General features: G+C 41.5%; 1 protein-coding gene across 1 annotated transcript; it reads left to right on the top strand.

Moving 5' to 3' along the window:
- Nucleotides 1–28,199: 28,199 nt before the first annotated feature.
- On the top strand, nt 28,200–59,215 carry LOC147453010 (uncharacterized). The gene is made up of 4 exons (XM_086518543.1): nt 28,200–28,387; nt 30,960–31,012; nt 56,674–56,984; nt 57,069–59,215. Exons 1-4 carry the CDS (start codon nt 28,209–28,211, stop codon nt 57,522–57,524), a joined length of 999 nt encoding a protein of 332 aa, XP_086374669.1. The 5' UTR covers nt 28,200–28,208; the 3' UTR covers nt 57,525–59,215.
- The last annotated feature ends 12,874 nt before the right edge of the window (nt 59,216–72,089 follow it).

The raw sequence follows: 72,089 nt of genomic DNA, 5'->3' as shown, positions 1-72,089 counted from the left end.
AATCATGTTGACTGCTTCGGTGACTACCTTCCAGTCGGATGTTAAGCCCAATTCTCCACTTGGATCCTCTAGCAACTGCACTAAACTCTTTTGAAGTCGAGGATCAGCAGCCTGAATGAACAACTCAACCTTCTGACCCCTCATTGAACGTTGCTCTGTCGAAGACAGTTGCTCAAATTTCTTCTCAAATTCCCGCATTAACTCTCGTGCAGACAGATTTTTGTTCTTCTTCTGCACCCACTTCATGAAACTTTGCCTGGTTACTCTTTAAGAGTCCTCCAGGAAGTACTCCTCCTGAAGCGCCTTCTTGAAATCCTGCCAATTCGCGCCTTGAAGCAACTAAATTTCTTTAATTCGACTCCTAAGTTCCGGCTCAGCAATCAAATGGAACCCTTCTACTGCGTTCTGATCATCAATTCCATTCTCTTCCATTGCCTACTCATAGATACTGCAAAATTTGCTAATATCCCGGCCTTCAAATCGATGTAATTTCTCGGTCACTGTGTGCCGAGCATTATGGATCCTCTCCTGCAAATTGTACTGCTGTTGAGCAACCTGGTGTTGTTGCATGTAAGCAGCAAATTGCTGCATCATTTGCTGCATGGCAGCCTCTTGCAGTGTCGACATCCTTCTTCACCACACTACTCACCCCGGCTCGTTTCGTGTTGGGTTCACCAAGAATGTCGGGGGATAATTGTGCGAAAGGTGAGCCGGGAAGGCACCGGGGAAACAAGATGTAGTAGAAACAATTTACCGCCAACAGCAGTATTTAAAACAGGAAGTCCATTTAATCCCCAATTAATTGACAAAATCCATGATTAATCGATCACTAATGGAGCTTAAATGATCTTTACAAGAAGAAATCTTGGCTAAAACCAGGTGCTAAACAAGAAAATTGATGGAATCCTGCTTACTCTGCCTTCTGCATCCTGATTCGAATGGACACTATTAACAGTTTGAGATTAGTCTTTGTTCCGGCTATGGAGACTCGGATATGGAGATTAAGAGGATGTATTAAGAGCTTAAGAGTATTCCCCAATTTTTCTTCCTGTGAGGAAGAAGAGAGCTTAAGTTGATCTTGATTATGAAGGCTTAAGGCTATGGAGCTTAAGCATATAGATTAAGAACTCGATTATGAAGGCTTAAGGCTATGGAGCTTAAGCATATAGATTAAGAACTCGAATATGAAGCTTTTAAGGCTATGGAGATTTTTCCTCTCAAGAGCTTAAGAGCGTAGAGCTTAAAAGAGTAGCATAAGATTATGAGGAGGATTAGCCTAGCTTATGAAGAGGAGAGAGCTCAAGAGCTTCCGGATTAAGAGCTTGTGAGCTTATGAGAGTAGCCTCCCTTATGAGGAGGAGTCCTAGCTTATGAAGAGGAGAGAGCTCAAGCTTTTTAACCACACGTTTCTCCTTCTTTTTGCATGGCCCTCCTCTTGCTAAAAAAAAACAGAGGCACCCATTAGCGATGACGCTAATGGGTCCTCCCCCTTGTGACGTGGCAAGCCCGTCGGATGCCCAGCGCGGATTGCAGCGGCAGTGGCACCAAATCTATTCGCGCCGGCATTGTGGTCACTTCTTGCTTCTGCGTCGTGCGCGCCCGATGACTGTAGCGCCCAGCGCGAGTCCCTTTCTTCCCTCCTGTGCCTTCTACGCGCTACCGCCATGCTTGCCCTTTTGTTTTTCACACCTCTTAAGGTTTAGGTGAGCCCCCATTTACAATGGGCGGCCACTCTTTGGTTAACTTGGGTGGGCGGTTTTAAAGCTTGGGCTTGGAGGGTGTTAATGCCCTTGTAGGGCACCACATTTGGCATACTTATCGGCAAAGGCCTTACCAGGCTCAATCATTTGGGGCGGTCAGCCTTCGTAAAGGCATCACATTTAGCATACAAATCGGCCAAGGCACTTCCAAACACTCGACAGCCTTGTCACCTCCCCATTTGGCATACATACTGATTAAAGCATTGCTATTAACAACATCTCTCTCTAGCCGCCACCTTTGCATACATATCGGCGAAGCTCTACGAAGTTACCCAGTTTTCTTCAGCAAACCATAGCAGTGTTGGCACTCCAACCGAGTGGACCGGCTAATGTGGACTCGGCCCCCGGTAAATCTTAAACAATTAATAATTTGGTAACCATAAGTCCAATCTCTGATCTGAAAAGACCGGCATGCTCCAAAAAGCGAGCACTTCATCCTGATGTATTTGCTTCATTTTTATCCCCTCAGCTGCTGTTGCCCAACCTAGCACGGATCTGCAATTGAATTAAACTTCGAACTGCCATAACTTCTTCAATGTAGCTCCAATCGACGAGCCGTAAAGACAGGTCGGTAGAGCACATTGAGCACTATAGTTCTATGGCACAATACCCTATCCGTGTTCACTTCTAGCATAACACTTTTTAGCATCATTAAAGCATGTTTTGGCTCTTTCAGCCGCATTTGACATACATTCTGTATTGAACTCGGCCTGCAACCAGCCCTTAATCACTGTTCACATTAAACATATAATCTTCAAAAAAAATTAATGTGCATTTTCCTGGCATCTTTCTTTGCATGGGAGCGAAGCTGCACGACATCATAGAGTGCTATGTACTTGCCTAAAGCATTGTGGACATGCTTAGAGCATTACAGACTTCTCTAGAGCACTATGTACTTGCCTCAAGCATATTGCGGACTTCCCTAAAGCATTGCGGGCATGCCTACAACATTATAGACTTTGCTAGAGCGCTATATACTTGCCTAAAGCATTATGGACATGCCAAAAGTAATTTCTCGCCATAGATTTGGGAAAAAAATTGCGAGCATCTCCTTTGTTTGGAGAGCTGGGGGACACAAGAAACAAGGCCTCCGCTTTAGCGGGCCGAGGGAAATACACCATCCCTCTTCTTTTTTAAGCAAAAAATAACTCAAATGACAAAAAGTACATCTCTCTCTCTCTCTCTCTCTCTCTCTCTCTCTCTCTCTCTCTCTCTCTCTCTCTCTCTCTCTCTCTCTCTATCTATCTATCTCTTTTTTTCTCTCTGGCAATGTGTATGTGTGTGTGGAAACAAATTAAAAAAACAAATTGATTGGTAATATGCTTACCTCTCAAATGTGGGTTGAGGTAGTGTGTATTTGAAGTAGCTCTGCAAACAAAAATACACATGGGACGAACAAACCTACACACGCATTGCATAGCATACATATATTAGACATGGGTGCACATACACAAGCTCTCTCACTCTCTCCACACATTTACCCTAATTCTCTCTCCACACACACACACACACACACACACAAGAAGATGGGGACATGAGGAGAGGAAAAACATTGATGACATGCATAGAGCCTTATGGACTTCCCTAGAGCACTATGTACTTGCATAAAGCACATTGTGTACTTGCCTAAAGCATTGTGGATATGCCTAGAGTGTTACAGACTTCCCTAGAGTGCCATGTACTTGCCTAAAGCATCGCGGACATGTTTGTGTCTACTCTCCATACTCAAACTCCCCCTGCTATGTTTTTGAATCCATGCCAAGCTTGCAGACACAACCCAATACACTAGGACACACATAGAGCACTATGTACTTGCCTAAAGATCTATGTATTTACCTAAAACAATATGTACTTGTCTGTTGCATTACGATCAAAACACAGTGCGCTATGGATACACCTAAAGCGTTATAGCCATATGTAGATTGTTATGGACACGCTTAGAGTGCTAACAACTAAAGCATTACGTATATGTGTACAGTAAGATCAAAGATGAGTAAAACACTAGAGTAGACTATTTATAACCTTCCAAGTGAACACTTGAAGATGCACTAGTTTATTGGGGTGTAGATCAAACTAGGTCTCTCTCTCTCTCTCTCTCTCTCTCTCTCTCTCTCTCTCTCTCTCTCTCTCTCTCTCTCTCTCTCTCTCTCTCTCTCTCTCTCTCTCTCTCTCTCTCAGACTTTGCCTTAGGGAAATCAAGGGCACCAATCACTAAGACGTTGCCTTGGGCATTCCAAATAGAAAATCTCTCTCTCTCTCTCTCTCTCTCTCTCTCTCTCTCTCTCTCTCTCTCTCTCTATTGCAAAGTGTGTATGTATATTTGTGTGTGTAAAGACAAATAAGCATATTCAATTTCCTATGCACTCACATATATGCTAATATAAACATATATGTGCATAAAACAACAAGCTTACATACTCATAATTTCAATTAACAATTACAAATTGAGAATAAACTAAAGCATAACAACATAATTGGTAATGTGCTTACCTCTCAAATGTGGGTTTGATAGTGCATGTTTGAAGCAGATCTGCAAGCTAAGGCACACAAGGCATTCAGAGGAACAAACCTACACACACATTGAATACATTAGACATGGATGCATATACACAAGTTCTCTCACTCTCTACATCTCTCACACCACACACACACACACACAAATCCTCTCTTTAAACACAAGAATTAAGCTAAGAACAAGGATGGAGAGAGGGAAAGGAGATATACACACACATCGAACATTTACCCTAATTCTCTCTTTCCACACACACAAGAAGATGAGGAGATGGGGAGGCAAAACCCTGAGGGAGAGAGATTGAGGGAGATCTATGCATAAATTTCACTAATTCTCTCCATACACGCATGTGCATGCACACACACACACACACACACACACACATCAAGAGTGGGTCAGATGCGGCGAGGCAAAATGCCAAGGGAGACAAGGGGAAAGAGGCGCATATCTTGAAGATGTGCTCAAAAACCTGCAAAATAGAGAAATAAGAGTTCTCGACTGTTAAAAAAATAGTGGGTGTTGGTATATGCGTCGGTATATGCATTGGTATAAGCGTCGGAAAGCTCCATTTGAAATTTTACCCACCCAGCCTTTTTGTCTCCATGTTTACGACGTACATACCGACGGTCGACATTTGCATCGGTATTTAAGAGTCGGTATGCCCCAAACCTCTAGTAGTGATTCAAGCATTCTTCAACCTTAGAGAGGAATACTATCTACCAATTATTGCAGAAGGATGTGAAGTTGCATCTAGATTCACTGATGTAGAGAATGACACCAATGATTATTTTCTTTCACTTGTTGATACAGAGACATCTTATGATAAGTTCCTACCTAAATCCAAAGCCCTTTCTTTGTGTCTTGATAAATCCTTGGACAATCCTCCTTATTTAAAATTTTGAAGAAAGGCTTGAGGCCTTGGGAATGACAAATTTTGATAGAGAACAGGTGTTGCCTGATGCCAAAGAGGGTTATGTTTTAAGTATTTTTTAATTATTTTTATTTGTCTGCTCCAATTTTGATATCAGTTATTTTCTGAGTCAGATTGAAATTGAAGACAAAGATAATTTCTTAGGAATAACAAGTGGTTCAAGAGGAGCAAGTGATAGAGATGCCAATAATAAGCACTTAGCTCTTGGCCACTATTTACCAAAATTAGACAAAGATGTATTTGTTGTATATCATTCTTTGTATTTAGACTTTCCAGATGTTCCAATGTTTTGCCTTGAAGTTTCTTTCAAGATTGATGGGCTACTCCTTTATTCAATTCAATGCCCACAAGATCATGCTCTTGGAGAAAACCATTGCAGTGAGAATTTTTGGATATGGCCCAAGATTTTGATCTTCAAGGGCAAGTTAGTTCTTATGTTATTCATCCTATGCAATAGTAGATGAGAAAATAGATGTGGAGCTTCTAGATTTTTGAGATAAAGAGGAAATTTGCCGGAGACAGAGCCCAAAAATGTAAAGAGACCCAAAAATGCCATAGACATTCTTACTAAATAACAAGTTATGTACAATACCAAATAATAAGTGATGTACATTCTTACCAAATTTAATGGGTGCCCCAAAACTCAAGGAATATTAGCTTTATGTTACAATATGCGACATAGAAAATCAAAACTGCATTTGGATATCATGAAAGCCACCAAAAAAATCATAGAAGAGCTAAAATTGGCTAAAAAACAGGATTTGACAATTTTTGTAATTTGGTTATAACTTACAACTTTAACATTTATTTCTCCCTAGAAACATCAAGACATGTTGAGGACTACTAAAGATAGTTCTCTAGCATTATAGACCTCACAAACATGAACATTTGATCATTTGAATACTGGCTCAAATTTGTATAATACCCTAAAAGACCATTCACACCATCAACTACAAACCAAATAAGATCATGAACATAATTAAAAGGAGAAGACCTTCGAGTAGAAGTATCTTGTGGGTAGAGAGAACCATCAATCCACAAGGCGATATGTTTCTTTCCTTCCATTCAAAGTCGATATGCTTCAATTGCATCTTTCAATGCTATATGATTAGGCATTTTAATAGTTGAATATTCAGAGCTTAGCTTTATATTCATATAAAAGTTCCTATTTGAGGAGCTCTCTGAATTTGACGTACTGCAAGGTCGAATTCTAAAAGATTCAAAAGAGAAATTTGAGAAATTTGTAATATTGTAGTGCTAGAATGTTGAGAAAAAATGTGCGGGAAGTTTTGAAGAGAGAGAGAGAGAGAGAGAGAGAGAGAGAGAGAGAGATGTTGGAGAAAACGTCTCATATGTAGATGTTGGAGGGAAATCAAGAAATGTAAGTACAAGATTAAAAAATATTCAAATCCTGAGAGTGTAATAGCACGAAAAGTTAGACAAAATCCCTACTTAGATACGAAAAGAAACTCACTAAGATATGCTTTAAATGCCAAAAATAGCCATATATACGATCAAAACCACCACATTTGGACGCATTGAGAATCAAAAACCCCTACTAAATTAACGTTTTAATCACTTTCTTAAAGGGCCCAAAAGTTTTCAATTCTTGCCCTAATGTTGAAAAGGTCCCAGACATTTTAAGGATGCACTTAGGATAGTGAAGGAAAAATAGTGGGAGCTCAGTAGACAAAAGGAGCTGGCTTTTCAAGGTTGTCTAGGAGCAAGAGCATCTCTAGGTTTGTGTATGCATGCACAGAAAATCCAGCTAGGGTCAGTAATCTTACTTGGTTGACACATGCACATAACAAACATGAAGAGGTCAAGGAGTGTGCATATGCTATGCTTCCTCAGCTCCACGCACTAAAGGATACAGTTAGTACAAATGTTTATGACTGATGACATTACATGCAAACTGGCCGATGCATCTGAGAATGTGGTTGAGATGGATAATTTAGCTACGGAACATGAGGATGGGATTGAAGAGCGCAATTTTGTGCAAGACACTACTGTTTCTGCTGATGTAGCAACTGCACGCTCTCTAGAAGAAGATGATACTCATGCTGTTGGGAACCAGGATAACAAGATATTGTTAAAGGTTTAGGCCAACATACTGGTCACTCACACGATGAGATGTATGGTGATACAAGTGATGATGCTATGTTGTCTGAGCAAGAACGGATCCGACTCATGTACGCAATGTGTGTTTGTTGGGAATAATGGCATCAATGGTGTCTTTTCTAGCTCTCATCAGAGTGTAGAGGAAGGTGCTGCTTTGGAAGTGCATTTGTCTGCCAAAACTCTCACGAAGGTTGTGCTTATGTCTTAGGACAGTGTTGTTTGTGATGCATATATATATAACATCAAGCTATTAAGCCTGAGAGTTGTGATGAAATTGAAGTTTTGAAGTTCTCTTTTTACCAGCAGTTCTTCAAGATTGAGGGATGGGTCTCTTGTGTAGAGAGCTTCGAGGACGTGAGATGCGAGGAGCATATGGCTGTTGATATTGCAAAATTTGAGGCTGAAGTAGATGTGATCGTGGAGGAGATGGCCAAGGCATAGCATATGCAAAGAGCGTATTTCCAGCTCTTTCAAAAGAACAACTTTGTACACAAGTGGTGTATGTTTATCACGGCAATTTGCTGATGCTTTTTGCTGTGTATGTATGTTACATTGTGTGGCTTTTGATCTAGGGGGATATGTTTGGGAAGGCCCCACAGGGCTTGGCTGAGTTGGAACAGATGGGCCGCAGGCCGCAGTCCCCCCGATCACCATATCTTTCTTGTTGAAAGCATGCCACATCAGGAAGGCCTTAGCTCACGCCAAGCAAGTTTACAAGATTTTGAAACGCTACAGATCACACCAACTGGCTGTGTCCTTGGAGACTTTCTGGTTATTGGCATGGTCAAGTGTGGGTTTACAGATATAGTGGACAAGCCCTCGATGCTTTAAAATTTCATGAGCACATTAGGGAGGAAGGAGTGGAGCCCAATCAGTACACCTTTCTCAGCCTACTCAAGGCTTGTAGTAGCATCCCTTGCCTTCATGCAAGACATATTCTACATACTGAAGTTGTGTGACATCTTCATACCCACACAAAAACGGTGTTTCACAATCTTCCACACGATGAAGTTGATGCAATGTGTTGGAGAACCACTGTAGGATTTTGTACTTGCTAGTGTAGTGCACAGGCTTTTAGTGCAGTCATAAAAGAAAAGCCCGTTGTTTTTTACTAGTGACTGTGCTTTTCCTGCCATGGTTGATTAGTGTAGTGGATATTGCTTCTTTTCAAAATTCCATCAGAATTACAATTGCTCTGTCTAGTGATGCTCACGGGATTTTCAAATGACAGCACCTTCAGTGCCAAGATCGATGAAAAACTAGTTGCTCTTGACTCCTTATCATACTCTTCGTGTCGACACTTGATTTGTGTAGAGGAAATTGCTTTTTTTTTAAATTTATTAGGGGATTCACAACGCTGTGTGGACTGCAAAGTGATGTGGTCTCATGGACGGCCAAATGAATGCATATGTGCACCTCGACAATTGGGCTATGGCCATACTATAGTTGCAGGAGATGAGGAAGGGCAGGCATAAACCCTGATAGTGCAGTTTTGAGGTGCCTTTTCATTATTTAGTCATGCTATAGTAGCTATTGCTGTGGGAATAGCTATGGCTGAGCAATTAGCCCCTTGAGCAAGGTATCCTAATCAAACTGATTTGTTAATGAGGGTAGGATGTAATTCCAAATAATGAAAGACATGTTCAATACTGTTCCTTTTGAGGATCACGTTATCTGCTTGACCGATCTTCTTGCAAGATCAGGGCACCCACCTGAGGCGGAAAAGCTTCTCCTTACAACACCTTCCTCCGAGAGAGAAATTGCATGGAGAGGCTTGTTCATAGAGTATGTAGATTATGCGTGGAGTCTTGTGGTATCATGGCAACCATTCAAACAGGGTATAGCCAATATGGGCATGGTGAGGAAGTCCGGATCAGCTGTTTGTCAAAGCTGCAATGCGAGGATGTTACTCCAGAGCCTCAAAGAGTGATTTTTATGAACATGATGGGTAGGCTGAAGCTGTGGAACTGTCGGCCTCACTGTCGACCGGATGAAACCGCAAGACAATGTTGCTCTTTTCGGTCTTCTGAAGGCATGCACCAAGCAAAAGGATCTTTGCCAAGGCAACAGATACATGCCGCTATGGTGAAACACGGTTTGCTCGACAAGAACATCACTGTACTCCTGGGTTAATTTCAATGCCAAATGTGGTGCTCGAAGCTTTTGCACAAACAAGGCAAGAGGAATTATGCCCGAGATGATGTCTACAAAGCTAGCCTGGGTCCGAGACGAGCTCAAACATAGAAGCCTAGACATCTTGGACAAGCCAAGATGGCTTTGGGCCTCAAAGAGTGATTTTTATGAACACGATGGGCAGGCTGAAGCTGTGGAACTGTCGGCCTCACTGTTGACTAGATTAAATTGCAAGACGATGTTTCTCTTGTCGGACCATGGCAGAGGGAGTCTCCTCCTTGCCAATAATTTGGCTGAGATGGTCCAGCATTACTTTTCCCACCTGGTCAGGGTTATTGATTCGTACTCCTTTGTTGTCAACCAGGGAGGAGATGGTAGCCTGTCTCTTTCTTATTTTGATAGCCCCGAGCAGAGTGTTATTGTTGGTGTGCTCTTCTCCTTAGCTTAATGGCTTAGGAGATTAGCCGCCTCCATTTCTTTTTCATGCATGGACTGCTTAATCTCCGGACAGAGGCCCTACCACGCATCTTCTTTTGGCCAATGGCCTCAAATCTCGAGTTGAGTGCTGACTTTTCATTGTTGTTTGCCTTTTTTAACCTTGGCCAACCCTTTTAATGGCTATCTGTATTTTTTTACTGAATCGCTTCCATGAATCCACTCTTTCCTTGCTGATATCTTGGCTTAGCTCTTCCGCAGCACGAGACGCCAGAGCTTTAAAATGAGCATCTTTGAAAAGATTTGGGGCAGTGATAAGAAGTTTATTGGTGCCTTGTGGTTGATGGATCTCCTCTAATGTGAATTCCAAGGTTGCAAGAAGGGGGAAATTATTAGAGAGGTTTTCGTCCACCAGTACCTAAAGCTGTAGCGAAGGAGGCACCCAATCCCTGTTGTCAGAGAAGTAGAGCCTGCCAATTCTAGAAGCGGATTGACTGGAGTGGAGACTATGGTAGGTAAAGCCCGCATCGTCTCTCCATGGGCCTATCTTCCAGGCATCAACCAGAGCCCATTTATCCTCCAAAGAGAGCCAATGTTTGTTCTCTCCCCCATATAGAATGCTTGAAGGACCCTGCCTATCTTGTCTAGAGAATACCATGTTGAAATCACCTTCCAATTGCATTTGGGAGAGGTCATTTATCCTCCAAAGAGAGCCAATGTTTGTTCTCTCCCCCATATAGAATGCTTGAAGGACCCTGCCTATCTTGTCTAGAGAATACCATGTTGAAATCTTGCAATGCAGAACTCACCTTCCAATTGCATTTGGGAGAGGTCCTTCCAAAGCTCCTTCCTGCCTTTGGAGTCATTAGGGGCTTAGACATTGATAATAATGAGTGTGCTATCATGGATCTTGATAGTCACTCCAAGAGCCCTCCCGGATGCGTGTTGAAACACCACTTTTTGGCTCCAGATCCCTATGAAGGCAAGTCATTACTCCACTGAAGACATCTCGCGCGGCTTTGTAGAAGAAAAGTAGTTCTCCCGATGCTTGTTTTCTCGCCACCGTGGCGTCTAGGTGATGTTCTTGCAGACACGAACAGTTTATGCTCGTTTTCTTCTTCATGCATTGCCACAGTTTTGCTTGTTTTTCCTTTGTTCTTATGCCCTTTACATTCTAGGACAACACTTGAAGTGACAAAAGTCATTGAGAGAGAGGGACAAATTCTTCCACATCCAACACTGATCATTGGAGATGTGGGGGCCTCTTCAGAGTCATGGGATTCATTTTCCTGCAACACCTCAAAGGGGTTGTGGAGAACGATCCCACTGGTTCCCCCTTTAGAAGGGCCATGAGGAGGGGTGGGGTCCTTTCTTTTAGAGTTAATGGCAGACTCCACCCTCTTAATTTCTCTTGCAGCTTCTTTCACCCTCTTGGCCCTCTTAACTATTGGGACCTGAAAAAGCCGATGTGGTTGTTACCAACGGTGTTTTCGGAGTAGACGCGTGAAAAAAAATAGAATCCTTGGGACATTCAGAATGTTGCGGAGGGACATTTTCTGTCAGCACCTGCTTCTCTTGTAGTACTTCATTGACGTCGTCGCACATCATTGAGTCCTCTTTGTCTGCTTCTTTGGCGTTCTCCATCTGATTCTACCTCTCACCTTGAGCTTCTTTCCCCTTACTGGTTTGTTTGTCGGGGGAGTCCTGTGGTTTAGGGCTGGCAGAACCATGAGTTTTTAAGGGGCAATCCTTGGCAAAGTGCCCAAACTTATTACACTAAAGCAGGCTCCAAATTAAGTCCCGAAATTGAGAGGAACTGTAATGAGCCCAACACCAACATTGATCACCATGCTCTTCGGTGGACTCTTAGACAAATTCTAGCCAATGCAGACCCTGTTGGAGGCCTTGCCCAAACCTCTCTTGTTAGGCACAAATAGTGAGGTGCCCAACGTGATCGCCAACAACTTGATGTTGTCCCATAGCCAGCTTGGCAGACCTACAAATTCAACACAAACTAGATGTATCCCCTGAAGGAATTCTGCTGAGTCGAAGACTGCTGGCTCCCAAGGTACCACACAAACCGTTGTTCTGTTGAACATTAAGGGACCTTTTTCCAAGATCCTAGAAACATCAGCCTCATCTTTGAACGTGATTGAACATAACCCTTTGGCCAGGTATGATGTACTATCAATTGCACTTCCATGCCCAAGCATTTGCGGGCTCTGGATCCACTACGTTAGTTCATATCTATTAGGGACCCGACCACTGAACCCAAACACTAGTGTAAACCTAGCTTGCAAAGCAAGTTGCTTCTTGATCAGAGCAAGGGGGATGGTGACAGAGACTCCCTCAGTTATCTCCACCTGTTGGGGGAGAGATTTCTTCAGCGCACTATAGGCCCGATCCGCTAGTCCTTCTTCTAATTTTCCATCTGTTTCAGCTTGAGAGCAAGTCCTTTTAACCCCAGTTGTCCCTTGCTCTAATTTTTTGTTGATCTCCTTCAATTCCTGTTCCAGCCACTCTTTTTCATTTTTCAGCCTGTCTCTTGACTGGCTTTGCTGACAGTTTCATTGCTAGACACGTTTGCAGCCATGACCCTTGAATTAAGGCCTTGCAATAAGTGTGCGGATGAGATGTCTACCTCAGTACCGCGGCCTTTGGCAGTCTCCTTGGCTTTAGGACCCATCACACCAGGTCTCACAGTCGAAGATCCCGCTACCTCTTTGCTCCCTTCCGTATTGCGGGTGGAAAACGAGGGGAACCACTCGCAAGAGAAAGCTTGAGAGATCAAAATCTACGCGTAGGAGATGGATGAAGATCTTGACAGCACGAGTGCGCACACTGATGGAGCCTTAAGTGGTTCTGAGGGGAAGGAAAGTGACTTGTCTGCAAGATTTGCTGAGTTCGTGCTGCGAAGAGAGAGCTTGACTGCCAGAATGTCCACCCAAAAAATTACATGGCCCTGACAGAACTAGTATTGTAGCACACACGAGGAGAGCGCATGGATAGAGATGACTCTAGGGAAAAACTCTAACAGGTCAGTGCTGGACAGAAATGCCTACTGCTGGTTAGGCTCTCTCCATGAACCCTACGCACCAATTTCATGTCTCACAGACCAAGCTCCTTCATGATACCCTCTTCAATGCCTCTACCTTAACGTTTATGCTCATGTCAATCTTGCCTTCATGGTTGTTGTTGCTATTATGAATAAAGTTGATCTAATAAATAAAACTCCCAAATAAACATAAGGACTAATATACTCCACTACCTCAACTTGATAAGAAATCTATGGTATATGGAAGAATTATAATTTTGAGATTCAGGGAGCTTTAAGAGATGGTAACTACTATTAAGAGGTTTTGCGATTTCTACAAGGTGATGGGGATGCATGCAGAAGATGAGAGAGAGAGAGAGAGAGAGAGAGAGAGAGATTGACTAAAGATGTGCAGATTTTCAAACTGCTATTCAATTTTGCTCTCCAAAAAATATCCCTATCTCGTTGAAATAAAAAGACCTTCTTCATTTTTTGGGTGCCCTATTTGAGGGATTGTGATGTGTAGGCATCCCCTTTGACTACCTATTGGTGCTCCACACGTGGCGAGTGATAGAAAGAACTTGGCACAGCTTTTGGGGACATCCTCCTCAAGTGACTGAACGTAGGAGGAGAAAGTGTTCAAGTGTTGAAGGGACAGAGCCTTGGCAACGCTAGCACTAGGTGAGAACATGGTGTCCCTTCTTGAGGGAATCCAATGGGGTTTATGACCCACAATCAAGAGATTATCAGGCCAAAGCTTTAAGCATTAGACCAAGACGAGTAGGTGCATGTTTGTCTAAATTTAGTCCCAAGTTGGAACCTTTTTAACATGACTCAGTATATCCAATATGAATCAAGATGGAGATGCATCCACGATTGTGATAGCTCAATGAAAAATATCGCTATAGGAAAATTGGAGAATTTTTTCTTCAAAGATCTTGGCATGTTAGACTATAGTATGGGGGCTTTATGTTGATGTTAAGGCATGATGATGGGCAATGCCCAAAAAAACAGGGGTTCCTTGTAAATTTTATACTCTAAAAAATTGGATAGATTTCAAGTATACCCATACATTTAAGGACTAAAATTTGCCTATTTTAGCTATAAAAATTAGTACTTTATTATAAATTTATAGAAAATATGAGTTAGATTCCTCCGCGATGCAAGGGTTGCCTTCAAATATAAGGGTTTGAGAAAAGGTTTTTGTGAGTCCTAGTCCTATTTTGCTAAGGTCAAGTGGGTGCACTGAGCAATCTTTTACAGCTTGAATGACGTTGCAATACCCAATGACAAAGAAAACCATCGACATAAGGTCCACTTTAACTAAGAGTAAAAAAATATGATTGTACTATTTTTTGGATACAAGTACTTGCAATTTTCATATTCATATTTTTGCAAAAAGAGATAGCATCGATAGGTATTCTATGGCAAAAATTGCTATATCTTCTACAAACCAAAGTCACTAGAATCTAAAACAACTCAACCAAAACATGCCAAACCATCTACAATCCCAACAGACAACTACCTGATCAAATCCAAAACTTGTAGCTCGATGAAATACAGAGGCTACTTTTACATACTCCACTCTTGATCCTAAGTTCTATAGGGTGGGCATTCGTTTACTCTTCCTGATCCAAGTCAATCTCTGCCGCATTACATCTTGCGTTTTCCAACATGACAACATCCAACAATGCACCAAGTTGCTTTGTCTTGCTCCTTGCTTTTCTGTAAATGTTTTCAACCTCTTGTTCATAAAATCCTTTAGCCTTTGCTTCTCTACGTCCAGTAAGCAACTTCTATTCTTCCCATGCTCCTTTTGTCTTTGCTTCTCTACATCCTTCCCTTTTGCCTGCTCCTTGGCATTTTGTACCTTTTCTCTCCTCTCTAACAATGGCTTCACCGTGTGGTTCAATGACACAATATATGAGGTCCCCCACAATGGGTAGGGGGTGCTTTAAGGTGAATGTGGAAAGATTCTAACAATGTGAAGATTGTGGAAAAGGTCTCTAAAATGTTCCTTTGGTCTCTGAGTTTATGTTCGTAGGCCTTCACTCTTTGTAGGCCCTCGTTGTCAGTTATTGTAGGTGCAAAGTTGCCTCTCTCTCTCTCTCTCTCTCTCTCTCTCTCTCTCTCCTGTGTTTTCTCTCCTCCATACATGTTGTCCGGGATGTGGAACACTCTTGCACGATGGGTGGGTCGCTTTTGCCCTGTAGATTCACTAAAACTCTCTCTCTCTCTCTCTCTCTCTCTCTCTCTCTCTCTGGCCTTCTCCATACGATGCATCCATTCTGCTACATGCTTGAATTGCCTTGGGTTGATCCCCCATGAAGCTCCGCATGCAGCTCTGATATGGGTTGCCATGGCTTTCAACCCTCTATCGTTGTTGTTATGCCTTTCAATATCTCTACCACAACAAGTAGTGCTAAAGAAACTAAAGTGCTAAAGTTTCTTGCCATCAATGCTAAAGTTCTTGTTAGTGTAGCACGTGAGTTTATCAAGAGGGATCTACTATTTCAAGAAACTTATAATTTTTCCTGTACAAGAGGGGTTTGAAAAATGGTTTGAAAAAAAAGCAAATTTTAAGGAAAGAGGGTCATTTAATTCATGAAAAAATGTAAGTGGAGAGGGGCTTTTAAAATACCCCTAGAAGTAGTGGAACCGCGGGGGGTAGAGGGGCAAAAGGCACAAATGGGGAAGGTCGAGATAGGAGAGGGGCATAGTGATGAGGGACATGCAAAGGAGGAGGAAGGAGGAGGGGATTGCATGCAAACACGATTTAGTGTCAAACCCATAGCCTTAATAAAAAATACCACGTCAATGGCATTTTTGAATTAAAAGGTTGTTTTGGGATGAAGTGAATAGTAGGAGGTTAGGATGGCCCATTATCTTTTCCACTTTCCATATGGCGCTTCTTACCATTTAAGTCAGCTTGAGCACTTTCTCAGCATGACATAAAATGCAACTAGAATATAACAACTAATAATTTTGTATTAAAAAATGGTAGATTATTGTTAAAAAATCATAGTACAGGTGATAATAGATAAGAATTTAGAAAAAGTGAAGGCTCATGTTAACTTAAAAGCTAACACAAAAACCGACCTTAAAAGTTAACTTAAAAGTAATCCGACCTTTGAATTTTGAAAGCTTTACTAAAAAAGAAAGTTAAAAAAACAAGAATCGCCTTCTAATTTTAAACTTTAATTTTTCAAGAAGAGAGAAAAATTAAAATCGAAAAACTTTAGGATGAAAACATTAAATCTGAACATTTTACCTTTCAAATTTTACGAGGGAAAGTCTTTAAAGTTTTGGGGAATACAAGAATTGATCATTGATGGATTGTAGGTGGGAGTTTGGTGCAAACATATGTAGCTTGTTTAGGAAAATAATCATGGAATGTGCCAAGGCCTTTACTCTCTCATTTAGAGTCTCTTTAGTCCTATTAGATTGGAATTTGGGAGTCTCTCTTATGCAACGATGGCTTTGTTAAATGTCTAGGTAAGAGGGATGAATTCGGAGTTGTAGGGGTAAGAGGGGCCATTGCATTGTTAAATTTTAGGTTAGAAAGATCAATTGGTGTTGTTGGGGCAAGAGAGGCCATTGGTATTTTGTAGGTACTAGTATGAGACCTACGTGTTGCTGCGGCGGCCAAAGAAACATCGCTTCTATTCTTGTAGGGATATCTTTTCTTCCAAGTGAAACACTTTCAATACTCTATTGCTACATGTAAATCCTATTTCTCTAATGCATTACACAACCTCTTGAAGATTCTAACAACAAACATAAATATATGTAAGATTCTACAAAGCATTCTTTGATACTAAGCTTGGAAACTTCTCATAGACATTGTTTTTCATAAGGTGCTAGCCCTTGTTCAAAAAACTTAGGAGTCCTCTACTTCTATTGTGGGGGAGAGAGAGAGAGAGAGAGAGAGAGAGAGAGAGACTCCTCCTTCAGGTGTATCTTGGTTTAGCAATCCTACCAATGTTGATTATACAGATTAGGTAAATTAGCATGGTGTGAAGAGATGAAAGCCATTTGAAATCAATGTAACAATAAAGCTTTTTTTGAAATGGAGTTCTAGAATTGGTTTCAACAATAGGAACAAAATTGAATTTAATGTCTCTACTCCACACTCTTACTTACTTCTATCCTTGCATCTTTCTTATGAGCAAGACATGGTAGAAGTGTACATCATAACTTCTTATATGGCAAGAAGACCATCTTTCCCTTGGTCTACCTAGAGTTGACAAAAGTTCTACCAAGTCGAGAAGTACAAACTGGATAAGCGAGCAAGTTTTTAAAGATGAACACCCATAATTGCTACAGTGTGTAATTATAAAACTTTTCATGTTTAAGAGTAGAGTTGTGAAAATATAAGGGCTCATAGTTTCCAATGTACCAGAAAAGCTTCAAGTTTCAAAGAGCTCTCTAGATGCTTCTCTTGGATCTCTATCTATGTTCACAAGCATGGTAATGGTTTACATCATCACCTAATCACAATAATACATAAGCAGCTTAGTATGATAAGGTGCACAATGTTTGTTCATGTACACTTTCACATCATTTGCATCTTAAAATGTGATAGAAATGAAAGCAAAGTAAGGTTGCTCGATTGTAATTTTTGTAGGAGTTTTAGCCATTATGTCAAACTGAAGGACGTGGTGTAAAATTGAGGGTGTTCACTAAAATCATGCATGGCATTGATCTCTACCTACCTTTATTCTCTAATTACAAAATCATATTCCTCTTTGAGATAGCAGATTGTATTCAACCAGCTTGAGCCTATTTCCTTGTGCACAATCTATACTATACAAACCATTTGGCTTAATTGTTGCTCTGTTAAATGTGTGATTGGACATTGAGGCAATGTAGGACAACCTCTTTTTTTGTACACAATAGGTTCCTTGAAAATTTGAGAATATGAGTATCATACCCTACTTGAGTACACACACACACACACACACACACATACATACTACATATATGTATAAAGATATGTACATACATATATATACACATGTGTGTGTATACATACACACACATACATGTATATATGTGTATTTGTGTCTGTGTGTGTATATGTGTATGTATATATATATTTATATATGAATATATATATATATGTATATATATATATATATATATATATATATATATATATATATATATATATATATATATATATATATATATGTATATATATATATATATATATATATATATGTGCGTGTGTGTGTGTGTACATATATATATTCTTATATCAAAGATTTGTCACATAGGTCTTGAAGCTTCTTGTTCTTGTTATAGTACAATAACTATGACATTCAAAACTTTTATGCTCCCTTCGTGCCCCCCCCAAACTCACTCTCTCTCTCTCTCTCTCTCTCTCTCTCTCTCTCTCTCACACACACACACACACACACACACACACACACACACACGTATTATATGGATAACAGTTTTCATGGAGCTCATGTGTGCATACACATATGGTATAGTAGTTGAAAAATTGGCAGTGCGGTTGAAGTGATGACCTCAAGTCAATGCATGAAAAGGATGAGCAAACTTCTTTTTTCAATCTCTGTAAAGAAAAGTATAGATGGCTATAATTGGTCTCTCTCTCTCTCTCTCTCTCTCTCTCTCACACACACACACACACACACACGTCTTGGAAAAAGAAGAATTTAAAATGTAGGACGATCCAATGAGATCTCAAAGATCTATGGGTGAAAGCATGTTAACCTGTCGTGCTTTTTGTGCTAGTTAGCAGTTTCAAGTTAGCACACCTTCAAAAAGCTAGGCGTCCGGTAAATTTTTTACAAATAATATCAAAATTTGTCGGAGGTTGTACATTTGGATTCCTTGTTTCAAGTGCTTTCTATTGATATATCATATGTCATAGATCTTGGAGATGTAGCTCAAGTTATTGTACTAGTTAGCATATGTCAAAATTGTGCTAGTTAGCATTGTCCGGGACATGCAAAAGCATGACAGGTTAACATGCTTTCACCCCTATTCGATGGTCTCAAGGTCAAGACCTTAGAGTATAGATGGCTATGATTGCTCTCTCTCTCTCTCTCTCTCTCTCTAAGGTGTTGAACTTGGAACTTGAGACCATTGAATAGATCTTTGAGATCTCATTGGATCGTTCTACATTTTAAATTCTTCTTTTTTCAAGACGTGTGTGTGTGTGTGTGTGTGTGTGTGAGAGAGAGAGAGAGAGAGAGAGAGAGTTAGAAGATGAAACAAAAATAATTTTATTCTCACCCAAGTTACCATATATATCTTCTAGGATTGTTCTTATGGGATTAAAAAAATTATTATTATTAGAGAGAGAGAGAGAGAGAGAGAGTTAGAAGATGAAACAAAAATAATTTTATTCTCACCCAAGTTACCATATATATCTTCTAGGATTGTTCTTATGGGATTAAAAAAATTATTATTATTATTGTTATTCTCTCTCTCTCTCTCTCTCTCTCTCTCTCTCTCTCTCTCTCTCTCCATAGATATTGAAGTGCTAAAGACTTGTTGTGTAACTTTAGTGTCTTTTTTAGATTTTTCTTACACCCTTAAACATTTTATTCTCTCTTTCTCCTCTTCTCCCTTCTATGTGTGTATATGTGGAGGGGGGGAGGGGGGGGGGGGGGTTTGATTTTTGATAGGTACCTTGCCTATCAAAATTTAGAGAAATTTATTGATTTTTAACAAGTTTTTATGGTTTCACTCTTAAAAACAAAAATGACAAAATATCCAAGAACTGGTAAAAGGTGCGTTAACTGTGCAATTTCTCTCCTTATTTGGGGTGCCAATGAAAGGGTTGGTTTTTGTTGGGCATTTTATTTATTTTCTATGGGTGAAAAATGTTAGCTACCCTTTTGAAAATACACTGTTACTCTAAAAAAAACATATTATCTTGGAAATTTGACTTGGTGTGTCACTAAGTATAAATTTTGTATATCACTTGCATTCAAAGATTATTTTAAACTCCTTATTTGTGAATTTTTGACAAACAATTCAATAAATAAATAAATATATATATATATATAAATTCAATTACATTTTATGGTATTTTTTGTATGTGAAAATCTGAGAAAAAAATAACCCCTTCTATTGTACTCACGTGATAGTCGAACATTAAGTGACCTCTCAAGAAATTTAAAGGGCTTGAAGGGTGTCCTTGGTGAGACGGGGCCCTATGGATCAAATGGAAAATCTCTCTCTCTCTCTCTCTCTCTCTCTCTCTCTCTCTCTCGTGTGCACATGCATGTACACGCACACACATGCAATGCAACTCTCTCTCTCTCTCTCTCTCTCTCTCTCTCTCTCTCTCTCTCTCTCTCTCTCGCACGCGCGTGCATGTGCACGTACACACATACACGTACACACATGCAATGCAACTCTCTCTCTCGTGTGCACGTGTACGTACAGACATACGTACACATACACGTACACACATGCAATGCAACTCTCTCTCTCTCTCTCTCTCTCTCTCTCTCTCTCTCTCTTTTAGGTCTTGAACTTGAGACCATCTAATAGATCTTTGAGATCTCATTGGATCGCTCCTACAACATTTTAAATTCTTCTTTTTTTAAGACATGTGTGTGTGTGTGTGTGTTTGTGTGTGTGTGAGAGAGAGAGAGAGAGAGTTAGAACATGAAACAAAAATAGCTTAATTCTCACCTATGGGACTAAAAAATTTATGATTATTATTGTTATTCTTTTTCTTTTCTCTCTCTCTCTCTCTCTCTCTCTCTCTCTCTCTCTCTCTCTCCATAAATATTCAAGTGTTTGTGTAACTTTAACGTCTTTTTTAGATTGTTCTTACACCCTTATACATTTTATTCTCTCTTTCTCCTCTTCTCCCTTCTACTTGTTGTGTCATTCGTTCGACGCTAAAACATTTTTCTCTATGTGTGTGTGTTTGTGTGGAGTTGATTTTTGATAGGCACTTTTGTCTATCAAAATTTAGAGAATTTTTTGATTTTTAAGCGTTTTCTAGGGTTTAACTCTCTAAAACAAAAACGACAAAATATCCAAGAACTTGTAAACGGTACGTTAACTGGGCAATCAATCTCTCTCTATTTGGGGTACCAATGAGAGGATTGATTTTTGTTGGGCATTTTATTTATTTTTTATGGTGAAAAATGTTAGCTATCCTTTTGAAAATACACTATTACTCTAAGAAAACCATATTATTTTGGAAATTTGACTTGGTATATTACTAAATATAAATTTTGTGTATCACGTGCATTCAAGAACTATTTTAAACTCCTTATCTTTGAATTTTTGACAAACAATTCAATCTATATTTTTAAAAAAATCAATTACATTTTATGGTATTCTTTTGTATGTAAAAACGTGAGAAAAAATAATAATAACCCCTTTTGTTGTACTCACATGATAGTCGCATAAATATTAAGTGACCTCCCCTCCCCCTTGCCCAAGAAATTTGAAGTGTGTCCTTGGTGAGACGGAGCCCTATGAGCTAGAAAGGAAAATCTCTCTCTCTCTCTCTCTCTCTCTCTCTCTCTCTCTCTCTCGTGTGCACGTGCACGTACACGGACACACATGCAATGCGACTCTCTCTCTCTCTCTCTCTCTCTCTCTCTCTCTCTCTCTCTCTCTCATGGTCAATAATGTGGATAACTACTCCTTCATTTGCATGTATTTCTCAAAGTGAAACTATCCCAAGTCGTCACTACACGTGCTGTTTTTTTTTTTTTCAATCTCTTTAAAGAAATAAAAACTAGAAAACATATATGTTAATATCGGTCTTGAAAAAAAACTCTTGAAAAAAAAAACAAAATATATCTTCAAAAATTAAATTCTCATTAAATAATAAAATCTTCACTAAATTCATCTCTTTTTGCTATATGCATTTTAACCAATACATTTATTCTTTGTAGAGGAGAAAGCATTTGACTTTCTATGACTAAAGCACTTTCTACTACTAAAGAGAAAGAAACTCTTTTGATTTTACATTCTGACACAAAAGCTGAAAAGCTTCTTACAATCTTACTCTCTCTTTTGCATTTTAGAGAGGTAAGCTGAAAAGCTTCTTACAATCTTACTCTCTCTTTTGCATTTTAGAGAGGTTTTCTCTTAAGTGAAGCACTGAGTGACACATGGAGGATCTCTCCTTCTTTGAAAAGCTTATTCTTTTTTTTCAATCTCTCTAAAGAAGTAAAAACTAGAAAACATATATGTTAATATTGGTTTTGAAAAAAAACTGTTGAAAAGAAAAACAAAATATATCTTCAAAAATTAAATTCTCATTAAATAATAAAATCTCCACTAAATTTATCTCTTTTTTGCTATATGCATTTTAACCAATACATTTATTCTTTATAGAGGAGAAAACATTTGACTTTCTATGACTAAAGCAATTTCTACCACTAAAGAGAAATAAACTCTTTTGATTTTGTTGGGATTAAAGCCCAAGTGGCCTCTTATGCGGATATGGCCGGCCGCCCGCCTAACTCACTTACCTCTAACTCTTTGTATATACTAACATATTCTTTGTGAATACTAAGGATTTGGGAGATAACCCTTCTAACAGATCTCTGCGTACTGTGTACTGTGTAAGCTCACTGTGTGTGTGTGTGTGAGAGAGAGAGTCGACCCACGCTCCGCTCCGCGACTTCAATTGGTATCAGAGCCTTGGTTCAGTGCGGATTTGCGCAATCGCGCGCGCGCGCACTTTTCCGGCAGATTCTGGATCCGGAGTTCGAAAATTCACACTCGGCGTTCCGGGAGCGTTTCCAACAGGCGACCTGAGGTTTTACCCCCCTTTCGAAGCCGTTTATGCCCTCAGAATTTCGTTCTGAGCACTACAGCAGAAGATAGATTTCAGCCGCAAAGAAATCCGTCTTGTGTAGATTGGCAAGCAGGAGGTGGTCGACATCAATATCGACATCGACATACATCACTTATTCGTCTTCAGATAATCATCTATAGACCAGGTACACATATATATCATCAGATATATATATTGCAGTCTGCATTGCTACTTCTTGTGCTTGCCAGGTTCCAGGGGAGGTGTGGCCATACGACGGCTTGACACCACTGGCATGTATTGCAGATTGATGTACTGTGATTGTGGGTCTGCTAGTTGTGAGTCACGCTAGCAGACAGATCGCCGCAGCGGTCATAGGACAGTGATTGGTCTATTATAGGATGTATGCTAGTTCTGGGCAGTTTGCTGAGCCATCTGAGAGGGTCGTGTGTGAGGTTTTTTGAAGCCAAGCACTGGGGGCTGGGTTACCCAGTGTGAGGTGGATTAGGTTGCTGGAGTTCCCCTCTACACGCATCCTCTTCGGCGACTTTTATCCCTTAGGATGTATGACTTTGTGTAGACACTGGATTGCATCTTATGCGTCAGGCCGTTGAGGCATTGTTCAGGGTTCAGTCTTGAGACAGATACAGGTTCTGTCATCGCCCAGAGAGGAGACAGTGTATGCTTACAGGACAGCATATTACAAGGATTTTTTAGATTTGTCATTGGTCAGCTATTTATGATTGTTTCTTGAGCTATCTTTTGGTTCCCAGAGCTCAGTTTACAGGGGAGACTCTGTCAAAAATTTTCAAAATACTGACAGTTCCTGAGGAGAGGTGTTCAGCTTGTTGATTACAGCTTGTTTACTGTGTACAGAGGCCAGTTTACAGGGGAAACTCTGCCGGATTTTTCTCAGGAGTAAACAGTTTGGCAGATATGGCATCTTCTCACAGTGAGACTCTTTACAACATAAAGAAGCTGGATGGCACAAACTTTCCATTCTGGAAGAAGCAGATTTGGCAGGTTTTGGTGCAGAAAAAACAAGTGAAGCCACTGAAGCTCAAAGGGGAGAGACCAGAATTTATGGCTCAAGATGAGTGGGAAGAGCTTGACGAGTTAGCTTGTTCCACAATCATGCTGACACTGGCAGAAAATGTTTACTTCAACGTAGTAGAAGAGACTACAGCGTATGGCGTATGGCAAAAGCTATGTGATATGTACGAGAAACAAAGTGCTGCTTCTCAGATTTACTGGCTCAAGAAATTGGTGGATTTGAAGATGAAGGAAGGGACAGCCATGTCAAATCATCTGAATGAATTTCACTCAATTTTCAGCCAGTTAACAGCACAAGAGATAGTCTTTCCAGATTCAGTGAAGGCTATGTTTCTCTTAATCACTTTGCCAGACAGTTGGGATACTTTTCGTACAGCGTTAAGTAATTCTGTCGCGCCAGAAGGTCTTACAAGTGCCAATGTAGAAGGCAGCTTGCTCACAGAGGAAGTGAACAGGAAGAACATTGACAAAGGCAAAGGCAATAGTGCTTTGGTCGTTCGAGGGAGACAACAGTTTAAAGAGAAGAAGGGTAAGAAGGCACAAAACCGAAGTAAGTCTCGTGATTCGAAGTCAAAGGATGACATAGAATGCTACCATTGTGGCAAGAAGGGTCACATGAAGCGAGACTGTACGAAGTGGAAACAAGAAAAAGGCAAAACAAAGAGTTTTGAGCAAGATGAAAAGAAGAGTTCAGTGAAGATTGAAGAGGTGAATGTCACAGGATCTGGTTCAGACAGTGATTCTGGTATAGCAGCTGGTGACATCTTCCTTACAAGCAATCTTGATTCTGTTTTCTTGACTGCAGAGGATGGACATGCTATGAGTGATTGGATTATCGACTCAGGGGCATCTTTACATGTTTCTCCGCACAAAGAGTGGTTTACATCATATGTGGCTACTAAAGACTATGTCAGACTTGGCAATGAGCAGGTTTGTGACATACTTGGAGTGAGAGATGTGCAGTTGAAGTTTCAGAATGGCTCTTCTTTATGGCTCAAGAATGTCAGACATGTTCCAGCAATCCGAAAGAGCTTGATTAGTACAGGGAAGTTGGATGATGCGGGTTATGTGACAGTTTTTGGGAACAGCGCTTGGAAGATCTCCAAAGGTTTGATGACTGTAGCACATGGCAGCAAGTCAGGAACTCTGTACACTTTACATGTTTCAGAGGTTAAAAACCATGTAATTAATGTGATTGAGCAGCCAAGTGTGTCACTGTGGCATCGTAGGTTGGGACATATGTCAAAAAGAGGAATGGAAATACTTTCTCATTATGGTTATTTGCCTGGCTTTTCATTTCAAGATTTCGAGTTTTGTGAGCATTGTGTTTATGGTAAGCAAACACAGGAACCGCACAGATCAAAGAGGAATCGTAGGGACGAACGGTTAGCTCTTGTACACAGTGACCTATGCGGACCAATGCCTAGTTTGTCACTAGGGGGAGCAGCGTACTTTTGTACATTCATAGATGACTATTCTCGCAAAGTATGGGTTTACTTCTTGAAGCACAAGGATGAGGTGCTCAAGGTCTTTAAGACATTCTTGCAGCTGGTGGAGAATCAGAGTGGTCAGAAGCTGAAGTGCTTGAGAACTGACAATGGTGGAGAGTACGTTTCCAAAGCTTTTCAAGACTTTTGTGAAGCAAAAGGGATTAAGCGGGAACTTACTGCACCATATAATCCTTCACAGAATGGGGTTGCAGAACGTATGAATAGGACCATACAAGAGAAGGTTAGAAGCATGTTGTCAAATGCTGAGTTGCCTGATGGATTTTGGGCGGAAGCAGTGGCTACAGCAGTCCATTTGATCAACAGGTCTCCTAGTAGGGTTCTGGATAAGAGTGCAGTGGCCGAGATGCTATGGACAGGCAAGGCACCTTCGTATAAGCATCTCAGAGTCTTTGGTTGTGAAGCTTATAGCCATATTCCTAAGGAGTTCAGAAATAAGTTAGAACCAAAGAGCAAGAAGTGTATATTTCTTGGCTACGAAGAATCGGGCGAGATGGGTTACCGGCTTTGGGATCCTGAGTCCAGAAAGCTTATTCGTAGCAATGATGTGCATTTCAATGAAGCCAAGTTTCACGCTAAGCCAGAGAAGATAGAGGAGATCAGAAGAGTTGTCTTCAGGGAAGATGGACCTAGTGCTAGCACATCAAGACAGCATGGTCAGGCTCAGGAACAGCCTATAGTGGCTAGAGAGGCAGAATCAGTTGTGGTGAGACGTTCTGAGCGTGTCTCCAAACCACCTGATCGTTATATGCCATCTCTAAATTATGTCATGCTCACAGATTGCGGAGAACCATCTTGTTACAAGGAAGCATTACAAGTGGTTGACTCGAAAAAATGGCAGTTGGCCATGCAATCAGAGATGACAGCTCTGCATAAAAACCAGACATGGAAGTTGGTTAAATTACCACAGGGCAAAAAGGCTCTACCTTGTAAATGGGTTTACAGGTATAAGATCACCGCTCATGATAGTCAGCCAAAGTACAAAGCAAGGCTTGTTGCCAAGGGCTTTAAGCAAGAACAAGGCATTGACTTTGATGAAGTCTTCTCTCCAGTGGTCAAGATGACTACATTGAGATGCTTTCTTGCATTGGTTGCTATATTGGATTTGGTGTTGCACCAAATGGATGTCAAGACAGCGTTCTTGCATGGTGATTTAGATGTGGAAATTTACATGCAGCAGCCAGAAGGGTTTGTTGAGAAAGGCATGGAACATTTGGTATGCCAGTTGTTAAAGAGTCTTTATGGCTTAAAACAATCACCGAGGGCATGGTACCATAAGTTCCACCAGTTTATGCTTTCTCAAGGCTACAAACGTAGTGAGTTCGATCACTGTCTATATACAAAGAAGGCTAAGGATGGCAGTTGGCTGATCCTTATTTTGTATGTGGATGACATGTTGATTGCTGGCAAACACTTGGAAGAAATTTCAGCTTTGAAGTCAAAGATGGCAAAATCGTTTGACATGAAAGACATGGGTGAGGCAAGTCATATACTTGGTATGCGCATTGAGAGAGACAGATCAAAGAAGTTGATTTGGTTATCTCAAACAGAGTATATTGACAAGGTTTTGCAACGTTTCAATATGGAGAAGGGAAAGGCATTGAGTGTTCCATTGCCACCATATGTGAAACTTAGCAAACAAGATTGTCCTGTGTCTGAGGAAGAAAAGGCTGAAATGGATAAGATTCCATATGCGTCTGCAGTGGGTAGTTTGATGTATGCAATGATTGCTACACGTCCGGATATTGCATTTGCAGTGGGAGTGGTTAGCAGATATATGTCAAATCCCGGCAAGAAACATTGGGAGGCAGTGAAAGGTATCATGAGATACTTAAAACATACAAAGAGTATGCGCATATGCTATGGTAGTCAGGATTTGAGTGTCAGAGGATACACTGACTCAGATTATGCAGGAGACTTGGATAAGAGGAGATCTACATCAGGCTATGTCTTTACATTGGCTGGAGGTGCCATATCATGGCGATCTCGATTACAAGATTGTGTTACGCAGTCTACTACAGAAGCTGAGTATGTTGCAGCAAATGAGGCATGCAAAGAAGCTATTTGGCTTGGTAGATTGGTTGCAGACTTGGGAATCAATGCAGATATGCCAGAGTTATATTGTGATAGTCAAAGTGCTATACAATTGGCAAAGAATCCAGTGTTCCATTCGAAGACTAAGCATATTGATGTGAAGTATCACTTCATTAGGGAAGTACTTGACGACAAGCAGATACAACTGCTGAAGATCCACACCAAGGACAATCCTGCTGATCTACTCACAAAGGGACTTCCAGGAGAGGGCTTTGTGCATTGTCGTGAGTTATTGGGCATTGGATAGATGGCAGCCATGTAAATCTTTGTACATTTATGTTCATAGATTTACAGTTACTTAAAGTGCCACATTGGACTTTAAGTGGGAGGTTGTTGGGATTAAAGCCCAAGTGGCCTCTTATGCGGATATGGCCGGCCACCCGCCTAACTCACTTACCTCTAACTCTTTGTATATACTAACATATTCTTTGTGAATACTAAGGATTTGGGAGATAACCCTTCTAACAGATCTCTGCGTACTGTGTACTGTGTAAGCTCACTGTGTGTGTGTGTGTGAGAGAGAGAGTCGACCCACGCTCCGCTCCGCGACTTCAGATTTTACATTCTCACAAAAGCTCAAAACCTTCTTCCAATCTTACTCTCTCTTTTACATTTTAGAGAGGTTTTCTCTTAAGTGAAGCGCTGAGTGACACATGGAGGGTCTCTCTTTCTTTGAAAAGTTTAAGCTGCATTATAAAGAGTATAGAAGAGTCCACACTAATTTCATGAGTGACACATGGAGGGTCTCTCCTTCTTTGAAAAGTTTAAGTTGCATTATAAAGAGTATAGAAGAGTCCACACTAATTTCATGAGGCCACTGGTATTTTGTAGGTAAGAGTCCACACTAATTTCATGGGTAAGAGAGGCCACACCAATTGCAATAAATTGAGTGAGGAAAGAAAGAATTGGCTGCATAACTTGGGAAGAGAATTTTCAAACGCCATAACTAACCGCATCAATAACTGCCTCCAACAACAAGCAAGGGGAAGGTCTGTGGTGTGGCGACAGGATAATCTTTTCGATTTTGGAGGGTAAGTAGAAGCTGAAAAGTTATTAATTACTTTAAAATGTGTATAAATTAGTAGGTTGAGTTTTATTTGAACAATGATGAGAATCTATAAGGTAAGGAGCGCCGACTAGAAATAATGAGACCTTGATAAAGAAGGAAACCAAGATGGGGAGTATTAACATCTATACTTCTATACTATATATGAAACAGCTTGAAATTTTCAAGCAAGGAGAAGGCATCCAAGTGTCACTCTTAGGTTCACTTCAAAGAAAACTTTTCAAAATGTTTCATTTCTCACCTTGGAACCTGTGAACCATTTCAGCTTTCAAGTTAAAAAAAAGGGATTGACTTTAGTTTTTTATTTAAGGTAGACTTTACTTATCCTTGTGAAGGCCAATTTTGAGTGGCTCAACTTTGCTTTTCAAAGGCCAATGGCCATAAAAATTGAAAATTTAAAGAATTGTTTATATGTGCACTAGCAAAATTTTATTGGTTTGCTTCAAGGAAAAATTAGAATCTAGCTAGGATTTTGCAGTTTTAAACCATCAAAAATATTTAAGCCTCACTTTTTATCTAACATCGGATTCGACATGTTTGTGTGTGTGTGTGTGTCTTTTTGGGGAGGGTGTCTCAAAGAGGGCACCAAATCTTTTTTTACGATCGAAATAATTTAAAGTAAATAAGAGGCACACTAAAAACTCTTTTGAAGAATTGATGGTATTTATACTAGAACTTGTAAAATTTTGTTGGTTTTCTTCAAGGTAAGCTTGGAATCCTCGCGGGGAGGGGGGGGTGTTCACTATATGCAAAGCCTATATCACGTGTCGTCAATCACTATTTATAAAACCCTTAACTATCAATTTCTCACCAATAAAAGGGAGCATTTTTCTATTCAATTTGTAAGGTTTTTTCCAAAAATAGTTTTTCAACACCCTTTTGTATCTAAAATTGTGAAAAAAAGTATATAACTAAAAAACCACAACGTTGAACAAAAACCTTTTGATTGGTATCTAAATGCATACCTATTCTACTAACCTCAAAGACATGTGCACACTACATGTTACAACTTCACCCAAAGAGGTAAAGTCAGATGGTCTCGCAGGGCTGGTACCACTTGTGCCTCAAATTTGGGGGGGGGGGGGGGGGGGGGGGGGGGGGGCGGACAACATAAGCATGTGGCATGTGAGGTTTCAAATAGGGCTTACCAAAAACATTTATCCGAATCGAACTAATTTGCTAGGCTTGCCAAAAAAAAATCGTACTCAAAATAAAGAAGGGCACAATTAAAAATTTTGTTTTTAGGCCAATATTTGAGAAATTACCGCTAAAACTTGCAAAACATTTCCAAATTTTTTCAAGGCAAGCTAGGAAACTAGCCAAGATTTTTCAATTTCAGCTGATTAAAAATATATTAAACCTTGGTTTGTTGCAAACATTGGAAATATATAAAGGCATAAGATTCTAAAGTCAAAATTCAAAGAATTGACGATATTTACACTAAAACTTGAAAAATATCGCCGGTTTTCTTCAAGGCAAGCTTGGAACATAGCCCAAATTCGGTAAGTTTATACAGTTACAAATACACTAAATCTCGGTTTTTTTGTAAACATGGGCCTCAAATAGCCCCAAAATGGAAGGGCATGATGGATGTAGAGGAGTTGGAAGCTCTGTACATCCAATGTCACTCTCTTACCACCCTAAGGATAGTATGTGACAAAAGGAGGCGTGCATTGATCAAAAATTTGTTACATCCTCACGTGGGGCACCGACATGAGAGAGAGAGAGAGAGAGAGAGTTTCCCTAACAACTTGGTAGCCAACCAAAAGCAATGGCATATTATTTCAAGAAAAAGGGAGTCAATTCTATGATAAGAAATGCTTCATCTACTTATATTATTTTTCTTGATTGTAGTGATTTAATAAATAAGGACACAAATAAAACTCAGGTTAATATTTAAAGAACTGTCAATTTTCTTAAGGCAAGCTTGGAATGTAACATGGGTCTTTTAATTTTAGAAGGTTAAAAATACGCTAAGCCCTTTCTTTGTGAACACAGGTCTCAAATAGACCCAAAATGGAAGGGTATGAGAGGCACTAAAAGCTTCAATGTACTGGTAGAAAAAGAGTGACCAAGGATGTATTGTACATCCTTGGTCACTCTTTTTCCACCTCAAGCACAAGCTATGCACGAAGAGGAGAGTGGACCTGTCAAAAATCTATCACACTCTTGCATGGGACGCTAGAGAGAGAGAGAGAGAGAGAGAGAGAGAGAGAGAGAGAGAGAGAGAGTTTTCCCAACAAGTTGGCAACCCTCTGTAAGAAATTACATATTGTTTTAAAAAAAGGGAGTCAATTCTATGATATAAAATGCTTCATCTACTTATACTATTCTTCCTAATTAAAGTAATATAATCAATAAGGGCAAAAATAAAACTCTTCCATTTTTTAGGTTAAAACATGAAGAATTGTCGGTAACATTGATACTTGAAGAATTGTCAATATTTACATTAACACTTGCAAAATTTATTACTTCCTGGTTTTATAATTATAGCTGGTTGACGGAACAGGAAACTCTATTTCTTTTTGTAAATGCAGGTTTCCAACATATCCAAAATGGAAGGGTACGAGAGGCACTGAAAAGATACATGGTCAGTACATCCACATTCACTCTCACGACCTTTAGCACAAGCTATGCACAAAGAGGAGAGGTGTACCTATCAAAAATTTGTTACACCCTTGCATGGGACACCAACACGAGAGAGAGAGAGAGAGAGAGAGAGAGAGAGAGAGAGAGAGAGAGAGATTTTCCTTGGGAAACTAGAAGCCTTCCAAAAGCAACTACATACTATTTCAAGGAGAGAGAGAGAGAGAAAGAGAGAGAGAGAGAAATTTTCCTTGGCAAACTAGAAGCCTTCCAAAAGCAACTACATACCATTTCAAGGAAAGAGAGAGAGAGAGAGAGAATTGTCATCTTTTTGGAGTAATCCACTCTCTCCACTTGTGCATACAGACACTTATCCACATCTAACAAATGTGTGTGTGTGTGTGTGTGTGTGTGTGACCCAATGTCCATGCTTTTCTTGGCCGCAGCAACGCGCGGGTGTCACACTAGTACTCTTTATAATGCAGCTTAAAATTTTTAAGGAAGGAGAGGGTGTCCAAGTGTCACTCCTTGGTTCATTTCAAAAAACACCTTACAAAACATCTAAATCTAAAATGCAAAAGTAAAGGGTAAGATTGTAAGAAATGATAGCATTTTCACAATGTAAGAAGTGACAAGTCTTTTCAAATGTAAAGTAAAGAGACTTTCTATTCCACATAAAATAAATGTTGAAGATAAAATAAATGTTGAAGCTTGATTGCACATAACAAAAAGAGGATAACTTTAGTGGAGGTTTTGTTACTTAATGCGAATGTAATTTTTGAAGATATAACAATAAAAGAAAAAACATAGTGATTTTTTATTTAATGGAAATGTAATTTTTGAAGATATATTTGGTTTTTTTTTTCAAGGGGTTTTTTTCAAAACCAATATTGATATGTTTTAGAAAATTTTGGAAGTATGTATTTCTTTAAAGAGCTTGAGAAAAAGAAAAAAGCTCGCCTAACGTTGACTTGGCGTTGTCTCGCTTTGAGAACATACATGACATGCAAATGCAGGGATCATTATCCACATTATTGACCATGAGAGAGAGAGAGAGAGAGAGAGAGAGAGAGAGAGAGAGAGAGAGAGCATTGCATGTGTGCATACACATGTACATTTATGAGGGGGAGAAAGAGAAAGAAAGATTTTATCGTTGAGCTCACACACTTTTCAAAATTTCAAGATATTATTTTTTGGCATTAATGTATTTTTTGAAGGATAGCTAAAGTTTTTTACCCGTAGAAAAGGGATTAAATGCCCGACAAAGACCAACCCTCACATTAACACCCCAAATAGGTAGAGAGATTTCCCAGTTGATGGATCTTTTACCAATTCTTAGATATTTTGTCCTTCATTTTTAAGATTTAACATGTGGGCCATGCTTCAAAATCTATAAATTCATTAAATTTTGGCAAGCAAGGGTGCCAATCTAAAATCAACGAGAGAGAACACCCCAAATGGGTAGAGAGATTTCCCAGTTGATAGACCTTTTACAAATCCTTGGATATTTTGTTCTTTTCATTTTTAAGAGTTAACATGTCGGCCATGCTTAAAAATTTATAAAATCCTTAAATTTTGTCAGACAAGGGTGCCAATCTAAAATTAATGCGAGAGAGAGAGAGGGGGGGGGGAGAACAATTGTTAAGTGCCGCATTTAATGTGTTGAAATGCAAAGTCCAACAAATGACGCGAGAGAAGAGAGGAAGACAGAACAAAATGCTCGCATGTAGAAACAATCAAAACTGACTTTAAAAGTTATAAGACAAGCCTTCAACAACAGTGAATATCTATGGGGAGGAGGAGGAGGAGGATAAAGAGATAGAGAAGATAAACAAGAAGAAAATTTTTAATGCCATCGAACAATCCCAAAAGATATATCTCACAACATGGGTAAGAATAAAGTTATTTTTGTTTCATCTTCTCTCTCTCTCTCTCTCTCTCTCACACACACACACACACACACACACACACACACATCTTGATAAAAGGACAATTTGAAATGTTGTAAGAACATCCAATGAATCTCAAAGATCTATATGATGGTAGAGAGAGAGAGAGAGAGAGAGAGAGAGAGAGAGAGAGAGAGAGACCAATCATAGCCATCTATATTTTTCTTTTCAAAAAATGAGAAAAAGGAGTTTGCTTCTCCCTTTTAAATGTCCATCTGGGAACTAGGTTTTGGGGGGAGGGGGGAGGAACGAGGGGAGCATAGAAACTTTGAATGTCATAGTTATTGTATTGGAACAATAGCAAGATGCCTCTCTGTGACAAATGTGACAAACTCAAGACATATGTGACAAATCTTTCCTTCAAGCATATATGTGTGTGTGTGTGCGCGCGCGTGCACTATGTGTACATATAGACATACTTGGAACATATCATGATGTCTCAAAACCTATATGACAAATCTTCACTTCAAGCATATATATATATATATATATATATATATATATATATATGTGTGTGTGTGTGTGTGTACTATGTGTACATATAGAGATATATATGTATACATACATCCATACATATGTACAAGGATAGAAGCAAGCAAGAGAGTGGAGCAGAGATATTGAATCCAATTGCGCTGTCATTGAAACCAATTCTAGAACTCACTCCATTTATAAAAAAGAGTTTTATTATTACATTGAATTCTCTTAGATTTCATCTCTTCACACCATGCTAACTTATCTAATCTCTATAATCAAGCTTGGTAGCATTGCTAGATCAAGGTAGACGAAATGAAGGAATCTCTCTCTCTCTCTCTCTCTCTCTCTCTCTCTCTCTCTCTCTCTCTATATATATATATATATATATATATATATATATATATATATATATACATATATATATATATATATATATGATAGCGGGAAAAAGAGCAGTGCAATCGGGTGGCCTCTGTACTCGTGCACACTCCACAAACCACGCCTCATGCAAACAAACAAAGAACAAAACAAAGGGGGCACCACCCTAAATTAAGAGGTTTAGGGACCTCACGCATAGTGCACATAGGCAAGTGAGACTTCTGGCATTATGATGGCATCAAAACATATGGCAAAACACATAGAAGCGAAGCTTAGGGACCTTATGTAGCATATATATACACAAGACATCAGCTTAACAATACAACGGCATCTGATCATACATAACAAGGATATAGAGAAGCAAGCCAAGGATGGCATAATCCCTTGTCAAAAACAATCAACCCAGCAAGTAGGTATGATCCTACTAGCAACACATCAATACCTTAGAGAATGATGGCGAGGATGGTGGCCATGGAGCATGAGAGAAGACTCCTTATTTAGGTTTTAGGGCTAGTAATGTAGCATACTAGAGAGAGAGAGAGAGGGAGAGAGAGTAGAGCTCCATCCATAGCTCCTCGTTGTGAGCAATGTCGTCATAGCTTCGTTGCTTGGTGAAGTGGGTGAAGTGTTGTTTTTGAGTGAGAGAAGGCCTCCTTATATAGGTTTCTGAGAGGGTTTATGATTAGGGATAAACATGCTTAAATCCGCTGATTGGGGTTACTTTTTGCTTAGGGTGGTCAACAGATTGAGGTCACCTGATATGTCACCATCAAGATATTCTCTAGAGTGATGTGAGAGGGGAGGGTAAATGCTGATTTTTCTGATTGTGACACATGGGGATAAGGCCTTGACCAGCATTTAAGAGCAGGTAAGGTGGTTGTTGAAACTGGAGGTTCTGCACATGTCAGGGGGGGATCTGCTGGGTCCTCCTGAATATCAAATTCTCAAAAAATCCTCAACCATGGCTTCTTTTGACATGTGTTCTTTGAAAAAATCAGCATGTCTCTTTTCAACTCAAAAGTCTTTATCCCTGTTGACTCACCTTTACCATAAGATTTTCCCCTTTTCTCCTCCTGTAACTGCATTGTTGATGCCCAATCACTGCTTCTAGTAACAGTGAACTGTTACCTACCAAATACTTATGATGCAGTAAAAAATATTTACCATGGGTAAAAAAAAGTTACTGTAGGTAAAAAGTGATTTGTATTTACCATGTAGGTGAAAAATATTTACTGTATGTAAAAAATATTTACTATGGTAAAAAAGTGAAAACGGAGTATGCTGTGCTGTGAGTCCACACGAACATCCTCGTGTAAATTTCACTAGAAATTCACACCTAGAATGGGCTATTCTGTAAGATATAGGTTGTAGGCATGCATAAGAGCTCGTTCCCACGTATCTTCTGTCCATAGCACTTTTTACTCTTTGGTGCTTGTGAAGTAGATTTTTCTTCTCTTTCGAGATCCCTTGGACTAGAGTATCCTCATCTTCCCAACAACTGACTGTGCCTTTATTGCATCTTCAGAAGGGGTCCTAAAAACCATGCATCATATAGCCCTCCCCCTTAAGCTAGAGGTATTTGATGCCTCTAGCTGTAGGTTGTGCTACAATAGGGTTCTCTTGAATACTTACCCACCTGGTACCAATGGAATTTGCCATGTGACTGCTTTCTTGGCTGATGCACCCTGTTTAGTCCTTTCTAATGAATAATTGTATCCATCCATGACTAACAACTGGTCTCCTAGACCCTTGAAAGCCATACCCCATCCATTGTCAATATCCGCTTTCACTGGTAGCATTCTCTTTTTTTCTTCTCTTTTTTTTCTTTTTTTTTCTTTTTTTTGTCTTCTTTTTTTTTTAATTTTATTTAAACGACTATGTACATGATTGTTACCTTAGTTGGAGCTCGAATATGATGAGCTCTCCTCTGAACCATCCTTAGCAGTGATTTCACCAGCATATGGCTGTGAAAGACGACATTGGTAGGCCTTCAATCGCCAACCATTTACCGGGGTCTGATGTACCTTACCATCTAGGTCACCTTGTTGGTAACTACCATTTGAGAACCTCTGTATCACTACAAAAGGGCCTTCCCACTTAAGCAAGAACTTACCATCCTTCCTGCGATCAAAGCGATTGTCGTATCTGAGCACTAAAGAACCTTCCTTGATACCTTTCTTGACAAGGTTGCGATTGAACTTCTTTCGTTTCTTCTCTGCCTGGGCTGCATAGTACTTCACTGCTGACTCTCGATCTAGCCCTAACCTCTCCAAATCGATGATTCTTCCTTCCACCTGCTTCTCTTGACTATCCTCTTGATGTGCTTTTAGAACTCGGAGGCTCGCTAGCTCCACTTCTATAGGCAATAGTGCCTCTTGCCCGTAAACCAAGTGAAAAGGTGTATACCCCAAGGATGTTTTAAAGGATGTTCTGTAGGCCCAAAGTGCTGCATCTAGGTGTTTGTCCCATGCCTTAGGATGTAAATTCACTTGCTTAGTGATGATTTTACATATAAGACCATTTACCTTTTCCACAAGACCATTGCACTGAGTGTAGTATGGTGTAGAGTGCCTGCGCTTGATTTTTAACTTGCTCATCAATTGCCCGACTAAATTAGCTCGAAATCCCGGTCCCCTATCCGAGAGAATCTCCAAAGGTGTGCCAAAACGGCAACAAAGGCATTCAAAAATAAAATCACTGACGTCCTTGGCTGTGATGCGCTTTGTGGGACGAGCTTCTGCCCATCTGGTCATGTACTCCACCCCCATAATGATGTATTCCTTCCCTGATTGAGTGCAAGGTAGTGGCCCTATTGCATCTATCCCCCATTTTTCAAATGGCCCATAGGTTTTGATTGGATGCTGATTTTCATGGGTAAGACGCCTTGGTCCAGCTTTTTGGCAAACCTCACATGTGCGGCACCAATGTTGTACATCTCGATGGAGGCTTGGCCACGTGAACCCTGCTTGTAAAATCTTTCTGCTAGTAATCTCTTGTGCAAAGTGGCCACCACACACACCTTCATGACAACTAAACAAAATATCCTTTATCTCTTGGGATGCAGGAACTCTCCTTAAGACAACATCTTTCCCTCTACAATACAAGTCCTCATTCACTAAGCTATAGCTGGTAGCCTTTTTTGCCAACCACCTACGTTCACTTTTACTCATACCAGAGGGTGCTTCACAATGCTCAAGAAAGTAAAGTAAATCATGCAGCTCCTCCTTTCCCTGGTATAAAGGACTTTTCACAAGGATAGCACCTACTATGAGAGTTTGTAGTTCTTCACCTTCTAAGGTATCTGCTTCTCGATTTTGATCTCTAGGTACAAAGTGCACTCGAACTTCTTTAAAACCCTTCAACAAGGCCTTTGCTTCCCTCATCTTAACAGACAATTAAGCTTCCATTTCATCAGTTCTTTGTCTCCTAACTCTCTTTATTGGCATGGCAACAGCTTCCTCCATTTTTTCTTTTCCTTTATCCTTACCATTGTCAAGACTTATGACAGAGACAGCCCTGTCCTCCCCTCCCGATGGTAGTGGAGGGATCTCTGCTGGTGCTTGTGGTGGTGGAGGAGGGGGTCTCAATATTTGGATTGGTGGAGCCACGTGTGCATTTTGTCCATTTAGTGGCCCAGCTCGAGGAGGAGTGACTTGCTGGCGAGGAGGCCGTCTTTGATTACCATTTCCTTGATAGCGTCGTGGATGGGGGCAATAATACATGCCGTGACCTACCTCTCCACAGTTGTAAAAAATGTACTCACGTGCTTGCCTTTGTCCTTCTTGTCTATTTCGTTCATTTCCTGGCTGGGGAGCCCTTACACCTTGAACCAGATTGATGGACAGGCTCTCTAGTTGATTGGTGATTTGTTGAAGTAATTCTTGTTGAGAGGACTCTTGGTCTGTTGCTCCTGTCCCTGCTACTACCCTTGCCGTAGGTTGAGCTAGCGGTGGAGGCTCCATTCCCCCTTGTAGTTGAGCTTGGAATTTTAACTTCCTATCCTTCTCCCTTGCATAAGTCATAGCTTTATCAAAGGTATCTGGGAATTTATCTTTTACCTTTTCTCGAAGGATGGGGTAAAGCCCTGCCAGGAAACAGTCCTTCTTTAGGCATTCTGGCGCCCTCTCTCCTTCACCTAGTGATGCACACCATTTCTCCCACAGGTTGGAAAACTTTCCTTCATAGCTTCTATAGTCATTGGGTGATGTTTGGCGTAGCTCTAAGAGCTGTCTCCATATCTCCTCTGGAGGCTCATGGCGGCGAAATTCTTCGATGAAGGCCATCTTTAAGGACTCCCAGTCTCTTCTTTCTTCAGGTGCCAAAGTTTGATACCATAATTTTGCACCTTCCCTCAAGACCAAAGGAAAGGCCCTTAACCTAGTAGCTTCGTCATCCCTTCTCGATACTAGAAAGGCCATTTCCAAATTATCCAAAAAGTCTGGAGCAACCTCCCCAGGCTTACCATAAAAATTAGGGAAGGCCATAAGTGAGAGAGTAAACAATTACACAAACAGCTGCAATTTATTTTAAAATAGAGTATGGTAATTACAATTTGGAGCTTTAGCACAACTTAGCTCAAAATAGGATGAAGATCGACACATCAAAGGAATGGTAATAGTCTAGTAAGGGTAGAATGACAGGATGAGGAGAGCGCAAGATTTCCCCAAGTCTCTCGGCTCCAAACAACAGGGCTATTTTTTGCTGATAAAAGATTTTTCTATCAATACAAATATTCACACGGATACGATGCACAAAATGGAAAGGAAACATGCGGGGATCATCATTCTCATTATTGGCATCCATACTTACACACAAGAGCCTAGCTTAGTTGCACCACCTTGGGACCAATGAGCCTGATCAGCCACAGAAGGTCAGCACCTCGGATCACTTCGACTCTTCCTGATGCATCTATGAAGACGTAAGGCGTGATGGCAACACTTTGTACAATGCTGAGCCTTTTAGCAAGCAACAATTGGATTCTATTACCATAATCAACATGACGAATGAAAGTGACACCATTAATGTGCAGCACATCATCAACTACGATAGTTTCCTTAGATTGAGATAACTTCTTGAAAATTAGCAGCAAAGGTAGGGCAGGGAGGCTTTTCACCCGGTCTCCAAAGCACTTTGGACAATATCCAAAGTGATCTTCACGCGGACAGGAGGTTGGCTTGGGATTGGTGGTGTCTGGATTCACAAAGTGCACTGGGAGCATTCGCAGACGGGCGGCAATCTTGTAGGCAAGCCTTCGCCTTTTTGCTTCAGGAGGATTTAGGGGTGAGAGTCGTGGTTGCAAGTTGGAGGTTGAAGTTGGTTGCTCACTAGCATTTTTCTTGCATGTAGTGGTCATGTAATCCCTTATTAATGAGATTAAGCCAAATGTTACCTTACGCTTGAGCACGCGCTGCGGCCTTGGGCCACTTAGGTGTAGAGGTGATCTTCCTCCTCTTAGTCGGCTCCTCAGGAAAGAGAGGTCTGGTGATGCTTTCTCTTCCCTTAATGTGTGTCACAGTACCTTCGTATATGTTGATGTAGAATATTTCAAGCTCGTGTGCGTTGGAGGTTTCTGGAGCACTCATAGGTTGAGAGGAGAGGTATATCAAGATCTTCTTCTCACTCTCCTTCGTTAGCGACGATCACGAACAAGGCATGTAGAAGAACTTACTTCTTGAATTTCAATGACACTACAACCTGGTAACAAGACCTCGATGAAAGCTTTTAAGGCCTCTAAAGCCTCCTCCTCTTCTGTTCTCCAATTTGCAAACTCCTCATGCCATTCGTCCATGTTGTAGATTGCACATCTTCATCGCTTGTGGACTGAAGGTCTGTGTAGCCCTCCTCCGTGGGGGCACCAAAATGATAGCGGGAAAAAGAGCAGTGCAATCGGGTGGCCTCTGTACTCGTGCACACTCCACAAACCACGCCTCATGCAAACAAACAAAGAACAAAACAAAGGGGGCACCACCCTAAATTAAGAGGTTTAAGGACCTCACGCATAGTGCACATAGGCAAGTGAGACTTCTGGCATTATGATGGCATCAAAACATATGGCAAAACACATAGAAGCGAAGCTTAGGGACCTTATGTAGCATATATATACACAAGACATCAGCTTAACAATACAACGGCATCTGATCATACATAACAAGGATATAGAGAAGCAAGCCAAGGATGGCATAATCCCTTGTCAAAAACAATCAACCCAGCAAGTAGGTATGATCCTACTAGCAACACATCAATACCTTAGAGAATGATGGCGAGGATGGTGGCCATGGAGCATGAGAGAAGACTCCTTATTTAGGTTTTAGGGCTAGTAATGTAGCATACTAGAGGGAGAGAGAGAGAGGGAGAGAGAGTAGAGCTCCATCCATAGCTCCTCGTTGTGAGCAATGTCGTCATAGCTTCGTTGCTTGGTGAAGTGGTGAAGTGTTGTTTTTGAGTGAGAGAAGGCCTCCTTATATAGGTTTCTGAGAGGGTTTAGGATTAGGGATAAACATGCTTAAATCCGCTGATTGGGGTTACTTTTTGCTTAGGGTGGTTAACAGATTGAGGTCACTTGATATGTCACCATTAAGATATTCTCTAGAGTGATGTGAGAGGGGAGGGTAAATGCTGATTTTTCTGATTGTGACACATGGGGATAAGGCCTTGACCAGCATTTAAGACCAGGTAAGGTGGCTGTTGAAACTGGAGGTTCTGCACATGTCAGGGGGGGACCTGCTGGGTCCTCCTGAATATCAAATTCTCAAAAAATCCTCAACCATGGCTTCTTTTGACATGTGTTCTTTGAAAAAATCAGCATGTCTCTTTTCAACTCAAAAGTCTTTATCCCTGTTGACTCACCTTTACCATAAGATTTTCCCCTTTTCTCCTCCTGTAACTGCATTGTTGATGCCCAATCACTGCTTCTAGTAACAGTGAACTGTTACCTACCAAATACTTATGGTGCAGTAAAAAATATTTACCATGGGTAAAAAAAGTTATTGTAGGTAAAAAGTGATTTGTATTTACCATGTAGGTGAAAAATATTTACTATAGGTAAAAAATATTTATTGTGGTAAAAAATATTTACTGTCGGTAAAAAAGTGAAAACGGAGTATGTTGTGCTGTGAGTCCACACGAACATCCTCGTGTAAATTTCACTAGAAATTCACACCTAGAATGGGCTATTCTGTACGATATAGGTTGTAGGCATGCATAAGAGCTCGTTCCCACGTATCTTCTGTCCATGGCACTTTTTACTCTTTGGTGCTTGTGAAGTAGATTTTTCTTCTCTTTCGAGATCCCTTGGACTAGAGTATCCTCATCTTCCCAACAACTGACTATGCCTTTATTGCACCTTCAGAAGGGGTCCTAAAAACCATGCATCAATATTTACACACACACACACACACACACACACACACACACACACACACACCAATAGAATTAGAGCACTCCTAGGTTTGTTGAAAAAGGGCTAGCACCTCATGAAAAATAATGTCTATGAGAAGCTTCCAATCTTGGTATCAAAAGAATGCTTTGCAGCAACTATTAAGAGGTCGTGTCATGCATCACTTTTATAAATGCGAGACTATACATGTAGGAAGAGAGTATTGACAGTGTTCCACTTGGAAGAGAAGATAACTCTATGAGAATAGAGACATTGTTTCCTTGGCCGCAACAATGCGCGGGTCACACACTAGTATTCATTAAGCAGTGAAATAGAGTGGTAAGGCGGCGCTCAGGCATCAAAAGTGAGTTCATTGTACCCATGTTCACTAGCAAGAAGATAGATTAATTGAGGCTCGAAGCTGGGGAAGAAATAGGGTAGATGAATGTATTCAATAGAATGATGTCAATGTTTAACTTTCCAATTAATTTGTGGAATTCTTTATTAGGACACCATTATATGGTTTTTCCCCTTTATCATTATCTTTTTGTGTCCATTTCTCTCCTTCACAGATCTCCATACAATGTTCTCTGACTTCTTTAAAAACTATTCATTCCTTTGTTTAGGATACATACCAAATAGATGCAATTACCCTTTTGAAGCTTGACTCTCTCTCTCTCTCTCTCTCTCTCTCTCTCTCTCTCTCTATAAATTGAATTAACAAGGCACCATGATAAAGAGTTGTAGATGGGAATCCTATTTTTGTGTGAACATTGTGCAGTGAGTTCCTGCCTGATGGAGCAGAACAATTGTCTAGATGGGACAATCGACCCCCGAATGTAGTTTTCCAGAGAGGATCGGAACCTCACAATGTAGAATTGACCGATAACAATCTTGACTTGTACATATATGTGCTAGATAACCGACCATCACTTTTTATGGGTACCTGTGCGCTCCTTGCCGCACTGTCGAAGCAAGGGACTTTCCTAACACTGTGTGCGAGCCACAGACGGCTACAAGCACACAACTAGCTTAACTAGTAAGCTCAAAAGAGGGAAATGGTGTGTCACTCACCGCTCTATGCTCGTGCCATGGAGGATTCCTCGCCGCGAAGAAGAAGGAGACGCCGCTACGTCGCGCTCAACCGCTTCACCACCGTCGTGCCGCCGCAATGCTCGATCGCACTCTCTCTCTCTCTCTCTCTCTCTCTCTCTCTCTCTCTCTCTCTCTCTCTCTCTCTCTCTCTCTCTCTCTCTCTCTCTCTCTCTCTCTCTCTCGCATACACACACACACACACAAGGAGGTGAAGAAGAAGAAGATGGAGATGGAGCAAGAGCACTCTTCTATTGCACAAATGAGAGAATGAGTGAATTTTAGGTTTAGTTGGCTTTTATATGAGCTCACCCCATTCACACTTGGGCGCCCATGCTTAGCCAACTAATCCCTTGAATGTCCCAGTTAGAGTGCGCCTCTCATCAGCGATCACTCTTACCCTTTTCCTATTGGTCCGACAAGCCCGGTACTTGACTCTACCAAATACATAATACACGTCCGTCGTAGGTGATGGGGTGTCCGTGAGCCGTGAGGGTTAACATGCCCCCCTTCCTGATGTAGATTCCGTCCTCGGAAGCTATTGAGTTGAAGCTCGTTCGTCGAGGTGGAAGAGCATTTGAGATGAATTCCCTTAGCCTTCTTCAGTCACTGCAAAATCAAACAACATTGGCACAGTAATTGCATTCTCATAAGTGATTAAAAAGCATATGCAGTTTTAAGTAGACAAATTGATTGGTAAAAGAATTTCAAACAATTTGTCAGCAATGAACATTAAATTGTAATGTAATCAAATGCATAAACAGATGTAAAGGTAAAAAATTAAACAAGTTTGGGGCCGCTAATTTAACGGTCGAAAGGCACTAGAGATCGACTATTAATACCATGGGTAAGCTTCTTAATTTTCTCTGGTTAATTAAGTTGTTTAATCGCGAGAGCCAAGTATTTCATGTTCGAGGGCTGACTAGAGGCTATACCTAGAGGACCTTGTAGTTACGCTACGATAAAAGGAATTTCTCATGAAATCATCGCCTGACTGATTACCTTTGCTTTGACCCCCCAAAGTCTTTTCACAGTGATTCAATTTTGATGTGTGTGCTTATTTTGTATGCCTTGGGTTTTTTGCTTTTCAAGGAAAAGCGCCCACACTGGGAACCTCTAGGGCTCTAGTACCATAGGCAATACATGTGAGTGAAGTACCAAATCAAGCTGAGATTTCTCTTCTAGCTTAAGATTTTACAGTGTGGCACTTTGATTTTTTGTTTGTTCATTTTCAGCATTTTAATTTTGTAACTTTGGGGGGTCATATAACATTGATACACCTCCCGAGGCTCATCACACTAGTAAACTCCCTTTATAATACTTAAGCGAAAGGTCAATAGGGTCAAGCCCACTAGAAATCCCTAGTACATTTCACACAATGCTGCTTAAATTGGATTAAGAACCTAAGTAACCATTGATTATTAGGAAGGCATTCCCCATGGTATTAAGAGAAGATCTCTAACACCTAACTTGGTCAAACATTTTTAGTCGGACTGCTTGATTTTTAAACCTAGACAAGTGATTATGACAAGAAATTACATTGAATTAAATGTTTGATACTAAGCAAATGCGGTGAATATTAGGCTACCAATCACGATTAAAGCAGACAATCATAGATGCAAAAAAGATAAGGGGCAATGCTAATGGACAAGAAACACCTGTTTGTGTCGATGGTCGCGCTTGATTTGAAGAGTGAGTCGAGATAAAGATTCCATGAAGGTCCAAATCGTATTAATAGCAACACGCACCTGTACACACTAGGAAACAAAAGGAATACCTCCAGGAGGCACATTAGTGGGAAAAGGTACCAACACTTATTGAACACAACAAAAAACATAAGGAACCCTAACCTAATTATTTGCACTCCCCCTAGAGAGTCAAGGGAATAGGATATTGTAGAGGTTGGGGGGAAACCCTAAGGCTAAACCCCTATCCTCGTCGTCGAGATAAACAAAGTCATCATCCATGAGACCATATGTGCCATCCGTGTAGTCCTGTAAATTTTCTTCTTCATCATAGGTGCCCATGTTTACTAAGAAGGTCACTAAACGCCTATAGTCATCTTGGTCAAAAGGGTAGGCTTGTGCAATGGGAGAAACGCTCTCTACTAAGTATGGATCAGCCGTGGTCAAGAGACGTATGAGCCATTCTAACTCCTCAAAATTCCTCTCACATGCTAGCGTACCTATCAAATCCCATTCACATGCAAGCACTGGAAAGACCATGTGAAATATTTGTGAAAAGTAACGAGGGTACCTCTCACCCAAGGCAGGAGTGGATGACTCTAGCGTACTAGCCATATCTGTACACGCAAATAGATTATGGTTAGAGTGCAAATATTACAAGGGTCGTGTTCTTGTGCATAATTTGTTTTTATGATTTGTGTTATGGCTCTTGCTCTTTTACTTTTTTATCTTGTTTTTGTGAGTATAAGGCTTTATATATACATTCCCTAAGATTGGAGATTAAGAGGTCAGGGAGAAAGGTTGAGAGGGAAGCAAGTGAATAATGGATGTCCACAAACACTCCCCCCTTCCTTGGGTAGATCATACCGTTTGAAATGATGTCGTCACCCTTTGAAACCACTTGTTCCAAGTTGTTATAGGTGAAGATTTTTGCCAATAGTTTTCTATTACCTTAGGTGCCTCGTCGAGTTGCAAGGGTGGTAAGGTACTCTCCCAAGATCGAACTTGAAGTGGTTCATCACGTGATTCTTGAACACTGGAAGGTGTGGATTCCTTTGTAGCTTCATAGAGGTCCACTATTGTAGGTGGAGGCTGTGTAGAAGCTTTTACCTCTATGGATGTATTACATGAGGAGCTAGAAGCTTCATGGAACTCCCCCCTTCCTGAGCTAGGTGGAATACATTGGTTTTGCCTTGGAGCCCAAACTAGCTCTGGACTAGGTGGTAGCATTCTGTGATCTTTCCTTTCCCACGGTCTACCATTGGCTTTACCGTTACACTGTTTCACTCATATGGGTTTGTTGTCGATAGGGAAGGACACATTTTACGTTTAGGTACCCAGATTTGCTCATTTCCATCATAGTAGCCTTGGGCTTCTAATAGTCGTTTTGGAATCCATCGTGATTTGGTCTTGACTCTCCTAGAGCGCGCTCTTGGTTTTCCAGGGGAATTTTTTCTTGGAATGGATGGGAGGGTTGAGGTAGTTGGAAGTAAGGCCTTGGGGACCCATTGATATGTACTCTTAGGTCGTGCAGGTTGAGTACTTGCAATATTACTGCTTGCTGCAACTACAAGTGTTGAAGTACTAGGTTCATGGGTATCCGGCAAAGATGAGTTAACCACCTTGGCTTGTGAATGTTGGCTATCCTTCAACTTTGCTAGAGTTTGCAACGTAGGTGACTTTTCTTGAATGATAGGGGTAAGAGTCGGTGGTCGCGTCGTGACACTACCAGTATCTCAATGAATAGTGCATTTGGTTTCCAACATCCACGTGCGTCCCAGGTTTACGTTGCCTTCCATAGCTCCCGCGGACATGACTAGAAACCTCTGCACTATGCTTCCATTGTCATAGACAATAGGGGTCTGAAGGACTCCAAGAATAGCAGTTTTCTTTTTATTAATGCCCTTGACTTGCATCGTACTCGGGGATAGGGTCGGTTTCCCTAATTGACACCAAACTCCATAGGACAACAAATCGTGTTTAGCTCCCGTATCTAATAAGGCATTGTATAGTACTTTCCCATAGGGGCTATTTAGCTCAATTGGGTATCGTAGGGGTGAATCAGATTCTAATGAGTCGTCATCTGTGTCCTCGAAAAATGTTTGCGTGATTCCCAGATTAGCCTCTCGTTGGCGTCTAAGACGTTGTTGTCGTTCTCGAGCCTCAACTCTTGCTTGGATTTTTTTAAGCTCTACTTGTTTCTTGGCAGCCTTCTTTTGATGGATGGCTTGCAACTCTTCCTGGCTTAGAGGATCATAATATCTTTTGAATTTACTCCCATTAAGGAATCCAATGGTTTCAACTCCATCTAGAGTCTCCACACGAATGGTACCTTGCGGGGTAATTTCACACACTCGATATGGTCCCTTACCAGCGTATTTCAATTTCTTCTTTTCATTACGTACCCCGTACATAAGAACTTTATCACCAACCTTGATGTATTTATCCTTTAAATGGCTATCAAACCACTTCTTTCTCCTATCCTTCTCCACTAGAGCATTTCACACAGCTAATTGCCTCTCTTCATCTAGCCTTTCCAAGATATATAATTGCTCAACTAAGGGGTTACCATCCCACCCTTCTTGAGAAGCTACTCGAAGACTAGGAATGACAAACTCCCATGGCATAACTGCTTCTTGGCCGTACACCATCTTAAACAGTGTGCAATTAATAGCAACTTTATACGCAGTACGATAAGCCCATAAAGCTGATGTAAGCTTTAGGTCCCAATCAGTGCGATGAGCCTCAACTGTCTTTGTCAAAATGGAGATGAGAGTTTTGTTGGTACTCTCAGCTTGGCCATTTGCTTGGGGATAATAGGGTGTAGACTTGTGGTGAGATATCATGAAGTTTGATGTGAGTTCTTCTATTACTTCATTTATAAAATGAGTTCCATTGTCACTCACAAGTTCAAAGGGGCATCCAAAACGTGTGATAGTGTTCTCAAAGAGGAACTTAGCTGTTTTTTTTCATCCGCCTTTTGTGTTGCTTTTGCTTCAGCCCATTTGGTTACATAGTCGGTAGCCACAATGATATATCGTGATTGCGTGTTACGTGCAGCCGAACTAATGGGTCCTACAAAGTCTAAGCCCCACTTTTCAAATGGTTAGGTTACCTTGATGGGATGTAGAGGCATCCTATCCCTTCTTTGTGGCTTGTTGAAGCGTTGGCATTCATCACATCCCTTTGCAAAAAGTGATGCATCCTTAAACAGAGTGGGCCACCAATAGCCTGACTGTAAAATCTTTCGGGCAGTCAACTTTCCTGAAAAGTGACCACCAGCTACGCCCATGTGTGCCTCTTGTAGAATATATAAATACTCATCCTCGCGGGCACAGCGTCTAAGAACATCATCTTTTCCTCTCTTATAGAGAGTTCCCGCCAGTAAGAAATAGGGTTCGCATTCCTTGATTAATTTTCGAGCTATATCTTTTCGCAGTTCTTTGGGTGGAAAACCATTAACTAAGAAGTTAACAATCTTTTCACTCTATTCAGGCATTGTCTCAACAATGAACAAAGGAGTATCAGGTAATTCATCATCAACCCCCGTAGGAGCTTCGCCATTAGGGATACGAGATAAATGATCCGCCATGACATGTTTTCTCCTAGGCCTCACAACAACGGTGAAGTCAAACTCAAGAAGAATTAACAACCATCGTGTAATTCGACCTGTGGAACATGGCTTGTTTACCAAATATAGCAATGCTTGATGATCAACATAAAACACAAACTTGGTAGCAAGAAGGTAATAGCGAAATTTCTTTACTGCGTAAATCATAGCTAGACCTTCGCACTCTGTAGTAGTGTAGTTCATCTCGGAATCATTTAATTGGCGACTTGCAAAGCTAATAGGGTAGTCCAATTTATGTTCTCCTGGTTGAGTTAGAACACACCCAATAGCAAAATTTGATGCATCAATATGCACATGAAAGGGTACATTCCAATCAGGTGTTCGTAGGTTTGGAGCACTTGTTAGGGCCTTCTTTAATAACTCATAAGATCGATGACATTCTTCCGTCTAGTGAAACTCGATAAGAAGCTTGTACAATGGACGCACTATCTCAGCAAAGTTTAAAATAAACCTGCGATAATAACCAACATGGCCCATAAATCTTTGAACTCCTGTATAGTTAGTAGGTGGTGGAAAATTGGCAATGGCTTTAATCTTACTCTCATCTGTGGATATCCCGTTCTTGGACACTATATGCCCTAGAATGACTCCATGCTTAACCCAAAATTGGCATTTGAAAGGGTTCAATGAGATGCGATAAAATCTTCACCTTTCAATATTTTTCGTAGATATAACAAATGCTTCTCCCAAGAAGAATAAACACAAAGGTCGTCTAGGAAAGCTTCACAAAACTCCCTTAGAAATTCTTTAAACGCAGTGTTTATTAATCGTTGGAATGTAGCAGGGGCATTTGTTAAGCCAAAAGCCATAACACGAAATGCAAGCACTCCAAACTCTGTGATAAAAGCAGTTTGAGCTTGGTCCTCTAATGCAATTGTGATTTGATTGTAACCAGAGTACCCATCTAAAAAGCTATAAGCTTCCTTGCCCGCAACTCTCTCAAGCACATGTTCTGAATATGGCAAGGGATAATGATCTCTCCTAGTAGCTGCATTAACTTTCTTGAGGTCTACACACACTCTTAGTTTCCCATTCTTTTTTGGCACAATGACTATTGGAGAAACCCATTCTGAGTGCTCAATAGGGTATATGAATCCACACTGGATAAGTTTTTCAATCTCCTCTTGTACAATTTTGGCGTACTTAGGATTCATTGGATAGGGTCTTTGCTGGACGGGTTTAGCGGTGTTGATCATGGGAATTGTATGTTGCACCACAGAAGGTGGAACGCCCTTCATGTCATGATATGTCCAAGCAAAGATATCCTTGTATTCCTTGAGGAGCTCCTTAAGTATAGCCTCTTCAGTTTCGGTAAGGTCTTGAGCAATAAAGACTGGTTTAGACTCCTCACCTGGTTCTGCTAATTCTATCTCTTTAACTACCGCTCGACCATCATAGACTCCACTGCTTCCATTGGTAGGTATTCGTTGGGCTTTGGCATACACAACCTTTCGCTCCCCCGTGGTATAAGATTTAAAATGTTCAGGAGCTGTATGTAAGTCAGTAGGCTCTTGTCCTGACAGAGACCTTTCTTTTAGTTCTGCCTCCTTTTGTTGTTGAGCTAACTCTCGGTTTTGACGTCTTCTTATAGTTCGACTCAATTTCGGCTCTGTAACCTCCAATTGAGCGAGGTCAATGGGTCGCGGGCTGCACCACATGACACTCTGGAGATGTTCACCCCAATTGTCTACTAGCTTTCGATGAGCATCACATGCCCCTAGATAGCTAAGCCATTCTGCAATAGATCTTTCCTTGTTTATCCTAGCTCTCACATTTGCTCGATATCGTCATCTTTTATATGACCTTTGTTTCTTGTTAAGGTTTTGATTTTGGTAAATGTTTGAACTCGACTTGCCTGATAGGTCTTTGCTTGTATCTTCTTCACTCTCATATAAATTACCATAGACGGTCGTACTAGGCCTTGAGTATTTATTTCCTATACTTGGTTCACTCGATGTTTCCTCAGGTTCTGAATCCATTTCTTCCTGAGATTCCGTTTCTGATGTGTATTGGCCTGAAGCCTTTGAGGAATCATCGGTTTCACTCTCAGGTAGGTGTGCCTCTTTCTTATCATCGGATGTTACATGCGCTACACCTAACATGTTTACTGGTGCAACGTGTGGTATCTCTTCCCCATCTGGTGTTACCCAGGTTGTTCCTCTAGCTCCCCATGTATCTATAGTTGCCGCTAGGTGCACCCAATCGACATTGTCTGACTCAGCCATTCCAGGTAGGATATCCATATAAGGAGAGTTCTCCCCAATATCCGTGTCTTTGTTACACGTGTAACAATACTGTAATGGAGCTGAGTGAATTGTTGTGTCTGATCGATTATCAATGATGAATTTATTTCCTAGAGGATGCGTTCGACCACTTAAAAGATCAACTCGAATGACAGAGTCTTGGAACTGTAAGTAGACGTGGTTTTTGGACCAGTCATGCACCATTTTTGCTTCCCTCATGAATGGACGCCCTAAGATCATCTCAAATGACATAGGATGCTTGGAAAAATCCATAACAATGAAAGTCTGCCTTACCTTGTGTCCCAAGACCTTGATTCTGAGATCCTTTAGCATTCCAATAGGCGTAACAATAGATCCATTAGCCATTTTTACCACTACGCTTGTGGCTTCAAGGTGAGGTCGCCCCATAGATTCCCAACAACTCTTTGTCACCATGCTGACTCCCGCACCACCGTCAAGGACCCCCTTTACAGTTAATCCTTTAGTAGTGATTGGTAGAGTAGCATTAGAGTCATCACCTTCAAAGTATTGCCCCAACTTGTTAACGGGTACTTCAATTACAGATTCATGTCCCGCTAGGTCAGATGGTGGTGCTAAATGTTCCTCATCATTCATTACCGAGTCAGGTTTGTTCATATGTGCAAACTTTGGTAATCCGGCCTGTAATTCTCCATTGAGGAAGGCTCGAAGAGCTGAGACTAGCTCGGGGTCTTTATATAGTTTGGACATGATGGTGGTTCTAACTTCTGAAGACATGAAATCCATCAATTTGGCAACATTTAATGGCATCTTGTGGGACGTAGGACCCTGACAAGAGAATGGTGAAGATGGAATCTCCACTTCCTCAAGGGGGTCGGGCATTCCCTCACCAAACATTCTCTCTAGTAGGAAAGGTGTGTGTCCACTTTCAGATGTCCTACCCTCACTCTCTTCCCGAATGATACTGGGTATAGCTAACAGCCTGTAGTTCTTGTGAGGTTGAACTTGTGTGGGAAACACTGTGTCCGACATCTGGATATGTTTGGGTTCAGGTTCTAATGTTCGTTGAGTTTCTTCCACCAAACCCCTCAGTTGTTGGACTCGTTCAATTTCCACTGTTGGGTTTGGATAGGTTCCAATCTTTCTCTTGCAATCCTCATTTTTTTTCTCTCGTGGCTTATCTTGGGGGTTCGCAACTGGGTGGTTTAACTTTGAATACTCTTTTGGTGTTTGTCGTAATTCCCTATTGTGATCCTCCTCACTGGCTTTTTCCTTTGTAGTAACAGTTTTGGTCTCCGTGGTCTCTATCGAATCTGAGTCATCCTCAGGGTCATTCATATACACGGGATCCTCTCCTGTCCCTATGTTAGTCTTTGAACTAGGTTTTGAGCTAGAAGCATTAAGGGATTTCTTTCTTCGTGTTTTCTTCTTTCTCGCTCGGCCAATGGATGCAGCATCTCTCTCTTTGAGGATGTAATTTTGCTTTTGGAGCATCGATCGTGTGAGTGCATTCACTGGTGCTATGTTTATAGTTGGTGGTGTCCCATCAACAATCTCTATTATGTTCAATGGTGTGATTTTCAGTGCGTTTGGATTGTTAGGACACTGCGCGATCAAATGATCTATGCCACAACGATTACAAGTGAGTATTGGCATTGCCAATGCACTCCCTTGACTTGTTTGCATTAGTGCAGCATTCTTTTGCATTCTAATGGGGCACTCAGCTACTCGATGTGGTCCACCACATTCGTAGCACTGAAGAGGTGGTCTCCTGGCAAAACTATTAATGTTTTGACCTCTTGCTGCTAGCGCAGTAGCTTGATATACCGATTTGATTTGTCCCCAATGGTCTTCCATATAGTACATGGGACACTCCTCAAGCATGTCGACTCCATAGGTGATACTAGAGTCTATGTCCTCTTCGCAATCTACATAAGTACTAGATGACTCGCAACCTATTTGGTTCATAGGTGTAACTCTTGGATGAGGGGGTTGTGGTCCTAGCAATGGAGGTGGCAACGGTGTGGTTTGGACCACATTTTGGGTTCTAGGGACCATGTGATGTAATGGAAACTGTTGCTCCATGGGTGGGGTAGGCATCAATGCAGGAACTCGAGGTGAGTCTGCCCAAGCTATAGGCGGTCTATTTTCCATGATGTGTTTAAGCATTAGGCAATCCTTCGCTTGATGGCCATACCTACCACACGCGTTACAAGTCCCGTTAAACTTTACTCTGAAAGTAGGGCATTCACTCGTAGTATGTGGGCCCAAGCAGATTGAGCACCATTGCTGCTTCCTTCTTGGATACATATGAGTGTTTTGTGGAGCACGATTACCCCTAAGGCTTTCTTGGATGGCCTTGGTGAGATCTGCCAAAGTCATCTCAGATATCGTTTGCTCTTTCACGATTGGCTTTATCTTCATTGGCTCATGCCCTGACGCTTGCGAGCTACTAGACTTCGGCTCGGCGGACACTCTTTCTCCTGCAATCATTAAATTATCCTCCAATTGGATTGCATTCATGGTGACTGCTTCCCAAGTAGTGATACCTCTAATGACTAGGCCATTATAGATACTTTCATGTCATAGTCCCCTAATGAATCTATCAAGCAATTGGTTGTTGTTGAATCGCTCGTTTGGATTGCATCGAGAATTCAAATTCTTCAGGCGACTAATGAAGTCTCTCACGGATTCACCTTCTTCTCGTTGGGCTTTCTGGAGATGAGAGGCTACACCCCAAAGTACTCCCTCTCGTATGTATTCTTTTAAGAACAGTCTCCTAAGAGTAGAGTAGATCGTTTTCTCTTCTACTCTTAAGATTCTATACCAATCTCCAGCCTTTCCGCTTAGGGTCAAACTCAAAGCCTTACACTTATGTAGCTCATTGTGCTCTTCCAAGGAATCGCACACATGTTCAAAGACTTCCATATGCTTTCTAGCATCTCCGTCTCCACTGAATTTATGTGTGAGCTTAGCTACTTGAACTGCCTTGCTCCTAGGCTCTCTATCAGGTGCACTACGCATGTTTTCCGCAATAGAGCGACCGATAGTTTGAGCAAATGCTGCCAAATCTCCTATTTGAGCAGGTATAATGGGTGTATGTGCTCCTAGAACCACATGTGAGATGGGAGTTGGCCTTGGCCTTGGCATACGCGCGGATCTTGGGTCCCATATTTCGTATGGTGGTGTACTAGACGGTGGTCCAAAGTTTACAGGCGTGGCCCTAGGCATAGGGGGTGCTTGATATGGCATGTTATTATTAAATGGCATGGCTCCACTTGTATAAGAGCTTGGATAATGCCATTGTGGATTGTAAGCTCTTGGAATAATCAGAGGTGTAGGAGCTACATGAGGCTGAGGTACGAAAGGTGCACATGATTGATACATACATGTAGGTATAGTTGGGGGCACTGTGCTACTAGGCATCGGCACAGTATTAACAAATGAACTCCATGGTGTACTTCTTGTCACGCTCACCACTGGGATATGCATGGTAGCTCTAGTGTCATTAAGAGAAAGATGAGCTAGACCTGGGAAGGTAAAGCTGCCACTTGTGGGCTCAGATTGTACTGAGGCTCCTGGCGAAACAACATATGGAGGATCAATGGGGCTCACTGAGGGAGTCTCCATTTGTGATAGGGTTGGTTGGTTGGCCTTTCCCGTATCCAAGAATCTCATTAGGCCTGTTGAAGGCATGTTGATCCCTATGTTCTGTCTTTCTAACTCGACAATCCTATGGAGGACATCACAGACTTTCTGTTGTTGCTCATCTATGCTAGTAACACCCGATGTGTGTAGAACATCTAACCAACCCACGTGATAGGTGTGTCCTGTGTACCGATCAGTTAAAGCTTCTGCTTGTAGGTCATACTCCCAATTTTCATTTAGGAATATCCATCCCATCTAGGCCTGGCGTGCTGGAGGTTTCCCTCGAAGTGGAAGCATTATTGCTCCCCATCGCTTGCCCCTCCGTGACTGCTACCTTGGGAGCACTCGGTTGCTCGACTGGCATGATTGTTGTCATAGGAGCCTTTGCTTTCAGGGCTCGACTTTGTTCTAGCCTTCGTAGGTTCTCAATTTCCCTCTCCCTTGTTGTTTGCATATAGCGTTCGATTTCTTGTACTTCGGCAAGACTCCTACCATCGGGTAGTAAAACCTCAGATGGAGATAGTCCTAAAGGATCAGGAGGTGCAGTGGATGGAACATTCACATGCACACTCTCAAGAAGCATAGGGTCTATTTTAGGCATGAATGACGAATTTACTTCCCCACTCCCTTCATTTATTTCATTAACCGCATGTTCGGAGCGAGTAGCTCTACTAAGGGTCTCTTTTAAGCGGCTAAACACGCTGGACCCGGGTCGTGGGCCCATGGCATGCATGTCTTGACTTGAACTATCAGGGTTTGGTGTAGGATACCCCTCCATGACTTCGTAGTCAGAGGAAGAATCACTAGACGCGATATGAGGATCTTGGGTCGCGCTACCTTGAGTCCCGGCCGAAGGTCTAGAACCTAGGGTGGAGGAATAATGGGTGCCCGCGTAAATGGAGGAACTACCAATATGCTCGTGCTCTAACACTCGTCCAGAGCGTAGGTTCATATGACTTGGATCCCCTAGAAGTGTCAGTGAGTGCCCGTGAAGGCCGCTCACCTAGTATTTTTGGGTGTTTTGCAACCCAAGTCTTTTTTTTTTGTTGATTTTTTGGTCCTTTTTTTCTGACCCAGCTATAGAATAGAACGTATGATAGCTTAAAACGAGCGCCTCGGTCAGAGGGACGTGTCGTGCTTTACAGCCCTCCGTTTGGTCACTTTATGCCCTCGGAATCCCTAAAACCGTCAATTTCTAGTAGGGAACTAGGCCCAAATTAGAAAGTCTAAGGGTGCAAGTGGGAAGAGAAGGGAGGAGAGTGGAGGACTTGCCCCACATGCTCTCATTCCCTCTTGAGGAGTTAGGGTATATATATAAGAGTGAGTCTAGTGTATATCATAAGATTGAGGACTGAGGCCTGGGCCTGGGCTTATGATTCCGATCCCGATCAAAATTTTAGTGTAGCCCCCCAGTCACTCACGCTTAAATATTTTCGGTTTTTTTTTTAATTTTTATTTATTTATTTATTTAATTTTTTTTTGGGCGACGACCGCGCGCGGTTTAGGTGACCCTTTCTTGGCCACACACACTGTCAACACCTACCTAACCTCTCTATCAACAGCTCACAGACAGCTCACTACCTTATCTACTTACTAACCGTGCTGCTAACCACTAACTAATCTGTTAACCACTCTGCTAACTGCTTACTGACAGTGGGCTAACTGTCCACCTACTTCCTCTCTCACTGCCTTATTGTGCAAAGACTGTGTGCAGGCAAACCTTGACAGAAAACTGTGTACAGACTGTGTGCAAACAGAAATTGCTAACTGCCTTCCTACTTATTCATTCACTGCGAACAAGCTAACGACTACTAATTGTGCAAAGACTGTGTGCAAACAGAAAACACAACATTATGCAGAAATCACAGAACTTGCAGACAATACAGAAATTAACAACTTGCAGAAAAATAACTCATTCCTCTTCCTCTTCCTCTTCTTTCCTACTACAGACAACTCATAGGAGAAGCACAAAGTGCCTCTTGGGCTTAGTGCAGGGCGATTCCCCGGCAGCGGCACCAAAAATGTGCGCTCCTTGCCGCACTGTCGAAGCAAGGGACTTGCCTAACACTGTGTGCGAGCCACAGACGGCTCCAAGCACACAACTAGCTTAACTAGTAAGCTCAAAAGAGGGCAATGGTGTGTCACTCACCGCTCTATGCTTCTGCCGTGGAGGATTCCTCACCGCGAAGAAGAAGGAGACGCCGCTACGTTGCGCTCAACCGCTTCACCGCCGTCGTGCCGCCGCAATGCTCGATCGCACTCTCTCTCTCTCTCTCTCACACACACACACACACACACACACACACACACAAGGAGGTGAAGAAGAAGAAGATGGAGATGGAGATGGAGCAAGAGCACTCTTCTATTGCACAAATGAGAGAATGAGTGAATTTTAGGTTTAGTTGGCTTTTATATGAGCTCACCCCATTCACACTTGGGCGCCCATGCTTAGCCAACTAATCCCTTGAATGTCCCAATTAGAGTGTGCCTCTCATCGGCGATCACTCTTACCCTTTTCCTATTAGTCCGACAAGCCCGGTACCTGACTCTACCAAATACATAATACACGTCCATCGTAGGTGATGGGGTGTCTGTGAGCCGTGAGGGTTAACAGTACCACTAGATATTTTTGGGGGGCGAATGGGCGTATTCTACGTTGGGCACCATATGCACACTTTCGGTATGAGTATGAAGTATTGTCCCATGGTGGAATAGACATCAATCTTAGTCTTGGCTCATACAACGTGTACGTATACATACATACATTTTTATTCACATCTTTTTTCTTTGCATGTATCTTAGCAAGAAGGTTTTCCAAATCACTTATGAGCTTTTGCAAGGGAGGTAGTGCATATACCTAGCTGAGTGCTAGCATATGGAGTTCCTTTCCTCTAGCAGCTCATTTGAACAAGGGAAGGTGATCAAACCCCTTCTTGTGCATGCTCCATGTATGGTATAGTGTCTATGTCTTTTGAATCAATGATGTTGAAATCTTGGTTATGTATTTCCCAGTTTTGCAGAAGAGAGAGAAATTGCCTTTGTAGGTGGCATCAGGCCTGAGTTGATCCGTAGTGCAAGGGAGTACACATATGACTATGGAAGAATGGTTAGCTCTGTGTGTGTGTGTGTGTGTGTGTGTGTGTGTGTGTGTAAGCTATACATCTGTCCATGTAATTTTGTTATCCGAATTTCTTATAATTGTGATATGTAGCAACTTGTCCGGATCTTGATGAACCCCTATTTCGACGTGGCGGAAAATGGAGAAACGTTGTTAATCCTGCTCAGGTAGCGGACCTAACAATCCCACCAAGTATCCCACATGTGTATTGGATCCCAACCCATACCGAGCTTAGCATAATGGATGACTTTGACGATATTCTTGAAGATGGAAAAGGAAGCCCCATAGAAGACGAAGTGATGATAGGAGATATGCTTGCAAAACCTACTAGAGCACCCTTCCTGAACCCTAAAAACCAAAATCAAATATACTTCTTTGCCGAGAACAGATATGCCTTAATGCAGGTTAATGCAAAAAACTAATCATTCTCCAGGTTGTCTTTCAAGATAAGTGCAAATTTTGAATTGATGCTAAGAAATTATGTGCAGGCACTTCCTCTCCCCAACAAACTTCTTCAAGGGCCAGCTCTTATAGAGACCGAGTGGTCTGCTCTTGCAAACTTGGGCTTTGCGTCAGTGGATGCAGTCTGGCCTGCAAGCAACACAAGCTTTATCCATGTTTTTAGCAAGGAATTTTACGGCCATGTTAATATGGAAACAAACGAGACATTTGGGCCATTTAGAATTGTGGATTATTGGCCGTCTTTGGGCCAAATTGGGTTTCGTACAGTAGATGCAATTGCCCCACTCCTGTTTGATGTTGAGGAAGCCTATGTCTTCAGTGGGGATTCTTTCGCCCTGATACAGTCTAAGCCCAATGATATGGTGCTAAGTGGACCACACATCATCGTGGAAGAATGGTCGTCTCTGAGGAGGGCTGAGTTTCACACAGTGGACATGGCAGTTCCTAGGCCCTTGAGCAAGAGTCAAGGGTACTTTTTTTAGCGGAGATCAATTTGTTGTGATTTCGCTCAATCCATTAGAGGATGAGATCAACAATGAGCCCTACACAATGTTAGTGCAGTCATGTTGGAAGTCACTCATTGAACTCGGTTTCTATGGGGACATTGTGCCTTCAGAATTGCCCCCAAATACAACCAGCTAGAATGTAATCATTGTGTTAATTATCCATTGTGAATTATTTGAAAATCAATTTGACTTTATTCATGGTAATTCATCTATTTTGTCTAAGGAGTTCAATACTTCCTTTTCCAATCCATGCTCATCATATCCTGTTATTAACAAAGCAGTCCACGAGACCGCAGTTCGGGTTTGAATTGTTGGGGTATAAAGCCCAATGTGGTCGCCCAGGTAAGTGGGCGGGCCGCCAGGTATGTACACATATTCTTTTGTAAAAACCTAATAAGAACTCACTATGCTCTACACATTACAGTAGAGCGAGTTCAACATATCGTCGTGCTCTTCTTCTCGCACTCTCTCTCGCGTCGCACTTCCGCTCGTACTCCTTCAACTGGTATCAGAGCTCAGATCGAGGCTCGGGGCAGCACTACAGGAGGCTAGAGTCACCAGCTCAGATTGGAGTGAAATTCGACAGGCAAAGACACGGCCCCAAATCTTGTGGGGAGACCCGTAGGGCTTGGTGTGCTCAGAATTTTATTCTGAGGTCATCTCGGTCACCGTTCGACGGCTTCGACAAAGTTATGCGCAGGCCATTTTCGACTACGTGGTCTCAATGGGTGCAGATCCGACTCTGCAAATTTGGGGTTTTCGGCCAACGACTGCAGGTGCTGAGGATATCGACACTCTCAGAGTGTTGATTTGTGGCTGTCTACACATCGAAGGACGGATCACAGTTCTTGGAGGCGTGTCACATACGACACGGGCGCATCTACACAAAGACTATAGGCGACATCCACTAGTTCATCAGGTAGCTTGTGTTTGCTGCTTGATATTCCAAATTTAATCCTGACATTGCAGGTACTTCCATATGGGATGTATTGTCAAAGATCATGTATGTATGTTGAGGGTTTGCTGGCTGTGAGTCACGCAGCTAACAACCGCCGCAGCGGTTACAACATACAGTGGAAAATTTGTGGATGTATGACTTTGTGGGAAGTCTATGTACTGTCAGATTTACTGCAGCAGACAGGAGACATCTACTTCTTGAAGAATACAATGGACTCAGCTCTTCTTACAGCATATGATGGAAATGCACTGAGTGACTGGATTATAGACTCAGGGGCATCACTTCATGTGTCTCCAAACAAGGAGTGGTTTACCTCTTATGTGACCACTAAAGATCATGTTCGGCTAGGCAATGGGAAGACATGTGAGATCTTAGGTGTTGGAAATGTTCAATTGAAGTTTCAGAATGGCTCTTCTTTCACGCTGAATAATGTGAGACATGTTCCCGCAATTACAAAGAGCTTGATTAGCACAAGTTTACTTGATGATGCTGGCTACGTCACCACTTTTGGACAGAACATGTGGAAGATATCCAAGGGTTCTATGACAGTAGCACATGGAGTAAAGTCTGGAGGACTTTACATGATTTATGTATCAAATGTCTCTAAAAATGTAATCAATGTAACCGAGCAGCCGAACGTTTCTTTGTGGCATAGCCGGTTAGGACATATGTCCAAGAAGGGAATGGAAATCTTGTCTCGTTCTGGTTATTTGCCTGGCTTTTCATTTAATGATTTTGAATTCTGTGAACATTGTCTGTATGGTAAGCAAACACAGCAGCCACATAAGCATAGAAGCAGTAGAAGAGATACACAGTTGGCACTTGTTCATAGTGATTTGTGTGGACCTATGCCTAACCTATCTCTAGGGGGAGCTTCTTACTTTATGACATTTATAGATGATTACTTGAGGAAAGTATGGGTTTACTTTCTCAAGCACAAGGATGAAGCGTTTAGTGTTTTCAAAACGTTTGTGACACTTGTGGAGAATCAAAGTGGCAAGAAGCTTAAATGCTTACGCACTGACAATGGTGGAGAGTATGTTTCAAAGGCCTTTCAGGACTTTTGTGAGTCAAAAGGTATAAAACGTGAACTTACTGCTCCTTACAATCCTCCTCAAAATGGTGTTGCTGAGAGGATGAATAGGACCATACAAGAGAAGGTCAGAAGTATGTTGTCTAATGCACAGCTGCCAAATGGGTTTTGGGCTGAAGCTGTATCAACAACTGTTCATCTTGTAAATAGATCTCCTAGCAAGGTTTTGCAGAAGGATTCAGTGCCAGAGATGGTATGGTCAGGCAACATGCCCTCATACAAGCATCTCAGAGTCTTTGGCTGTGAGGCATATACTCACGTTCCAAAGGAATTTAGGAACAAACTTGAGCCAAAGAGTAGAAAGTGCATCTTTCTAGGCTATGGTAATTCTGGTGAGATGGGGTACAGACTTTGGGATCCCGAATCTAGAAAGGTTGTCCGCAGCAATGATGTTCACTTTAATGAATCCAAATATCATTCTAAACCAGAGAGGGTTGAGGAGATTAGAAGAGTTGTCTTCCAAGAAGATGGACCTGCACGTGCAAGACAAAATTTCAAGGCTCAAGAGGAGCAAGGACAGGATAGAGTGGAACCACAGGTTGTGGCTGAGCCTGAGCCACCTATTGTGCGTAGATCTGGACGTGTCACGCGACCTCCTGATAGGTTTGTTCCATCTATGAACTATGTCATGTTGACTGATTGCAATGAGCCTTCATGTTACAAGGAAGCAGTGCAAATGAAGGACTCCGGGAATTGGCAATTGGCCATGCAGTCAGAGATGACAGCTCTGCATAAAAACAAGACATGGAAGCTAGTTAAATTACCACAGGGCAAAAAGGCTCTACCTTGTAAATGGGTTTACAGGTATAAGATCACCGCTCATGATAGTCAGCCAAAGTACAAAGCAACGCTTGTTGCCAAGGGCTTTAAGCAAGAACAAGGCATTGACTTTGATGAAGTCTTCTCTCCGGTGGTCAAGATGACTACATTGAGATGCTTTCTTGCATTGGTTGCCATATTAGATTTGGTGTTGCACCAAATGGATGTCAAGACAGCGTTCTTGCATGGTGATTTAGATGTGGAAATTTACATGCAGCAGCCAGAAGGGTTTGTTGAGAAAGGCAAGGAAGATTGGGTATGCCAATCTTCCTTGCCTTTCATGCAGCAGCCAGAAGGGTTTGTTGAGAAAGGCAAGGAAGATTGGGTATGCCAATTGTTAAAGAGTCTTTATGGCTTAAAACAATCACCGAGGGCATGGTACCATAAATTCTACAAGTTTATGCTTTCTCAAGGCTACAAACGTAGTGAGTTCGATCACTGTCTATATACAAAGAAGGCTAAGGATGGTAGTTGGCTGATCCTTATTTTGTATGTGGATGACATGTTGATTGCTGGCAAGCACTTGGAAGAAATTTCAGCTTTGAAGTCAAAGATGAAAAAATCGTTTGACATGAAAGACACGGGTGAGGCAAGTCATATACTTGGTATGCGCATTGAGAGAGACAGATCAAAGAAGTTGATTTGGTTATCTCAAACAGAGTATATTGACAAGGTTTTGCAACGTTTCAATATGGAGAAGGGAAAGGCATTGAGTGTTCCATTGCCACCATATGTGAAACTTAGCAAACAAGATTGTCCTGTGTCTAAGGAAGAACAGGCTAAAATGGATAAGATTCCATATGCGTCTGCAGTGGGTAGTTTGATGTATGCAATGATTGCTACTCGCCTAGACATTGCATTTGCAGTGGGAGTAGTAAGTCGATACATGTCAAACCCAGGCAAGAAACATTGGGAGGCAGTGAAAGGAATATTGAGATACTTGAAAGCTACAAAGAGTATGCGTATATGCTATGGGAGTCAGCAGCTAAGTGTAAAGGGTTTTACAGACTCAGATTATGCAGGTGACTTAGACAACCGAAGGTCTACGTCAGGGTATGTCTTTACATTGGCTAGTGGAGAAGTATCATGGCGTTCTAGATTACAAGATTGTGTTACTCAGTCTACTATAGAGGCTGAATATGTTGCAGCATCAGAGGCATGCAAAGAATCAATTTGTCTTAATCGACTAGTAACAGATTTGGGAATCAAAGAAGAGATGCCTGTGTTATATTGTGATAGTCAAAGTGCTATACAATTGGCTCGCAATCCAGTTTATCACTCAAAGACAAAGCATGTGGATGTGAAGTATCATTTCATTAGGGAAATGCTCGAGGATAAGCAACTTCAGCTTGTCAAAGTTCACACCACAGAAAATCCTGCTGATCTACTTACAAAAGGACTTCCCTCAGAGAGCTTTGCGCATTTTCGCAAGCAGTTAGGTGTAGGGTAGTACATCATTTCTCTACATCTCTTGTATATTAGCTTGTATAGTAGCTTCTCTCACACTTAAAGTACCACATTGGACTTTAAGTGGGAGGTTGTTGGGGTATAAAGCCCAATGTGGTCGCCCAGGTAAGTGGGCGGGCCGCCAGGTATGTACACATATTCTTTTGTAAAAACCTAATAAGAACTCACTATGCTCTACACATTACAGTAGAGCAAGTTCACCATATCGTCGTGCTCTTCTTCTCGCACTCTCTCTCGCGTCGCACTTCCGCTCGTACTCCTTCATGAATATCGTCAAAAGCTTTTGAGCATCCTCAAGAAAGCTACCCTTCATATACATATCTATCGATGTAATTCTAATGATAACATTTGTCTCAACACCAAGTTGACAACACACAAATGAAAATCTCTGCCAGTGATCGTGTCTTGAACAACACTACAGGCTTTCAAACCACCAACCAAAGTCACAACATCCGGAGACAAGCAAGTACCTTGCATGAGCCTAAAACAATTGAGAGCTTCCTCTCCAAGCCCATTGTCAACATAGTCTCTAATAAGTATGTTCCATGAGACTATCTCTTGGAAAGGCAATTTCTCCACAAATTGCACCTGCTTCAACATGTGTGCTACACTTGACGTAAAGCTCAATCAAAGTGACACAAATTATGTGATTGTCATCATGTGCCTTTTTTGCAATCTGGATATGCGAATTCCTACCGAAATGAATGTCCTTTAACTAGACCGCAGTTTTCACTAGGGCCTGGAATCTATGATAGCTTAGTCGTACATGGCGAGCTTGCATTCTCTAAAAAACAATTCAGGCTTGTTCAAATTTTCAATTATCATTAAGACCGTGCACAAGAGTTGTCCATGAGTTAACACTTGGATTATCCAACTTATCAAAAACTTGGATAAGTTATGGTTGTGCTGCTGATATTAGGTGATTACCCTCAATAGGTAAAATAAATAATCCTAACAATATAGCGCAGCACAACCATAACTTAGAAGCCATCTCGTCCCAAGTGACCCACCCAGTAGGTATGTTTAGCAAAAAAAATTCTCTTCCCAAGTTACCCAGCCAATTCTTTCTTTCCTCACTCAATTTATTGCAATTGGTGTGGCCTCTCTTATGCATGAAATTAGTGTGGACTCTTACCTACAAAATACCAATGGCCTCTCCTGCCCCTAAAACACCAATTGATCTTTCTAACCTAAAATTTATCAATGCAATGGCCCTAGACCTAAGTTTTTGTGTTAGCTTTTAAGTTAACATGAGCCTTCACTTTTTCTAAATTCTTATCTATTATCACATGTACTATGATTTTTTAACAATCATCTACCATTTTTTAATACAAAATTATTAGTTGTTATATTCTAGTTGCATTTTGTGTCATGCCGAGAACGTGCTCAAGCTGACTTAAATAGTAAGAAGCGCCATAGGGAAAGTGGAAAAGATAATGGGCCATCCTAACCTCCTCCTATTCACTCCATCCCAAACCAACCTTTTAATTCAAAAATGCCATTGACGTGGTACTTTTTATTAAGGCTATGGGTTTGACACTAAAGCGTGTTTGCATGCAATCCCCTCCCCCTTCCTCCTCCTCTGCATGTCCCTCATCACTATGCCCCTCTCCTATCTCGACCTTCCCCATTTGTGCCTTTTACCCCTCTACTCCTCGGGGTTCCACTACTTCAAGGGGTATTTTAGAAACCCCTCTTCACTTACATTTTTTCATGAATTAAATGACCCTCTTTCCTTAAAATTTGCATTTTTTTTCAAACCATTTTTCAAACCCCTCTTGTACAGGAAAAATTGTAAGTTTCTTGAAATAGTAAATCCCTCTTGATAAACTCACATGCTACACTGACAAGAACTTTAGCACTGATGGCAAGAAACTTTAGCACTTTAGTTTCTTTAGCACCAGCTGTTGTGATAGAGATATAGAAAGGCATAGCAACAGCGATAGAGGGTTGAAAGTCATGGCAACCCATATCAGAGCTGCATGCGAAGCTTCATGGGGGATCAACCCAAGGAAATTCAAGCATGTAGCAGAATGGATGCATCGTATGGAGAAGGCCAGAGAGAGAGAGAGAGAGAGAGAGAGAGAGAGAGAGAGAGAGAGAGAGAGAGAGAGAGAGAGTTTTAGTGAATCTAAAGGGAAAAAGCCACCCACCCATCGTTCAAGAGTGTTCCACATCTTGGGCAACATGTATGGAGGAGAGAAAACACAGTAGAGGAAAAGGAGAGAGAGAGAGAGAGAGAGAGAGAGAGAGAGAGAGAGAGAGAGAGAGAGAGAGAGAGAGAGAGAGAGAGAGAGAGGCAACTTTACACCTTCAAACGTATTGACATAGGGATTTTAGGAAAATATGTGTGTTTTCCATACATGTAATATGGACACAAATTTACATAGAAATGTATACATACATATACATGTATATATGAGGTATACATTTACAAAGATTCCCTATGATGCCTTATACGAAAAGCATGCTAATTTTTTACACCCAAAATGGGCTTCGATCTTTCTTTATAAAGTGATGACAAGTCATCTTTTTTTATTCCACCAACACTGTGCATTAGGCCGGGGTACCCAGACCATCCTTTGCCTTGAGATACTGCCAAGGGTGCTTAATGGGGGTTGAACCCACCACCTTGGTGATGCAAGTCCAACCCTCTTACAACTAAGCTAGCCCCCTTGGGTAAAAGGGGGCTTGCTTGGTTGACATCCAAAAGCATGCTAGTTTTTTATGAAAAGCATGATAATTTTTGACATCCAAAATGGGCTTCGATTTTAACGCTTGCTCGCATGCATTCTCCTCTTTTATATGTTTTCGACATTTGATATGATATACACGTGTTTGTACCTAGAAAGGCTTGGGTGTAAAAGACGGCAATGATTACGATATCAGAGAATACATTTGTTTGCACCCAGAAAGGCTTGGGTGTAAAAAACGACAATGATTACGATATCAAAGAATACATTTGTTTGCACCTAGAAAGGCTTGGGTGTAAAAGATGGCAATGATTATGCTAATGTAACAATGTCAGAAAAAACATTTTTTTAACCTCTTAAGAAAAGGAAAATATTTTACTTGACCAATTTTCCCTCGAGAATTTTTATATCCCAACCGGCTTTTATGTCTACATTGCAATTAACCAATTTTGCCAAGGCTAGCTTTTGTTGGTTTTTGAAGATTCTAGCCAATTTTAATGCATTAAAGGTCTGCTTTTTTTAGCCATTCCTAAAGTAGCACTCAAAGGTGCCATTTTTATCAACTCAAGCTGGTCCAACTGGCTATTATTGTGAAACTCTATGTCCTTCATTTTTTAAAATAATCATCAATAGAACCATTTTTATAAGTTCAATTGTAGAACTTTTCTATATTTTTTTGCTAAGTGCTAGTCTTTATCACAGTTGAGTTTTCCCTTCGCCTCCAAAGTGTCATAGAAATTCAGGTTATCGGTATCATAATGCAAGTTCCAATTTTCTTTTTTCAGAGTGATTTATACCGAGATTTGTATTCACAAGTTATTTTGATTACTTTATCGCTATGGTAGTTCATTGAGCCATCACAATCATGGATGCATATCGATCTTGATTCATATTGGATATACTGAGTCATGTTAAAAAGGTTCCAACTTGGGACTAAATTTAGACAAACATGCACCTACTCGTGCTGGTCTAACGCTTAAAGCTTTGGCCTGATAATCTCTTGATTGTGGGTCATAAACTCCATTGGATTCCCTCAAGAAGGGACATCTTGTTCTCACCTAGTGCTAGTGTTACCAAGGCTCTGGCCCTTCAACACTTGAAGGCATTCTCCTCCTACATTTGGTCACCTGAGGAGGAGGTCCCCAAAAGCTGTGCCAAGTTCTTTCTATCACTCGCCACGTGTGGAGCACCAATAGGTAGTCAAAGGGGATGCCTACATATCACAATCCCTCAAATAGGGCATCCAAAAATGAAGAAGGTCTTTTTATTTATCAACAAGATAGGGATGTTTTTTGGAGAGCAAAATTTAATAGCAGTTTGAAAATGTGCACATCTTTAGTCAATTTCTATCTTGGATCCTACCATCACTCTCTCTCTCTCTCTCTCTCTCTCTCATCTTTTGCATGCATCCTCGTCACCTTGTAGAAATCGCAAAGCCTCTTAATACTAGTTACCATCTCTTAAAGCTCCCTCAATCTCAAAATTATAATTGTTCCATAGTGTGTGTGAATATACCATAGATTTCTTATCAAGTTGAGGTAGTGGAGTATATTAGTCCTTATGTTTATTTGGAAGTTTTATTTATTGGACCAACTTTCTTCATGATAGCGACAACAACCATGAAGGCAAGATTGACATGAGCATAAACATTAAGTTAGCGGCATTGAAGAGGGTATCATGAGCTTGGTCTATGAGACATGAAATTGGCACTCAGGGTTCATGGAGAGAGCCTACGATCAGTAGGCATTTCTGTCCAGCACTGACTTGTTAGAGATTTTCCCTAGAGTCATCTCTATCCATGCGCTCTCCTCGTGTGTGCTACAATACTAGTTCTGTCAGAGCTACGTAATTTTTTGCGTGGACATTCTCGCAGTCAAGCTCTTTGTTCGCAGCAGAGGAACTCAACAAATCCTGCAGACAAGTCACTTTCCTTCCCCTCAAAACCACTTAAGGCACTCGCGCTGTCGAGATCTTCATCCATCTCCTACGCATATATTTTGATCTCCCAAGACTTTCTCTTGCGAGCTGTTCCCCTCGTTTTCCACCCGCAATACGAAAGGGAGCAATGAGGTAGCCGGATCTTTGACCGTGAGACCTGGCGTCTCGTTTGCTACTGTGATGATGGGTCCTAAAGGCAAGGAGACTGCCAAAGGCCCCAGTATTGAGGTAGACATCTCGTCAGCACACTTATTGCAAGGTCTTAATTCTAGGGTCACAGCTGCAAACATGTTTGGCAATGAAACTGTCAGCAAAGCTAGTCAGGAGACAGGCTGAAAAATGAAAAAGAGTGGCTGGAACAGGAATTGAAGGAGATCAATAAAACATTAGAGCAAGGGACAACTGGGGTTAAAAGGACTTGCTCTCAAGCTAAAACACATGGAAAAGCAGAAGAAGGACTAGCGGATCGGGCCTATAGTGCGCTGAAGAAATCTCTCCTCCGACAGGTGGAGATAACTCAGGTAGTCTCTGTCGCCATCCCGCTTGCTCTGATCAAGAAGCAACTTGCTTTGCAAGCTAGGTTTACAATAGTGTTTGGGTTAAGTGGTCGGGTCCCTAATAGAACTATCGTAGTGGATCCAGAGCCCGCAAATGCTTGGGCATGGAAGTGCAATTGATAGTACATCATACTTGGCCAAAGGGTTATGTTCAATCACGTTCAAAGATGAGGCTGATGTTTCTAGGATCTTGGAAAAAGGTCCCTTAATGTTCAACAGAACAACAGTTTGTGTGGTACCTTGGGAGCCAGCAGTCTTCGACTCAGCGGAATTCCTTCAAGGGATACATCCAGTTGGCAAGCTGGCTATGGGACAACATCAAGTTGCTGGCCAGCACGTTGGGCACCCCACTATTTGTGCCTAACAAGAGAGGTTTGGGCAAGGCCTCAAACACGGTCTGCATTGGTTGGAGTTTGTCTAAGAGTCCACCAAAGAGCATGGTGATCAATGTTGGTGCTGGGCTCATTACAGTTCCTCTCAGCTTCGGGACTTACTTTGGAGCCTACTTCTAGTGCAATAAGTTTGGGCACTTTGCCAAGGATTGCCCCTTAAAAACTCATGGTACTACCAGCCCTAAACCACAGGACTCCCCCGACAAACAAACCAGTAATGGGAAAGAAGCTCAAGGTGAGAGGCAAAATCAGATGGAGAACACCAAAGAAGCAGACAAAGAGGACTCGATGATGTGCGACGACGTCAACAAAGTACTGCAAGAGAAGCAGGTGCTGACAGAAAATGTCCCTCCGCAACATTTTGAATGTCCCAAGGAATTTTTTTTTCACGCGTCTACTCCGAAAACACCGTTGGTAACAACCACATCGGCGTTTCAGGTCCCAATAGTTAAGAGGGCCAAGAGGGTGAAAGAAGCTGCAAGAGAAATTAAGAGGGTGGAGTCTGCCTTTAACTCTAAAGGAAAGGAACCCACCCCTCCCCACGGCCCTTCTAAAGGGGGGACCAGAGGGATCCTTCTTCCCAACCCCTTTGAGCTGTTGCAGGAAAAGGAATCCCATGACTCTGAAGAGGCCCCCACATCTCCAATGATCAGTGTCGGATGTGGAGGAATTTCTCCCTCTCTCTCGATTACTTTTGTCACTTCAAGTGTTGTCCTGGAATGTAAAGGGCATAAGAACGAAGGAAAAACAAGCAAAACTGTGGCAATGCATGAAGAAGAAAACGGGCATAAACTGTTGGTGTCTGCAAGAACATCACCTAGACGCCATGGTGCCGAGAAAACAAGTATTGGGAGAACTACTTTTCTTCTATGAAGCCACGTCAGATGGCTTCAATGAAGTAATGACTTGCCTTCATAGGGATCTGGAGCCAAAAAGTGGTGTTTCAACACGCATCTGGGAGGGCTCTTGGAGTGACTATCAAGATCCATGATAGCACACTCACTATTATCAATGTCTAAGCCCCTAATGACTCCAAAGGCAGGAAGGAGCTTTGGAAGGACCTCTCCCAAATGCAATTGGAAGGTGAGTTCTGTAGGAGATTTCAACATGGTATGCTCTAGACAAGACAGGCAGGGGCCTTCAAGCATTCTATCTGGGGGAGAGCACAAAAATTGGCTCTCTTTGGAGGATAAAATGGGCTCTGGTTGATGCCTGAAAGACAGGCCCATGGAGAGATCATGTGGGCTTTACCTAGGCTTTACTTCTCTCACAACGGGGATTGGGTGCCTCCTTCGTTACAGGTTTAGGTACTGGTGGACGGAAGCCTCTCTAATCATTTCCCCCTTCTTGCAACCTTGGAATTCACATTAGAGGAGATCCATCAACCACAAGGCACCAAGAAACTAAAGCTCTGGTGTCTTGTGCTGCGGAAGAGCTAAGCCAAGATATCAAGGAAAGAGCGGATTCATGGAAGCGATTTAGTAAAACAATCCAGACAACCATTAAAAGGGTTGGGCCAAGGTCTAAAAAGGCAAATAACAATGAAAAGGAAGATGCAAGGTAGGGCCTCTGTCTAGGAACACTTGGAATGGATGGAGATTAAGCAGTCCATGCATGAAAAAGAAATTGAGGCGGCTAATCTCCTAAGCCTCCAAGCTAAGGAGAAGAGCACACCAACAATAACACTCTACCTAGGGCTGTCAAAATAAGAAAGAGACAGGCTACCATCTCCTCCCTGGTTGACAACAAAGGAGTACAAATCAATAACCCTGACCAGGTGGGAAAAGTAATGCTGGACCATCTCAGCCAAATTATTGGCAAGGAGGAGACTCCCTCTGCCATGGTCACGGAAGCTAGGGAAAAACTGTTTGCAGCAACCCCTCCACTAATAGACTCTAGCCGTGCAGATTACTTTGAGAGGCCCTTTACCTTGGAAGAATGCTGGGTGACTCTGAAATGAATGGGCAAAGAAAAATCTTTGGGCTAGCCCATCTCCCCTATATCTTGTGCACTTGCATCCTACTCACCTACTCGATTCTTCTAATGGCCCTCAGGGTAGATCATAGAGATAAAGATTCTCCTGGCATAAGAAAGCTTCCTCACCAAATCCATGCTCAACACAGCCTGTAATAAGAGCATTCCAAGAAACTACATTTGGGGCTAGTAGCTTGCTAAAAACCTCCTATGCTTCTCCAAGTAAACCACCGTCACCATTGGTATTGCCAACAAAAGGATACCTCTCAGCTCCTTTTGGTATGTAGCTCCTAAATTGCTGCAAGCTTTCATTTGGAGATGCACACGGAGTCTGGAGAGACGCCCTCACACTGCAGGTCCTGCCAAACAGCTCATAACTTGAGTAGCACTTGTTGGGCAAGAGCCCCACATTTGGCATTGAAATTGACCAAGGAGTACAATGATGTTCTTGTTGAGCAAACCCTGTTTCACCATAACGGCATGTAATCTGTTGCCTTGGAAAAGATCCTTTTGCTTGGTGCATGCCTTTAGAAGACCGACAAGGCAACATCGTCTTGCAATTTAATCTGGTCGACAGTAAGGCGGACAGTTCCACAACTTCAACCTGCCTATCGTGTTCATAAAAATCACTCTTCAAGGCCCAAAGCCACCCTGGCTTGTCCAAGATGTCCAGGCTTCTACGTCTGAGCTCGTCTCGGACCTAGGCTAGCTTTGTAGCCATCATCTCGGGCATAATTCCTCTTGCCTTGTTTGTGCAAAAGCTTCGAGCACCACATTTGGCATGAAACTAACCAAGGAGTACAATGATGTTCTTGTCGAGAAAACCCTGTTTCACCATAACGGCATGTAATCTGTTGCCTTGGCAAAGATCCTTTTGCTTGGTGCATGCCTTCAGAAGACCGACAAGAGCAACATCGTCTTGTGGTTTAATCTGGTTGACAGTGAGGCCGACAATTCCACAGCTTCAGCCTACCCATCGTGTGCATAAAAATCACTCATTGAGGCTCTAGAGTAACATCCTCGCATTGCAGCTTTGACAAATAGCTGATCCGGACTTCCTCACCACGCCCATATTGGCTATACCTTGTTTGAATGGCTTCCATGATACCACAAGCCTCTCCATGCAGTTTCGCTCTCGGAGGAAGGTGTTGTAAGGAGAAGCTTTTCCGCCTCAGGTGGGTGCCCTGATCTTGCAAGAAGATTGGTTAAGCAAATAACGTGATCCTCAAAAGGAACAATATTGAACAGGTCTTTCATTATCTAGAATTACATCCTACCCTCATTAACAAACTAGTTTGATTAGGATACCTTGCTCAAGGGGCTAATTGCTTAGCCATAGCTCTTCCCACAGCAGTAGCTGCTATAGCATGAATAAAGATAATGAAAAGGCACCTCAATAGTGCACCATCAGGGTTTATGCCTACCCTTCCTCATCTCTTGAAACTATAGTATGGCAATAGCCCAATTGTCGAGGTGCACAAATGCATTCATATGGCCGTCCATGAGACTACATCACTTTGCAGTCCACACAGCGCTGTGAATCCTCTGATAAATTAAAAAAAAAGAAATTTCCTCTACACAAATCAAGTGTCGACACGAAGAGTATGATAAGGAGTCAAGAGCAACAAGTTTTTTATCAATCTTGGCACTGAAGGTGCTGTCATTTGAAAATCCCGTGAGTGTCACTGGACAGAGCAATTGCAATTCTGCTGGCATTTTGAAAAGAAGCAATATCCACTACACCAATCAAGCATGGCAGGAAGAGCACAGTCACTAGTAAAAAACAATGGGTTTTTCTTTTGTGATTGCACTAAAAGTCTTTGCACTACACTAGCAAGTACCAAAACCTACATTGGTTCTCCAACACATTGCATCAACTTCATCGTGTGGAAGATTGTGAAACACCGTTTTTGTGTGGGTATGAAGATGTCACACAACTTCAGTATGCAGCATATGTCCTGCATCAAGGCAAGGGATGCTACTACAAGCCTTGAGTAGGCTGGCAAAGGTATACTGATTGAGCTCCACTCCTTCCTCCCTCATGACCTCATGAAATTTTAAAGCATCGAGGGCTTGTCCACTATATCTGTAAACCCACACTTGACCATGCCAATAACCAGGAAGTATCCAAGGACACCAGCCAGTTGGTGTGATCTGTAGCATTTCAAAAGCTTGTAAACTTGCTTGGTGTGAGCTAAGGCCTTCCTAATGTGGCATGCTTTCAACAAAGAAAGATAGTGGTGATTGGGGGGACTGCGGCCCAATTGTTCCAACTCAGCCAAGCTTTGTGGGGCCTTCCCAAACATATGCCCCTGGATCTAAAGCCATAGAATGTAACATATGTACACAACAAAAAGCATCAGCAAATTGCCGTGATGAACATACACCAGCTGTGTACAAAGTTCTTCTTTTGAAAGAGCTGGAAATATGCTCTTTGCATATGCTATGCCTTGGCCATCTCCTCCATGGTCACATCTACTTCAGCCTCAAATTTTGCAATATCAACAACCATATGCTCCTTGCATTTCATGTCCTCAAAGCTCTCTACACAAGAGACCCAACCCTCAATCTTGCAGAACTGCTGTTGAAAAGAGAACTTCAAAAATTCAATTTCATCACAGATTTCAGGCTTAATAGCTTGATGTTATAT

The sequence above is a fragment of the Adiantum capillus-veneris genome, chromosome 8 (assembly GCF_014529385.1).
Source record: "Adiantum capillus-veneris isolate H3 chromosome 8, ASM1452938v2, whole genome shotgun sequence".
NCBI lineage: Eukaryota > Viridiplantae > Streptophyta > Polypodiopsida > Polypodiales > Pteridaceae > Adiantum > Adiantum capillus-veneris.
The sequence above is the reverse complement of the archived record's forward strand: the minus strand, read 5'-3'. Positions and strand labels throughout refer to the sequence as shown.

Excerpts from the sequence above, each read along its gene's own strand:
- LOC147453010 (XM_086518543.1), top strand. The coding sequence starts at position 28,209 with ATGGGTAAGAGAGGCCACACCAATTGCAATAAATTGAGTGAGGAAAGA. Across the intron at positions 28,388-30,959 it reads AATCTTTTCGATTTTGGAGG|GTTTCCAACATATCCAAAAT; the intron begins GTAAGTAGAAGC and ends TTGTAAATGCAG. Across the intron at positions 31,013-56,673 it reads AGGCACTGAAAAGATACATG|CAACTTGTCCGGATCTTGAT; the intron begins GTCAGTACATCC and ends TGTGATATGTAG.